Source organism: Meleagris gallopavo, chromosome 22 (genome assembly GCF_905368555.1).
Source record: "Meleagris gallopavo chromosome 22, MGAL_WU_HG_1.1, whole genome shotgun sequence".
In the NCBI taxonomy this organism is placed as follows: domain Eukaryota; kingdom Metazoa; phylum Chordata; class Aves; order Galliformes; family Phasianidae; genus Meleagris; species Meleagris gallopavo.
This window is the reverse complement of record NC_139425.1, coordinates 13844700-13916788: the sequence shown is the minus strand read 5'-3', so window position 1 is coordinate 13916788 and position 72089 is coordinate 13844700.

Below are 72089 nucleotides of genomic sequence, written 5' to 3'. Positions count from 1 at the left end.
TTGCAGCAAGTACTTCTGCCTATGAAAATATAGCAGGCAGAATCTGGCTTCATCACTATCTGCATTAAAGAAGGTGGGCGCCATCTCCCAGCAGTCCCATACACCTTTCTTAAGGACCTTTCTCACCACTTTGGCATTCAGGCTTTGCTGGTCTACACCAAACATTTCAGATATCAGCATTTCAGACCTTTGCATCCCTCACTTGCTCCAGAACAGGCTTTATTCTGAGAATGGTTTCTCACTGGCACTCGGGTAGGAAGTGAAGAGCACAAATGGGAAAATTATCCGTGTCAGAAACATTTAATATTGCATAAAGCTGGCCCGTGAGGAATGCTGCCTTTTACTCTTTGATGTCCTGGGAACTCTGACTCAGCCTCCTGCATCCACAGCTTGTAAACCTCCACAGTGTATTACCAAATGACTTCAGCACAAACTTAGGACAGAAAAGCCCACTTAATATAACTTTCTTTATAAATGTGGTTCTAGTTCTTCCCTCCTGTAACTGCCACTGTGGAGGGGAGGAGGGAGGTAAATGTGACCACCTAATAAGCACTTCACAGAACTCACTCTCTTGAGCTAATTTGTGCCCTCCTGCAGCCTCCCTGCAGGGATTAAAATCAGCCAAGGACCACAGGAAGGCTCTGATCAGACTACACAGCCCAGCAAGCTGGTGGGCTTCGATGTGGTACAGCAAGCTGCACTGATTCTGTGCTTGGTGCTCTAGATAGCTGCTTTTCAGCCACTGCTACAAAGACTCTGCACCATGTAACTAGGTAGGAATGATAACCAAGTGAGTCCGGAGCAAGGAAATTGAAGTCTCGTCTCTGGCATTGATGAAAACTTGTTTCTTGGACAAGATGCTTCACCTTTGAATGCTTCAGTTCTGCTGTCTGCAGAGAGAATATTTCCTGGGTATGGGGGACCAGAGGAGGGTGTCTCAATTATCAGTTGTTTAAAAAAGTGTGAAATATGATATAAGACATTCATAAAACCATATATTAATTACTTAAAGTCTGTATCATATGCTAAAAATAACAAATTCAGCAGGGAAAGCTCTCAGTTATTTTGTAGTGCATGCTCTTTATACCAACCTTCTGGTGGCAATGACTAGAAGCACAGCTGTCCCTCTCTCTGAACACTTTCCAGGCAGTAGCATGACCACACAGAGTTTAGCTTATTACGTATGTAAAACAGGCAGATGCCATTAGAAGGTCATTTTTCTGACCCAGTGAGTGCAGAAGGTTGTTCCTCATGATGAAGTCCTCTGCAGGGGCTGTGTTTTTATCATGCCTCACACCTTTCAAGGTATTTAAAATGACCGAAAAGTTGGATACTGCCTTCCTTTTTCTCCCCTGGAGTCTGAGCTCAGTGTTCACAGAATTTCTCTGACTCCTCAGCATTTTCTTTTCTAACTCCCTCGTCTTTGAATCGTGTATTCCTGATACCGGTGGCTATAGCTGCAGTTTTTTTGAGTATGTAAACATGCTATTCAGGGACAACGTGTCATGATAATAAACAATCCATGTAATTACGCTTGACTCACAATCAATTCAGAAAAGGATAGAATGGAACTCATGAAAGCACCTTTAAAGGATGATGGAAATGTTTAAAGAGAAAAGAAATTAGCAGTGCTTTGTACTGTTAAGTATTTTGCAGGGTAGAAAATTAATTAGCAGTGACAAGAACACACAATTCTGGACCGCCCATGTGGGGCCCATTCCATCCTGCTGTGCTCACAGCAACTGAGCTGCCAGGAGCCGGCGTGGTGGGACTGAGTTCAGTGCCTTACTCATGTGAGGAAGCACCGTGGAGGGAAATTTCCTCTTGAGCCGAGGCCAGGTTACCAATGGCAAAATCTGGTGACATAAAATTTGTATGCAAAAAAAAATCCCACATTTTTGCATATTATTATTTCTAAATCTTCACTTTTTCCTCTAGGAATTTAATTATTCTAGATGAGATGCTAAAAATGTGTCTCCAATAAGCTAGATAAATCAAAAGTCTGCATATATCCCAGACTGATGATCTGAGAAACCTGGAACCTTTCTGAACAGGAAACCACGTACATGAAGGGAACACACATTTCCGAGATCGTTGTGAAACAGAAATAACACAGCAGGGTCCGCTGTGCCCAAGGCCCAAACACACACAAAATCACCACAGCCAAATCCAGCTCTGCCCAAGTCTGGGCAAAAGGTCACTAAGAATTAGGAAGCAAACTACTGAGTTACCAGCACCGCAGTGGCAGAATCAACTCTCACGGGTTGGCTAAGTCAGTGGGACAGCAGCCCGGCTATTGGCAGCTTTCTTCTCATAATTAACGTTTATTAAGGTGGTCGTCTCCAAACTAAACAAATGCAAAGTTCGATTACTAATATAAAATATATCTACAAGATTTATATAAGAGTGCTGCAAAATATTAAATAATAAAAGCTGCTACTGAACAACAGCAGGAAAACTCCCAACTCTGCAACACGCTTGCTTCTCAAACAGACAAAGCCTGGCTATTTTCAGGAAATTACATCCTGAGTGGTGACAGCATTTGCTCTGTGCATTTGATGTGGGAGATAGGGGATATGGCTGCCACACTCTGCCTAAACCTGACAGTAAGGCCAAAGCTGGCACTTAACTACATGAATCACCAACTACTGAAATTTAAAAGCTTGCATATGCAAATCACTCATTAAAAGCATTAGCATAGTCAGTTACCCAAACTGTAATCTTAATCGTATCTCCAAGTTAGGCATGCAATCACACACCCATTTTTCAGATTTGCATTTGGGAGCATGGTTTCCTGAGAGCTGCATCCATAAAGCCATCTAATAACCATTTTTTCCTTATATAGTTCCAGGAAAAAAAAAGAAGAGTAAAAGCATACTGAATGTCTTCCTCCCCTGAAAAATAATGGGGAAGTGTACAAAATCAGGAAGCAATGTGGACAGAGCCAATGGGCTAGATGGTGAGTAATGTGCACTCTCATTTAATCCACTGCCCATCTTTGTGACTCCTTTCACCCAAGCAGTGTGGCATTTCCCTCTATTTGCAAATATTCAGACACAGGAAAAGACTATGTGCCAGATTTTGGCTTTATTTACATTGAATTACCTCAGATTAGAATCTGAAACTAGAAACTTTCTTTATACAGTTACAAATAGCTATATTATGCCATTTTAAGGGGTTAAGAAAAGGAGGAAATCGTAACCACAGAAGTTATAAAGGCAACTTATCCCAAGCCAAATAGTTTTGTTTCTAACGCAGGGCTTTAATTATAACATGTCATATAATGATGACATAGTGCTATAATAGGCAAATATAATGCATTAATCTGATATTATATTTTGGCTTTAACAATAGGTGCAGTGAACCAGCCTTAGTGGATAACTCATTCAGAACCTATCTGCACACTCCACCTAGATACTTATCTGCCTCTTTAATTAAGTGGAGGGAAACTTCTTGAGGCCATACCCATAAAGCCAGTCTCTGATGATAGCAGAGTTACTGGAAGCCTTTGGTAATCGCTTACTCCCACGTACTGTGGTTAGCTTCCAACTTTGGCTCTTTCCTTCTTGCTTTGGAACTACCTATTTATCCCCTAGTGTAAATCCCCTGGTGCTTTTGTACCAAAGTACCAAAGTGGTAGAAAAGACCCTCAGTAGGTTTGTTTGAGCACGTCGGCATACCGCCATTGGTCTCACCAGGACTGCACCAGCCTTCCTAATTGTAGTGGTGAAGAAAAAAGAGCTTTGGCAGGTTTTTCTCCTAATAGTGTATTTCTTGAAACAGTAACAACAGGCTGCATCAGTGAACACAGTACAGACAGTGTCACCTTTCCAAAGAGCAAGTTTCCCAGGCTGTCCTCAGCACGTGCTCAGGGCAATGAAAGAGTCTACAGCAAATGTCTTCAGTGGAAACCAGTTTGTGTCTCCTGTTTCCATGGATCCCGTGTAACTTCTGCATGTTGGAAAACACCCTCTTTGCTTCCTAAAGCACAAGTGCTTGTAGGACTCACATGCTAAGCCAGAAATCAAATTTTAACCTATTAGTTTGGAGAAAGTGGCTCTCTGAGATGCAGTGTTTGCTTTCTGCGAGGAGTTTTTGAGTTACCTTGTTCTGAGGCAGCAATATACAGAAATCATAAAGATCCAAACTGTGGGCCATGTAAGACAATTTTCTGACATAACAGCAGTGTAACAACAAATCCTATCGTCCTCGTGTCAGAATAAATACAGCTATCATGAGGCTCTGATATTTCCATACTAGCTAAGCAAGCCACACAGGATGAGCACAACTAAAATGGCTTACCACCTCCTTTTCCTTTTTCTTTTCTTCTGCTGTGCACTTCCTTACTCTCCTCAGACCTTCTCCAGTATGAAAGGCTCTGCTAATGACCTCTGAGCAGATCATGTTGAGCTCCTTAATCTTATGGTGGCGCCTAGATAATATGGTGATGGGTACTGAAATGCTGAAAAACAGACAGACAGATAGTTAGATAAGATTAGATATGTAAGTAATTTACTCAGTCATCATACAGAGCAGCTGACATAAGTTCATTTGTAAAGCCAACTGCTAAAACTGCTTTAGAAGCCCATACAATTTAATTCTGTTGAAAGACAGACCTTTGATCTGAATTGTTTTGGTGGCATGTACATTATTTGAATGGAACCTCACCTGACCAGGTAATACCAGACTGGTCATTCCTGGCATACTGTTGTCATAGGAGAACAGTGTACATGCAAATCCATACCTACCAATAGCTCAAGGGCAGACGGATAACTGAGCATCATGGAACAGATATAGACTGAAAGCATGATCACCACCTTGTGCTGATATGCAGAATGAATCATAGCTAATAAAAGGCTCAAACAACTTTTATATGACAAAACCCCAACAACACTTTTAAATTAAGCATGCCCATAAAATAAAAGGAGATAAATTAATAGATGTTATTGCTTCTCATTTTCATTAATATTTATTAACCTACACTAGTGGAAGATGGAGGAGGAGGAGAAATGAAACGTCTGTCAGATTCTCTACGATTTATAAGCAGTTCTATATTCCAGCGCTTAGGTACCAGCTAAACATTTTGATGTTAGTGTTGCATTCCTTGCAGGGCAAATTATTTGTATTCACATGGTTTTTGTTTTAATTAAACATTAAAAAACTGAAGGACACGTCCTAGGGCAGGCTATTTTTGAAGTGAGTTATTTGTTTTAATTCTAAATCTGAAGGCATGCTTGTATTCCTGAATAGGGAAGGAGTAACGTGGTTAACAGCGAAGCATAGATCCATTGGCCCATGTTTCCCTGCATGGCACTGACCCCATCACAGACACTTTGCACCACTAAGTCCCACTAACGCCAAAACAGCCAAGTGCATGGGTGAACCGTAGATAAATGGCTGCACGCCTAATTCGTGATGGATGAAGCTCTCAGAATATTCTGTGGTTTAATTAGAATAGGAATTCAAAAAGTACAAATGCTAATCCAAATCTATAATGATGGAAGTCACCCTCTAGAGCAGTTTACTCATTCTGTTTATAGCTTGACTGCGGTTGGGCTTGAACTGCTGTCCAAATAGCAGCTGTCACAAGAAGTAGATTCCCTCTTTGATTTCCTCTTTTGCTCTCACTCAAAATCAGTAATTGCAGATATGCAGAAAAATCAAGTGACTGTATAGCAGTCTTCAGACAGTGCTTGCCACAGTCTTTGTCCTTCTGTGACTTTTTACTTCTGCACGTCCTTCGCTCAAGGATTGGATTAATTTCACCTAACTATTAAAATCTCTGTTTCCTCAATGTTTGGAAAGCTCAATCTCTTTTAGAAGGTGTATGTCTCTTGCCAGGGACCACCATGAAGGAACTCGAGTCCTCATTTGAGCATCTCATTTATTTGCCTGTACTTTGGAAGGATCAAGGTCCAGCTGTGTTGTGAAATGTCTGATGTTGCAGTATCTCCCTGAGCAGCACCCTGCTCTCATGGGTAGTCCATTAAGGGTTATTTCAAGTCAGCTTCACTGCACATTGGTGTGTTACAGTGGGTTGAAATGCAGGCGAATTGATTTTCTAGAAACTTGATTTTCTAAATAGAATTGTCCAAATACAGTATCCTAAATCTGACTCCCCACTGTCTTACATCTGTGTAGTCAAAACTTGCAGCAAGTCCACAAGGTGTGTAAGATCCTGGCTGGCACATTTGGAAGTGTCAGGCTCCGAGTCTGCATGATTTAAAAGCAATGGAGGACCAGGCCAGTGGCAACAACAATTATAAGCCAAATGTCTGCAGAAGCAAATATTGGACTCCTTATGCGTATATTTGACATCTGCAATGAGTTGTCCAGCCTGTGCTTAAATGGAGGAGGTGCACATTTCCCTTGCACACCACATCAGAACTGTGTGCAAACTAAGCACAAAAGCATCTCATTAGTTGAGGCAACTATTTAAAAACAGGTATCTAAAAGATCTAAAAGTACTACACAGTAAAGCATTAAAAAACATAGTTCAATTGCCAATTGCTGAGCAGAAAGCAATTCTTTTTTTCTTTTTTTTTTTTAATTTAAATCAGACCCCATGCACACTTCACTTTAGGTTTTGGAACATGTTTTTATACACCTATTTTTTAAGAAACATTGGCCAAATTTTGAGCTTTCAGCTGGAATCTTTATCAGGAAATCTGTAACTCAGCATTCCAGGCTAAGAGTCGCAAAAAGCAAAACTGCATAGAGTGGTACAGTATGCTGTTAGTTGCACTGGAAACATTATAAAATAATTAAAAAACAAAAAACAAAACAAAACAAAACAAAAAAACCAAGCTCCAATAAAAAACTCAATTCAGGAAAAGTAAAAGAAATGTACTTTTGTGAACTTGAAAGGTGCAATTCTGTGCTTGTAATGATAACAATAGTTCTTCTGACAACATAATCCACTTTCAAAACTTTGAATGAATAACTGCAGCTACTGAATAATAGCATCTTTAAACAAAATCTTAATTGCAAAACAAAAGAATAGTAAAGAAAAGCGGTTCTGATTTTTTTCCCCCAAAGCTTAAAAAAGTTTAGGTCAGAGTTTTGGGTGAAGGTTTGGTTGCTGCTTTTCCCCCTTTTATCTGAACCAGCTTACTCAGACCTAATCTTCATCATCTAAACCACATGATTAACACACAAAATAACTTCGGAGCAAGCCAGATCCAAGCAGGAAGCTGCAAGTACTATCATGTCTTCATGAGATTAGCCAGCAAAATAACTGTGGTTTCTTCAGGTTTCTTTTTTTATTTTTAATTATTATTATTATTTATTTTTTAAATTCTCTATGTTTTCCTTGAAAGAATTTTGTTGTTGTTGTTGTTGTTGTTGTTGTTTTTAAACTATTCTTCCTTGCTGGAAATATTTACATTTCCAGCTTCATCCTTGGAGAAAATGCTTTTTCTCCTACACGACCCCCCCAAAAGACGTGGGCAGGCCTGGACCCTTACAACAAGTAGCTAAGAACATCTCTCACTCTCATGTCTGTCAGTCAAAACCGCTGTGCAGTCAGAGAGCAGCACTCCCACCCGGTGAAGCTGGAAAGAAGTAGTTCTGACTGCATCATGCTTGGGACTGGTCCTACTGCTGTGTATGAGGCTGGTTCAGAATATTTCACTTGATAGAACTGTCCTGAGAAAATGAAGGCTCCTTTACTTTCAGGATCACAATGGGTTCTAGGTGGGAACTATGCACTAACCTGCTCAGATCACAGCAGCTCAGGGCATGTCCAGGCATAAAATCATTGGTACTGGAAGAAATGTTATCCCGAGCAGAGAAGAACTTACTAAATTGGAGGTGCTTAAGTCCTCTTTTGCACCTGGCCCTAACTTGCAGGGGAGAAAGAGCCAAATGCTCAAAGGCAGCTTTCCATTTTATGGCTTTAAATTATGCAAAACAATATGGCCTTGACAATTTTGCACCTACATTTGTATTGGAGATGAGGGAGAGCCTTGACCAGGCAGAGACAGGCTCTAATCCTCTGCTCCTTCTCTGCTCTGTGAATTCAGAAGGGAAGACAGGACTAATGCCAGCATAAATCATGGTCCCCATGTATGCAATACATGCCTACGCTAAGCTCCGCGGTTGGTACAACTGGGTGCTTGTTGGGCAATGGCATGGAGAAGGCTGGGTTCCTTGGAACATTTTCTGTTCATTGTAATGTTCCTTTGCAGCATTTCACAAGCCATCACAAAGACAACAACAAAAAGGGGGAAGAAAATTTTAAAATGAATTGTGTGTATCCTCCCTCACTACCCCAGCCTTGGCAAGCTTAGAGGAGCCACGCAGAGCTGGTCTCTGCTGGATGTTAGTCTTCGCAAAATTGTATGACAGTCTGGAGGAGTTTGCATGATCAAATGGTGAAAGACAAGGAGGGAAGTCGGGACTTCATTACTAGTTCCACCACTGAGATCCTGTTTGTTTCGAGATCACATATATAAACTCTTCTTGTTGTTTCATTGGCACGAACCTTGCTTTGTGTGTTCGCTCTTTCTGTTATTTTTAGGACTATCACAGGTTCAAATCAAAACAATAGCAAAACGTCCCAATTTACCTGCAAAACAAATTATAACTCTAATAACTAAGACCTTGCTACTCTGATTCAGAGCCTATTAAAGACAGTGCAAAGATATCTACTTACTCCAATATACTTCAGATTACAAGTTACCTCTTGATCAGGTGGAAAAGAAAAGGAAGGACCCTAGAACTCAAGGAAGGGATGGGAGAACTATGATATATATCAGTGTAAAGTAAAAACACCTCAAGGGATGCTGGAAGCAAGACTTCTGTCTTAGCTAGAATATCCAAGTTTAGGGACCATTACATTATTACGGCTTCTTTTTGGCTCATCATGGAAAGAAAACACCTTCCTGTCTTAACTTCTTAATATGAGCTCTATATTTCTAATTTGCAGTACAGTTCTCAACTGAAAGAGCAACTCAGTTTTGCATTCATGGCAAGAATCCCAATGATTTTACTGTGAGCACAGAGCAGCTCATGTCTTCTCAGTCTCTGCTGTTGTTTTCACGTCCTTCTATCCTATGATGCCTGCAGGTCCTTTCCACTCTTGCCCTCACTCCCAGTCTCTTTCTTCGACACAAGTAATAGTTGTTAACTCCATCTGAAGATCTCTTATTCTGTGGCAACTAAGACAGAAAAAAAGGAAATTAAGTTAATCTTCTGCACCCATTCAAAACATCTCCTGCTTGTAATGAGAAGGTGTTTTCTCCTTGCTTTTCATCATACGCCCTGCAGTCAAGTTTAGATGTCCTCAGGTGAGGACAGTAGGGCAGTTAGATGATCCGAGCTGACTTTCTTGCAAAAGTATTTAAACATAGCACATGATGATTCCAAAGCACAAATTAAAAAATAAAGGAAAAAAAGAACTAAAAATGTATGTCTTTTTAGAAATGAAATCCCATGATTTCACTGCATAGCATTATTATTTCAGTACTGCAATGTTTTCAAAGCACTACTAGTGTTGTCATCCCTCTTTAAGAGCCTATTTCCCTGGGACTGGTACCCAGAAATGCCTTGTCTGCCTTTGAAAAATCCTCTTTCAAATTTACAAAGTTGTTCCAAACAAGTGGGAGGTTATATAAATTAACACTTTGAAATTTTATACAAGAACAGATTTTGCATAGGTTCAAAGTTTTGTAAAAGTTTTTTATCAAAATGAAAACCATAAACCATGAATGAACTTGATCCACAAATAATCAAATGACCTCAAGTCTTCTTGCTCTCAAGGTGCAAAATAAGAGATTGATTATATAAGGAGATGCTTTGAGTTGTGATCAGAGATGGCTCTTCTAAAAACATACTACATTTGATCAACTAGCAGTATTGACAAAAAAGATCTTTTGGTTCATAAGGAAATGGTTTGATTGAAATATTTAATTCTGTTAGTAGGGCTTCCAAAAATATAATTGAGCACCAAACTAAAATGGGAACTCTGAATCCTAACGCCAAAACATGTCAGTTCTTAGAAAATGCTAAAATGGCATAATTTGATTTTGTTTGGAATTTGTAGGTGATATAACCAAAACAATCAGTTGAAATTGGCTGCAGTTCTCAAAGCATTTTAGCATTTTGGCTAAGATTTTTAATAGAAGGATATTATTGTGATGAAATAACATGCTGTCAGAGTCAAGATTTTAGTGTTACCAAATACAGATCTATAGTGCTGGTTTGCTGGCTTATTTTTTCAAGGACATTTACAGAGCTCTCGGCTAAGAGCAATGAAGAACAGGTCAGGGTTAGCTTTTAGTACTTTGTGAGCCATGGCAATGCTACATCTTAACAAATCTTACAGGAAAATACCACGTTTGTTCATAACACCTTAGAAATAAGGTACAATAATTCATGCAACAGTTCTTTTCCTTCAACGTTTTCTTTAGGCCACTGTCTTCCTCCAAATGAATTCACGCCAGGTAATTGATTGCTTAACCACGTAACATTAAAGCATCACATTTAATGCAGTTGCAGTCCATACTTTAAATTTAAACATAACATCAAACCAACAGTTTTTGGAAAATGAAAGGCAGCAGTGAAGTGTCAAGAATCCATTGAGACTCCAATCTCATTTAAATGGCGTTGTTCTCAAAGCTGGCAGCAAGGAGTTCATATTTTAAAAATGTTTCTAGTAGAAGCTGATGTTTATGATTGCTCTCAGCTTGGCAAGAAAAACACTCTTCTAAATATTTACATTTCACATTCTTTGGGACGGTTGAAAAATGTTGGCTTGCAGTTCTGCACGCTGCAGAGAGCCTGTGAGGAATGCTCGAGCAGAACGTTAGTAGCCATGCACTCATGTACTTTTGTACTTTTCCTGATCTTTGATTTACTGTGTGATAGTTTTTTATTCTAGTTGTGTTCATAATGCTGTCTGACCCAACTGTAGTTTCAGTCAAACAGTGTGAGCTTAGGTTTATTTTTTTAGCTGATAAAAATAAAGTCAATTCATTTATTAATAATATGTACTAATGTTACTGTCAGCATTTGGAAACTTTCCCATTTGAATCTATTCACTACACATTGTTGCAAACCTCCACAGCCTAGTCAGAAAACAACCATTTTTCAAGAGGTGCAGTGTGTGAAGAAGAGGCTGTCTGTCTGTTCAAACCATCAGCTTGTGTTTTGCCTACAGCTGTGACTGCAATGTACAGATGTCACCAACAAAAGTAATAACATAATGTAGAACCCTGGTCAGTCATTCTGGCTTCTTGCCTTGAGCACCTTTCTCCTTGCAGCAGGACGCCCGTGCCCCAACTCAGCACTGCTGGGCTCTCACAAGCCATGTCATTGAAGCCAGCCAGACCGCCTGCATCTACCTGTCCTGGCACACACGTTTCTCAACTTGCCCCAGCCTAAAAGCATCAGGAAGAAAAAACATCAGCGCTGTCTTTATTCGTCACCAAGAGCGCTGTTTTCAAAGCAGTAGTTTGAAAGTACAACTAAATCGTAGATGAGAGGTAAATAAATATACTCCATGTGTTCCCCATCCCACAAATCACATACAGATGCGTTTGAGTCTTTCTGACATAGCTAAATGAATTGCTAAATTAGGATAGATGTGTGAGATATGGTGAAGTCCTAAGCACTGCCAACTGGAAATTGGTGGTACCAAGGAACAACAGGACTGTTAAATACGAGAACGCATCTTTATGTATGCAAATAATCTCACAGCAGTGTTGCAATCAGTGGGAGTCCCCAGGACTGACTGCTCCTGTCGGCAAGCTCACTCACAGTCTGGGGATCTGTAGAATCAGGCTTGGTGGTGTGTGCTGGATGCCTGTTTGCTCTCAGCATTGTTCAGTTTACGAAGGTGTGTACAGTCTCTGTCAAGGTGTGTGTAAGCTGCAAGCACAGCAGCACCAAGTCAGCTGCCTCAGGTCTGGGTCATTTGGCTGTTAGCTGAAGACATGAGGCTGATTATGTGGCTTGCTCTATGGTACTGGGATAAAGAATTAAATTTGCAGTGTGCCTTGCTGGTAGCTGTAGTAGAGAAATTAAGGCAAGAGAATTTTACAAGCAGAATAAATGCATTATTTACAAACTGTATGTGTGAAGTCTTAGTTGCTGTTCTTAATTAAGCAACAACACAAACAGATTGTATGCAGATAAAGCCTGGAGAAGTTCCAGGTGCCCAATAGCAGTGGCCTCATTTCAAGTCAAGAACCTCAAACCAAATAAAGTCAACAGAAGTTTGAGGTGCTCCATGATTCATTTCAAGGCAGATATTAAAAATGAAGTATCTGTTACTGTTGAAGGCTTTGAAAATTATGGTCCAGTTGACAGGACAGTGACAGAGGTTAAAGCTGAGGAATTCCTGTTCTCATAGACAAGTCCCCTCAGAACAACTTGTTATCAATAGCTAATCTGTATTCATGATGCAGTAAATGGCAGATCTCTATAGGAAACAACTAAGACATTGCAAATCATAACCTTAATGGAATCTGTGTATAGCCAGTGTCTTGAATAACTCTAGTAACTCTGTATAAGGAAATTAAGAGAGCAGCTCAGAGCGGGTGGGAAGCAGTAGTCAGCAGGCTGGATAGGAGGAAGGGAGAAATAACAAAGCATTCAGTTCCCAGGAAGGGCCAGCAGGTGTATTTACAGAGATCATACATCCCCAGTCAATTAGATCTAAACCCAGAGGAACCAATGGTGAAACATCCATTGCTTCTGGCTGTGGTAAAAGACAATTACAAATGCATTTATATTATACAACCTGATTTCTAGGGAATGAAAGTACAGAGAACTTCACATAATTACCAAAAAAAGGATAGAACATGATGTATATTCAGGACTGGGACTAATGTGGATATTCTTTGAGGTTTCAGGGAGGATAGCCTAAAACATCTTCCTCTAGTTTCAAAACTTAAGCTAGAATTGAAATAATGTTCATTTTCTTTGTTTATTTCTCCCAGTCTAGGGTTTTACTATGAGGTTTGTCTGATGTTGGGGTTAAAGCAAATTAACAAAGGTACAGTGTTACAGTTCCAGAGGGATCACAGACTGAGTCAAAGAAGTACATGTGGGTAGCCCTGAGAACCTGTACCTCTCAGCTTCATGGGATTCTGCAGGTGGGAGTAATTTCTGCCAGCCTGCAAAGAGGCAGTGGAAGAGCTGAGGCTGCCAAGTGCCTTTTGCAAAGGCGGTCCCTTTGATAGGCACAAACAACTTTCTTCAAGGCACAGAGACTCCCATAGCTTCCTTAAGCTTTACAAGCAGTAGACCAAAGTCTTACCACAATTTAGTGACAAAGCTGAAAAGAATCCAGATTGCCAGCTCCCTGACCTCAATGCCAAATGTAGTCCTGCCTTCTTCTCTATGATAAAAGCACAAAGAAAAATATTCTAAAAGCTTTCAAGAAGCAGTGTGGATTTTGCTGTTAAAAAGAGCAAATATTATCAAATGGTCAGAGAATTCCACAAAGCAGCACAACAGCTACTATTGCAAAACTCTAGGGGATCTCTTCTGTGGTACAGAGTTATTCAGCAACTCGGATTCATAGCCGTATTTCTTCGTTCTCTATGGTCATAAATTCTTTTGCCTGTTATGGCAAAGTTCAGTATGCTCATCTCATTTGGCTTCAGTGTGATCCAGACCTTGCCTAAAATTTAACATTTTTATTGTCTTTTCCAAAGAACATTTATTTATGCTGCATTTATCAGGTTCACTTCTTTCTTCATTAGAAGTTAATCACAGTGCCCTTAGCACTGATTTAATGTCATGAGAATCACACTCAGTAGGGTGCATCCTATGACTGCCTCAGAAATCTCTCCCTGTGGATATTTTGTCTATGTGAAATAGTCTGGTTCCAAGTATTCATCTTCGCCAAGAAGAACAATGTTACCAATTATTTCTACAGTGGAAAATAAATCAGAACAATAATTTGTTTTCTTGCAGTTGGTTGTACATATTCTTCACCAGGAGAAATTCAGCTTTGAGTTAGAAAACTTTCCTTCCAGCTTCCCAGCATGTTCCGTTTGTGCAGGATTCATGGTTTGAATAAGTTATCTTACCTGGGAGGTAGAAGTTGTTCCAAGTTCATACCTGCTCAAAACGTAATTCAGTCTTATGCAGGAGACTGGCATAAAGCCTATCTACAAAGGATCTCCAGCATTATTACATACAGCATGGAAGAGTTAATAGTGACCCAGAAAAGAAATCAAGAATTTGAAGGTATTTTTGCGGGGAATAAAGATCTGTCATTATTGAAATGAAATGAGAGGAAATTATGGAAAGAGCATTTCTGATCATGCAATCAATGAAACATGGAACAAAACTCCAGGGCACAGTGGGATCTGTGAGTACTACCCTGGGGAGAGGGCACTACAGATACTTCCTCAGATAAGAGCATATAAAAGTTCAGTGCCTGAGCTCAGAAACCCAAGCACTGACCTTAAAAATACAGTCAGTTCATATTCATAGCTTGTGAGATGAGTAGCTTTAGGACTTGGCTCTCATATTCTGCAACTCATCAGAATACTTCAGACATGTAATTGCTGCAGAAGTACCAGAAATCTCAGCAGATGTACACTCAGGTTACATAGTTAGGCTTCTGTGCACACAGCTGTGAAAACCTGGCCCCAAAGGTTCTTTACGTTGATTTTCGCTTGGCACACGAGCTGCAGAGGCGTTGTCCGAGGTGCTGAGTCCTCTCAGGTCACTGTGAAGCCAAAGCTGCAGGTGCTCCATGCCACTGGAAATCATGTCATTGTCTTAACCATCAACAACGTCTTGTTAAGTAGATTTGCAGCTGGTATCCAATGAAATCTCGGATAGCAGTCAGTCAGAGTCCTAAGCAACTAGTAGTACCTGTTTTTCTACAAAATTAATACGTGCAAATGCTAACTGTTCTAAATTCATGTAACTCACCTGGAAAGATCTGTGGTTTTTATTAAAACAGAGACTATAAATAGGGAAGGAAACGTATGCCCACATACCTAGTGTTCAATGAACCCCACAGTGTGGTCAATTTTTTGCAGGGCTGAGTATGCAATAACATAGTTAGCAAACTGTCATTGTAACCTTCCAATCATTGTAAGATATATTTAAATGCTTTCTAAGCATGTAGCACATTAATGACTACTGAAGCAACTGCAGTCCATAGGCTGGACCCTGAACACAAAGGAGATAAACACTGCTAAATTGCACGGTGGGGATATGAGACTGAGACACTCCAAGGAAGTAATTCTGTTCTTGGTTAGTGAAGGTGACTGGCAGGGAAGAACACAGCCAAGTTCCTCATTAACACAGCGGCACTGAGTCTTGAAGTGTCCAGTGCCCACTCACACTACAGAGTAAGAAGCTGTGCACTGCACTGAGGCTTGGTGTTATTTCTGTTTTTCTTTTATCCTGAGGATGACAGCTAGCTATCCAGACCTTAAGCAAACCTGTTGCCTGACTGCTCAGCACTGAACAAACCATGCTCCTCCTGAAGCTGTGGCTGTAGGAGACAAATGTGGATTCCTCTGGAAATCTGCCCAGATCTTAATGTGAGTATGGAAAAGTGTGTCATTGCCTGCACTGTGTGTTTGTGTTCAAACTCTCCCTTGCGTGCAGTTGCAAAATTTTTTTGTAGTGAAACTGATGTGAGATGATTAAAAGGATCTATCACATAACTAGGCATCATCTTGGTAATGAATTATAGATGGACAAGTCTCAGAGGCTGAAAATGTTTGAAAAATTATGCACTTGCCTCCAAAAGAAAAGGAAAAATTGTTCGTAAGGACAATACAACTGCTATACTGTAAAATATTTAGCAGAAGTAACTCAAAGGGTAGTCTGCATTCTGAATCTAGACTTGCCTGGTGGCTGAAACATATGTCACCTTCTACACTCCTCACTAGCCTGGCAGCAAGCAGTTGCAATATGCCACTATGGTAGAGCCACTGCCTGCTGTCTGCCCAGCATGGCAGGGTCCAAGCAATGACACTGCTCTATGTCCTTGTGGGACTGCAGTAAGAACTACTCAACTGACCTCCATAAAAATTAATGGAGCAGCCCTGCTCGGAGCAGCGTGCATCTTCCTGGAGCTGTACACAGGAAAGGGCTCCATCTGAATCATCCTCCTAATTTGAGTACCCCTTTACATCTTAGCATTAACAGTCGAAAGCCATCAGAGCCAGCTAGAAAATCCTCATGTTTGTGTTCTCCCATGCAAATATCTCTTCTCCCTATATATTAGTTACCTTGTGTGGGTTTTCTCTCTCACTCTCTCTTGCCATATGTGTGGGAGTTGATGGCATCAACTTTATGAAATCTCAGCGCATGCCAAGAACAGCTGGAGAAGTTGAAACAAGTTCTGGGTGAGGTGAGTTTCATGGGCTGGGCAGGGACTAAAATTATCAAAAGTGCTGTGGCTGCTTGCCATCCCGGGAGCATCACACAGAGCACACGGGTTCTGCCTGCTCCATGAGCAGATTTCCAATGGAAGAAAAGGATTTGATTTGATTTAGATAGTAATGATGCTAGAGATAGCTGAATAGGAGAATTTGTTCGCCAGAAGAGACCATCTATGCACCTCTTCCGCGACTGCTTCATTATATAAACGTAAGAATGCAATCACGGGTCCGAGGTAATGAATATCTTTAGCCAGCATGTAGCACTCTATATCTTCAAAGCATTTCACTAATGTTAATAATTAATCACCACAGCACTTTGGGAAAGTTATCGACTTAATCAATGGGTAAACTGAGGCACAGATTTAAAGTATCCCAACCTGCCAGTGGCAGCACACTTGTGTCCCAGGCTGGTGCTGAGTTACAGTGCATGGCCAAGCTACCTGATATAATGATATAATGATTCATGATAAGGGACAAACCAGAAGGATGTTCCAGGATGAAGGAAATAAAGCTTCCTGCTCAGAGCAGAGCCTGTTGGTCACCAGCTGCTCCCTACAGGTCTTGGTGCTTGCAAAGCCAACATGATATCATCCCCTGGTAACATCCACAAGACGTTTCTGTAGTTCTTCAGCATTATTCCTGACACCATACATAAGCCCTGCTTAGCTATGATTCAGTTATCTACATCTTCTTTTATATAATAATTTTAGAATATAAAGAACCAGCGAAATGTCTGATGAATTTTAGTGTTATAAATCAGTACTCTTAACAACTAACATTTGCTTTTGAAGTGATTTATAGATCTATTTCAGAAGGATTTCCTGCTTTTGCCGCAGTCTTTTATTCAGGAGCATTTGAATCTGCTTCAAAGTTTGGTGTTAAGTTGTTGACTTTCTGTAATCAAGTCTTGCTAAAACTTTTAAGCACTGCTTTTGCCTTATCAGTTTCTGCCACTAGTTCCATCTGGACATCTGCACTGGGTCATACATTATTGCAGGTATGTTATTCCCTGACAAACCTGGAGAGAGTTGTGAAAGAAGCGACATCTCTGCCAATTCAGAAAATGAAGCTTCGGTGCATCTTGCTAAAGACAGAAAAATGCATGGTACACCTGACAGAAGTTGCTTGTCTTGGGGCTTCTCAAAAAGAATCTGTCAAATGTAGCAGGCTGTCATTAAGAACAATTAAACTAAACTAAAATCTCTTTTCTCTTATTTCTGCCTAGTCAGGTGAATATTAAATACTTGATTTTCCGGGGGCACTGGGAAGAAGAGGAAATCAGCATCTATGTTTTCATTCAAACATGTGTATGAAGGAGCAAGTACAGATTTGCCTTCCTATACCCAAAGCATGCATGTAATTAATATGACTGCACAGATAGACCTGTCTCCATGAGCGGCCACCTGCATGTCAGAGGAGTGGTTGTGTCTACAGAAACAATGCATGTGTGTGCTACCCTGGCATTAAACATACAAAAACACACATTTTCCTGGTAAACTGGATTTGTGAGAGCTGCTGCTGTTCTGCTAACCTCACATCCCAAGAGCTCTTGTACCCATTAGGACAATACCGCACATTGAGCATACAGATTTTTGGACCTGATTAGTTTAAACTTTTTGCTTGTGATGTCTGAACTCCCAGCATCACCACCATGGGTACAGTTCTTTCCTCATCACTCCCAAATCTCTTCTGTGCTTTCCAGAAGTGGAGGAGGCAAAGAAAACCCCCAGCTCCTTAGAGGTGGGAGCTTACCCCTGGGGGAAAGAGGGAAGCTGACCTCCAGTACATTCACAGTGCATTTATTTTAAAAGGCACTTAGCCATGAGGCTCAGCCGATGGCCCTGCTTCCTGCAGGCACACCCTGCTTGTGGCTGTGAAGGTACTCACTAAGCACTAGTAACACCCAGCATTTATATAGAGCTTTTCATCTTCAAAGCACTTCCCAAACATCGTTTAATTAACGAATCATCACAGCCCTCTGTGAGGCATGCACAGTTATTACCCCCACATTTTATAAGTGAGGAAAACAGAGGCAGCGATTAGCTGAGACAACACTGTGGGAATTGGGATTAGAGGTGAGGGGGACAGCCTGGACCCCCACTCCACGACCCGAGCTTGAGGGCCTCCCGGGGGGTGGTGCGAAGCCTCAGGTCAGCGCAGTGTCCCAGGGTAATTGGTGCAGACCCTTCGGTGCCTCAGCAACATCTCTTCCTTCCACACCCACATATGCTTTCCATGTGGAGCATGAGGAAAAGAATGTTTTCTTCCTTCCGTATCAGCTCCAGATCCTGCTGCCGCCCAAACTGAAGATCCAATGAAAGACACGAGGAGGAGATTTCAGAGAAGGATGGCTTTACCAGCTATAGCATTGCCGTTCAGTTTTAGTGCCTTCACAGTCCCACAGAATGGGACTTTCACCCAGAGATCTCAGTGCACCCTAAGGACACAGGGCAGTGATGCAATCCCAGACCAGTAGGGCTCTCGGTGCAGGCTGTCAAACCCACTAGGGCCTGGCCTCAGCTGCAGAGCTGATGATTCACGACCCTCAGCCCACATTCATGAAAGTTCAGTGAGTTTCACTCCCATCCCCAGTGGCTGCGGGTTCCTCCCTCACGAGGCCCCAGGCTGTCCCAGTCCCAGCTGACACCAGGAGGACAGAGCAGACGTCCTGCTCTGATGGCAGCCAGTAGGGTGAGAGAGGGCACCAGTGATGGGGTTAAACTTGGACGGTTCAGTCTCGTCAAACTTGAACATCCGAGAGAACCTGTAGGGCTTGGTTCCTTTCCAACCCTCCAGGGCTCTCACAGCCCTAATTATTATTGTTGTTGTTGTTGTTATAGCAAAACATTCATATGCTGTCATAAAATGCAAACTAGATAATACACGTTTCTTGCCTGAAGAGCTCAGCGTTCAACAGGCCGGACATTCTGAACTGGATCCCTGGGGAAAAACAGAGAAGGTGCAGCCCTTTCACAGCAATTTCCCCTCTCAATTCCTTTCAAGTGCAGCTGGATGCTGGGGAAGGGCTTAGGATGCAGAATGAGCAGCTGGGGAGGCAGCATCAGGTGCAGTGTGCTCCTCCAGCTGCACCTCAGCTCACATTTTGATACCCAAATCCCCTGATTCACAAGTAGGCCATTTGAGGGAACAAGATGTTGTTGTGGGTGTGCTCCATGAATGAGCTGGGTCCAGAGCTGGAACTGCCACTTGTGAAGCATGCTGAGTTCTACAGGTGCTACAGGGGATTGCTGTCTACTGCAGATCAGCAGTACTGCCTCTGCGAGCTGGAGCTCTGCAAACACCTGCAGAAACACAGTCAGAACTCCTCCAGGCTGCTGCTCCTACCATTAACAGGTCTTGTTTCAGAGGCACCATTAGCTAAACCAAGGTAGTGGAACTCTAATACTTGAAAGTAAATAGGAACACTGGAACACATGGTGCATGATGCCTACGCACAGTTAACTGCTGGGGAATTTGTGGCTCATAAATACTCTTTTGACTGAGATCAAAGTCTTTTCTTGCCTGCACGGTCCCTTCTGTTCCCTCCTGACAGCGTTTCCCAGTGAAATCTGAAATGCCATGAGATACTGAGCCAAGGGAGAAGTGGAAAATGTTGCAATTCCCAAGCTGTACTTTCAAATGAAATAGTAATAGTTGCAAGTAATGATAATGTCTAATGAAAAAAAAAATCCCTGCTTATTCCAATATAGACACTTCAGGTAGTGCTAGGGTGTTAGGTAGGCTTATTCAGCCTCTGGATGGTCTCACCCACAAGGCTCAGAAGCAACATGTCCTGTGTACACCTAGCATCAGTTTGAACAACAGCTGCACCAAAACGAAACAAAGACAAGAAATATTTTAGGTCCTTTTTGTGTCTATGGACCAGAGAGAAATCCTTGGATGGTTTTTACCAGCTGAAGACTCTAAGATAGAAGCTGTTCTTGCAACTAGATTCATAATTCATAAAAAACAACGAACCACCACCACCACTGACAACAGCAATAAGAAAACAGACAAAACAAAACCAAAATATATTTACACTGAAGGAAACATTACTCAGAAGTGTTGCTGTTTTCATTCCCTCCAGTGCTCAGTGTTCCAACTAATCCATTCTAATGTTCTCTCATCATTCGGTCACAAAGACATTGAGCAGACATTTTTTAAATGCTTCATCTGATCTCTCTTAGACCTGGCATAAATCCAAGAAAATAGTCAGGACACACCTTACATTTTATTCAGGGATGCAGTGATAATGTTCTGATTACTATTGAACTCTGTAGCAATTCTTCATTGCCTACAAGACAATGGAGAAGCCTCCCTGGACACCCATTGTAAAGGTTCACATCTCACTGCCAAAACTGCAGCACTGCTCATACTTCTCATCCTTTCCCTCCAGGCTCCCAGTCCAGACCCCAGCTGAGCTCTACCCTGTCTCTAGGGAATTTGTTCATACACATGCACACATATGTTTATGACTCATGTCTTAATTTTTCAACATTCATCCGTCTCTTATGTGCAGTCCCTCGCAGCCTGTTCATTCTCTTCCTATCTCTTCCCACCTCTTGGAAGTCACCAAAGGAGCCCTTTTTCCTAACTGCATTGCTCCAACAGCCTCTCACTGCTAACAAGCCAACACTTTCTGTGAAGGGGTCATCTGATCACAGTCCTGCTGCACGCTGTTACATGTCAGCAGAGTGGTGCAGCATTTTTTTCCCATTTGCAGTACACAAAGAAGATGATCCAGACGAAATGGCTGATTTATAAGCTAGTTCCCCTTGGCTTATGATTCCTGCCATAGCAATAGCTGTTAGTCAAGCACAGCTTAAGCTCAACTCTGACATTAACTTGAACACAATTAAACCTTGTCAGTAAACATCAAGAGCACTGTTTCTCCTGAATGTGATAAGGCTGACTGTCAGGACAGGCTTTACATTCACTCCTTGACTTTAGCAAGAGTTAGATCAAGCCCATGCAGACTAATAAAACAAATGGCACTGTTGGCATTAGCAAGTGCAACTCCTTCAGCATCAGTTGATTTCTGCGTCACTAAGCCAACCAGGATGTTGCCCCAGATTACAGAAGTGGCTGGGATTTTACTCTTAGTTTTCTTTACTTCAGGATATCAATTCAAATTACAATTGGGGAAGAATAACAAGGCCAAATTCAAGGCACATGGCCTAACTCTAAGAGATGGTGTCTGGGAGGCTCAGAGTTACAAACGCTCACATAGCTGGGCCCAGGGCAGCCAGCTGTGCGTGGATCCCACTGCCATTCCGGTCCCTGGGATCTAGCCTGGCCTTCCTCCTGCTGCTGTCCTTCTGTTGCCTCATTGCCCTTCTCACGTACTGTTTTTAGTCTTGCTCTATCTCGTTCCACTTTTGGAGCTGACTTGTGTGGCTCAGATGGAACCCTGTTAGACATCGCTGGGGTTCACAGTGACTCAGGTCATGAAGTGAGATGGCCTGAGACAGATTGTCATCAGCTTAGGTCCAACACAGGCTACCCTCACCCCATAGCCAAGAACCAGCTGGGCCACATGCACCACTTAGCAGCCAGGCACTCGTTCTCCCACTCCTCATCCCTTATTTTTCTGGCTATCTGTTTTTCTGTTGTTACCTTTATCACGAGAATAACTTAACCAACCTGGCATACCAGCCTGATGTACTTAGCAGATTGCAGTGTGACTCAGTACAGAACTCTTCCTATGTTTTCACACACAAACACACTCTGTGGATGAGAAATGTAAATGAATGAAAGGAGTACATGATGCATCACAGAGATTACAAAACCCTGAGGAGTCAGCACACTGGAAGGTCCCCCACAGAACAGGTCCCCAGTCTCCATCAGAATGCCCCACTCCTCTTCTGATTTGGGCAGTCTTATGTTTGCAAAACATCCAAGACTTGCAAGCTATGCACAGAAATGCCCATATTATTAAAACTCCTGAACAAGTATATTCTATTAGCAATACTTTGGCAGCCATTCCAAAGGCTCCCTGGGAGTTATCCATTCACAAGGAAATTCGTCTGATGACCAGTGCATATTACACCACTAATTAAGCTGGGGCAAATATTTTGAAAGTGATCCATAGGCAGAAACATATTTGAATTAACCACTCATTGAAGAATATTGCACACAGATATATCTTACCCAGGGGGTGAAAAGTAAAAAAAATGTCCAGGTGCTAAAGCTATTATATTTAGGAGTGATTGTTATATTTCACTAGAACTACTGCATCTGATAGATTGCTTGTTCAAAAGGACATCTATTTCCACCTAAAAAACAGGAATAATTCTGTTCTGTACTACAATGAACAAAATCTTTACTCAAAATTTAATTGGATTTATCCTGCAAACATATCTCACGTTTACTTTGTGGGATGGTGCCTTTTGGACATCCTGGGAGCTACAGCAGTCACTGAATTGCATTCTGCATTGTGAAGGCTGCTGTTTACTTACAGCTTACATATTATCACAATTGTTTTTTCCAACTGACTGAAAAAACGTCATTGATAGAATCTCACCAACAAAAATGCTTTAGAATGCACACTGAGAAAATGCCTTCTTATGATTTTACCAAAAAAAAGTCTTGATGAGATTTATTGCAAAATGTCTGTCTTACTAGGATGTGTATGCATAAAAACTCTGAATTAATATTGACATGGTTGACATGGTCTAGCGCAGTTCTGCATATGGCACTACAGCTCTTTCAGATAGGTACTTCACATCTGCTGATAGAAATGACATAAAAATGCACTTAAAAAAATAGAATTAGTCCTTTCTCTTTTTTTTTTTTCTTTTTTTTCCCCCTTTGGCAAAGCTATGTGGGATTGACCTAAAAAATTTGCTTATTTGTAAAATCTTACATGTACAACTTCATCATATATCTTGTTCAAGAAAAGAATTCAGTTATGAACTCCTGCAAGACCATAAGGAAGCTTGGGAGACAGTAGATCCCCCCATATAGTCTTTATATCTAACACATGCATGATTTCGATACATGAGCTAGATGCATGCAATGCATCACATCAAAAAGCTCGTCTGAATAAAGAACTGCCAAAGGACTTGAGGAAATCCTATACCTTTCTCAGTCTCTAAGTTACTTCCATAGCTCCTCCATGCTGAAATAGCATCAGAAAAATCTTTGTGTGCTCAGATATGGGTTAACATGTGTTTAGCTTCTTTGTCTGCAGTGCTTTCCAGTTGAATACTGGCTCTGCTCTCTCGTCTGTGTGAGCATGTGACCCAGCAAAGTGCTGCCCAGCGTTTAAACCTGAAGAAGTAGGAGTGGTTGCAGCTCAGGTCTCAGTGGGATGGGCTGTCTCTCTCTCCCGCACTGCAGGCAAGCTCCACATTGTGCTGGGTGACAGGCACAGGCCTGAGGCACAGCGCTGCGGACTGGAGCAGCACAAGCACTGCCCTGCGTGGTGCTGTGGACCTCCTCTGGCTGCCCAGATCTGGGACTGAAGAACTGGAGTGACCCCGAAGTGCTGGGGGTGGTGGTACAGCCCGAGACAGTGGAAAAAAACTCCCCGGGAACTAAAAACCCTCACAATTCTCACTGTGCTCCATTCTCTTCCGCTTTGATGTTGCTGTCTTCTACATGAATGTTGTTATGCATTGCGTGTAGATTAAAAACAAACATGAAAACAGGCAGTTTTCCCTATGAGAAGGGAATAACGACAAAACCTTACACCACATACTCACCACATTGCTTGTGCAATTAACTCTACAGTAGCTGGGGTACATCTACTAGTTCAGCTAAAAACCAGGAGGAGAGAAGAGTATATTAGATTTTCTGTTTTGAAGCATTAGCTCCAGCAAAGCAACTGCCAGGAATGCAGACACGGTTTGATAGACTAGAGTCTTCATAGATCTATTGCCCTCCTACAGTCAAAGTAATGTTTGAATGAAGTTTTCCACTGTTACAGGAGATGTGTCCAAGAAGGTATTCTAAACCAGCATCTTTAATATTGAGGGCTTGGCATGGCCAGTGCTAACTGCCCCCCTGAGCTGAGCTCAAGTGGAAGTGCCGGGACAACTGTATTCTAGCTCCCCTTGCTGAGGAACTCTGCACCACTTATCTGTGCCACTCAGATCTTTCACTGTCCCCTCACAAAGTCAGCTGTGCAGCAGCTCTCTTTTTTGAGCGCTGAGATCTTACATACTGCACCTGCATCTAGGAATTACCAGGTGTGTGTTCAAAGATAGCTAGTGCAGCAGCAGCCTGTCGTGGTCTTGTTTTTACTACTGAATTGCTTTCAGATCTTGTTCAACTTTCAGTATCTCATTTGGTTTTTCAGTAACTTGAGGAATAACACCTATCCGCTCCACTGATGCACCAAGATCTGTAACAATAACTGTGAACTGTTTTATAATAGATGGTACTGAATGACAAAGGTACATTATTGCAAAATTTTGTGGGTTGGCAACTTAGCTAGTGGCACTGTATTGCATTTAGGCCCCATTTGGCTCCTCACAATGTCATGAGAGTGGGGGGAGAGGAAATCAGGTCAGAGTTTTTGGCAGAGCTGTTACAGGTAAGCATAATCCAGCTGATTCATTGTGTACTGCAATCCTTGCTGGCAAAGGCTCTGAAGTAAAGTAGCCTCCAGCTCTATTGCAACTCACCCTCCATGTGTGGGTGTTATGCTGCACATTAAGAAAGGGTGTCACTGGTGGATAAACTGAAGGGGGTGACATTGGAAAGTATGCTAGGGACTTCATCTAAGTGCAACTCCAGCCTCATGCTCCCTGCTGAGCAGTCCACCCTATAAACGTCGCTCCCACCTCCTACAAGACCGAGAGGAAACCTTTGTGAAGGCCCGTCCGATGACTAATGCAATCTCTGTGCCATGAATCACTGGCATCGGGACGTCCCTGTGGCACAATTGGAGCTCTGGTTATTATACTCATTGATGATAAAACAAGTAAATCTTAATGAGTTGTGGGAAAGGAGACAATAGGGCCCTCTGCCAGGTCTCATTTACCTTGACAACACGCCTACAGCTCAGGCACAAAGATCACTATTGTTTACCCTGGGTTTTTGTGAGGGGGCCAGGCAGTTCTTCTCATTTCGCCCAATCTGATGGTCCTTTCTTTATCTCTGCCTTAGCATTTCTAAGGTGCCTATCGCTACACTATCTGAGCATCTTAGCTTCAGTCCAAGGATAGATTTATGGTAAATAAACCACTTGGGCACCCTTTGAAGCTGAGAAACTGGTATATAGTCAAAAGTGGTAAATAATACAATTTACACAGTGCCCCTTCTTTGACTAAAAGAACAAGCAAAGCCACCTTGTTGTTTATACGGTAAACAAATCCATCTGCATATGATTCAGACACTGACTAACTGGGTCTGTTACTTCACTATTACAGCTAAGTCAGTCTCCCATGTCAGAAACTCATGCCCACCACGAGGTCAGCTTCTATCAGCTGGGCTGTATTTGCACTAAGGACTCCTGGCAGTGTAACTGTCTTTATCAGGATTACAACTCCTCATGCTCCCTACCAAAAAATCTACAGCTTTAGAATCACAAAGAGAGAAAATATTTCTGAGAAAAAAGACCTGTTACACCCAGCAATCTGTCCCCCGTGGGGGGGTGACCTCACTGCAGCTCCTGCCCTTCTGCTGCTGGCTATTCATGCAAAACCAAAAAACAGCTGAGGGGAACTTTTCACCTGGTGCATGCTGCATCGACAGCTCTATCATCTACAGCTGCTTGGGAATTTTCAATGAAAAGGATTTTTGAACAGAAGCAAGAGATCTTTATTGATACATACTTGTACACATTTTTCAGGAAGGTGTTTGTTAAGAAAAGCTTGACAGGCCCCAAATAGATTACGAAGAGCAGCCCCTGACTAGCCTGCATGCCAGCAGACAGGCACTCAGGAGGGCCAGGAGAAAGCAGAGCTCAGGAACTGGCTCAGTCTCATCCCAAATGTTTGCCATGATAACCACACTGCTACTTGTGCTGGTATTGGTGCCTTCTGTAATTTTTATGTAGAAAGCACAAAAGATGTTACTTCCAACTCAGTGGGAATTCAACATCCTTCTGGGAATTCTGAGAAGTTTGTCAGAATGGCAAAACACTTCCCTTCAAATCCAGAGATAAGTGTGAACTTCCAGCAAGAAACTAAAGACAGATCCTGACATTTAGATCTTGAAGTAAATTCCTTGGGACAGCAACAAGAGGAAAACATCTTTCTTTTTATGCTACAACAAAATCAAATCAGTGTCTGATGTATAATGCAGAGCAGGGAGATCATCAAAAAGGTGTACTTTCTTTCCTATGTATTCCCATCCACGGGCCATTGCAGCTAAGGTAGGGGTTGACTACTGTTTGCCTGGTTTAAACAACTTTTTCTGTTTTCCCATGTTCTTGCCTTCTTGGCTACTTTTGCTACTGTCAGCTGGAATGCTGCTCCATGACTCACCACAGAAAGATGAATGACAAACCTTTCCCTTAGGACAGACAGTGTCACCTGCACAGCACGCCTGTGTCTGCTGGATTCGCATGCTGATTCTCACACTGCAGCCCTACAGAGACTCAAGGCAATTTTTTCATATGATGTTTCTGCATTTCTGAGGTACTGAGGCAAATGGTGAACAGGGAAGGATGACAAAGTAAGACATATACAGTAAGAGCATGGCAATTAGCATATAGAAGAGGCCTCAGTAGGGTATATATAGTTCTGCGTTGGTAGGGAATGTTGCAAAATCAACCAGACACACTTCCATCACAAGGGAACTCAAGTTCAACACGGGAGGGGGGCTGCAGCCTTGCAGTTTCCTTCCTCATTCCCATAAGTCCACCACCAAGCCTGGCTGCTTAAGGTCATTTCATATATAGGAAGATTTGCTTCCCACTGTAGCCCCGTGCAAAGAAGCATTTTTCAATTATGTCTATTTCACTTGTAGAAGATATTTACTGATAGATGATGCTCAGTGAGTGACAGTTTAACAAAGGAGGGGCTGAGTGAAAGGAACAAGGCTAACATGGAGAAAAATGCATGTGCTCCTGCCTGTTCACTACTCACAGAAGTGATATCTTGAATTTTCTTCTCACTTGCTCCGAAGTAAATCAAACAGCCCAGCTGAGGATGTGCATTTACACAGCTTTCATAAGTGACAGGCAAATCAGATCCATTGCATAAGCCAGAAAAATAATTTCAGTGGTCTCTCATGGAGCAAAATGACTTTCTGGCTTCCCTCTATCTCCTTTCAGCCACAGCAGCAAAAGAACACACAGCTTAATACACTGCAATATTTCAACCCTCCGAAAGCTTTCTTATCCACTCGTCACTCATTTAGCTGACTTCCCTTTGAAATCAGCCACTAACAGTCAGTGAGTTCTACCTTAGCAAGACGTGGGTACTCAATAGTAATCTATAGTAATAGATTATTCTTTACTTTGATATGTTGTAGGAACAGAAGCCATTTCCACAGGAATTCCCCCTGCTACTGACTTGCTGCTGACCTTCAATTTGATCCACATGGTGAAGATTCACTTGCAGTCTGCTCTGCTTTCTGTTAGCGTGTGCTAGGCAGAGTTAACAAATAGTTTTGTGGACACACGTATTGATGCACCATATTGATGCTAGATTTGGAGATCTGTATAGCTTTGATTCAAGATGCAGATTCAGCTTGAATTTGAGATATGATAGTAGTGGCTTCCATTCGCAATGATAAAATAACTTTGGATTACAGGAACAGAATCAGTTGCAGCTGGTTTTATTTGGGCACATCAGTATATTAGTACTAGTGTCAGTATTGGTAACTTAAACTTATAGGCAAGAACAGTGAAAATAGAACTCGCTGGAATTATTAGACAGAGAAAACCCTTTTGCTGCTGACCAGACTGGGCAGTGTTCAGAGACTGCAGGTCTTTGGGCCCTGGATTTAATTCCTAGCAGGCAACACTAGACTAAGGTTTACATGAGGTCAAGAACACACAGATTTAATGTCCAAAAGCCACTATAATTCATGATGTATAAATGAGAAAGACTGAAAATCCATAAATATCATCTTCAAGTTTATTGAGACATATCCACACATCGGTATATGGCAAAACATTTCATTCATTTAATCTCCAAGGACATTAATGAGCTCTGTTAGCCTGTGAACAGATGGAATAAGCAAAGGAAGAGACATTTTGCTGAGGTAAAAGCCTGAAAGTACTAACGTAATCTGTCTAGGAAGGAGATACTCCATAGTCTGTGGGTTCTGCCTAGTAGAGGAATACACTGGCTATTGTTGAAAACAGTATGCTTATTTACTGGAATAAAGGCAGCACATATTAAATATTTTGAGGTGTTCAGCTATCCAAGAAGCTGCTAAGCCCTTTGAAAAATCCAGCAGCCAAGAAAGAGCAGCAAGGCACCGGCCATTTTGACAGTTACACAAGTTTTAGGATGAAATGTGGGCTGCTTTTTAAATGTGGGCTGTTTTTTTAAACACGGCCTCTAACTGAAAGTGCTGAGCACTGGCAATATGGCTCCGACCTGTTGTGAAACACAGACTGTCAGTACCTAACCGCTGTCAGCTGGCAGCAGTTACAGGTTGTTAACAAGGCTCTTTGGTCAAAGGAAGAAAAAGTCCTGACTAAGCCAGGGTAACAGACCCCGGAGAACACGAGGCCCCAGAAGAAAAGAACTAGTGAAACTACACAGACTGCTTCAGTAACGCTGCCAGGGCACGCAGCGAGGATCAGCAGAGATCTGGGTCATTTCTGCTGGTGAGGGACACAGCCTTCAGAGGAGAGCTCAAGTCGTGCCGCAGGTTACCAGATCGTATCCACGGAGAGCTATTTGCTCCACAGGGACAGGCGAGCGTCTCGTGGAGTTCAAAAATCATCACCGCCTTCAGGAAGAGGGTCAGTGTCTGAAGGGGCCGTGGGCACTGCAGCTCTCACTTCTGGGGGAAGCGAGGATGGAGATCCTTCAGGCAGGTGTGCTCGTTGTGCTCACAGACTGACACTTCAGCCCTGAAGTCTTCTCATGCCAAATAAATCTACCACCTACATGAGCTGAATAGCACTTGCCAATTTGTGCACATGGCCGTAGATACATAGTGTGTAATTGCATTTGCCATCAGGGTAATTGAGCATGCGAATTGTGCAATAGGCTACACGTACATTTTATACACATGGTTGTGCTTTTAAACTGCTTTTTATTCCCAGAATCAGGTTCTGCTTGAGCAAATAGCTCAGGTAAAATTATCAAACGTTATTTTGACCTGCTATAATAATCAAATCACATGGAACTACAATGCTGTGCACTTAAATGACACAGAAAAAAGACACACCGTATCACTGCCTGGCCACTAGGTCCTGTCTGCAGGTTTTTAATTTGCCTGCAGAAATATGAATTCCTTGGACTGAAGCTAATCTGTTTCACATTCACTGGAATCTAAAGCCAATTAAGTAATGATCATAGTTAATATACAGTTGGCAATAAACTAATTATTTTGAAGATTTATTTAATATTATTGTGGGAAAATGAAGGAAAAAAATCCCTGCTGGCAGAGAAATTCCAGCTATTTCACAGGAAGTCCCAAACCATTTAGATCTGCACTCAGATACAAAGTGGCACTGGATACTCAAAGACAATACAGCACAATACAGACAAACTCAGCGGCTCTGTGCTGAATTTCTCCGATAAAACTCCTGGCTCCAAGGAGAAACTGCCAGATCAGACAGGAAATCATTGTGTTGCAATCCTGGACTCTCAACGTACAGTGCACAAGCCCAGCTACAAAGCAGGCCAGGCCAAGCAGTGCAAACCGTGGACGTTGTTACTTACAATGGCCCTAGATGATACCATTGCTGAAATCAAACATCGTAATGAAACAATACACCATGGCACCACATTTGTGAACAGAAAATACCACTGGGTACCCACAACAAGGCAATGTCAGCCTACAGGAGCAACCAACCCTAGAAATGCTGAGCACATCATCTACTGGATGCGGCCAGGACATAACTGGCCAGTGCAGTACATAGCAAAGTGCAGTTAACCATCAGAGCAAAATTTGATAAATAAGTACAGAGTATTGTCTGAAGGGAAGGAGAGTATTTGCAGGCAAGGAGAAATGTTTTTGTTTTTGTTTTTAAATAAGTTGTTGTAATACAAAATTCTTAGCAACATTAAAATAACTGGATATAGGGAACTGTCAATTAAAACAAGAGGGGGGAGTAAATTCAAGCATCCTAGCTAGGCAAACAGTCCTATCACTAAGATGGGTTAGGTGAACACTCAGCCTGTTTAGAACGACTTCTATTGTCCCTGAGCCCTCCAGAGCTTGACTACCTCATGTATGGAGTCTGGGAACTTCCTGTATACACATCCCATATGTCAGAAAAGATTAAGGGGCACTCTTAAGACTAAATGCCTTCTTGTCCGTTGAGCTTCCTGTTGCATTCAGCTCTTAGGCTGCTACTGGAACTCTGGACATTCAGTCAATAAAATAGAATAAACTGATCATAATGCTGCAGAAAAGATACGGCCTTATCTTAACACCTGAGACATAACTGTATTCAAAGGACATGATATTCATAGAGCAGATTAAAGAATCTCAGTGTGGGTGGAATCAAAACTGGACCCTTCAATCCTTGCAGAGAGCTTGATGTAAATGCAGGTAAGGTTTCAACAAAGTGAGGCAAAACTTTGCTGTTGCATTAGACAGCTGTAGTTATCCTGCTCCAATCAGGAGCTCAGATCTGCATATGCTTTTCAGTCATTCTTATTTGCTTCTGGTCTGTAGAAAATGAAACAGCATTCCATATAATGGAAAAGGCCCATCCGCAGGTGGCAAAGCACGTGCACAAAACCAGCTTCCTGTGCACTCAGATGCATAATGCTCAGCTTCTACCAAACACTGACTTATAGAGCCTACAAATGTACAGTTATATCCACTTTTATTCAGAGTATCTGCACACAAACACATGCACCACACGTGTTTATGCACGCAACTGTTAAATACATTCACATACAAACTTCAACACGCAGCGTGCTCAGAAACACATGGGTGCTCACACGTGTGCTTACATGGACCCAGCACAAACCCATGGCTTGCTCAAGGCCGTGCCATGAGCCTACAGCAGTCAAGAGAAATCAGATGATGGGGCCAGGAGGTGTCCCCAGGGCTGAGATGGCAAGGCCTGTTCTGCAGCCCTTCCCCTCAGTGGGCACATGTCTGCAGACAGTCACACTTAAACCCTTATACAAGCACAGCTTGGGCACCAACAGACACACAGAATCACTCTTGATGTGCTTTTCAGCAGTGACGTGTGCACGCTCTGCTGTCTATCCTCCCTTCTCTTAATCCTGCACTTGCACACAGCTCTCCATACCAAAGCCTCATTTTTCAAACCGTGCCTATGCACACTGTTTGCAGGCAGGACAACAGGCTCTGTGAATGAGCCTCCATAGCCTCCTCTGCAGAGCCAGCCCCATCTTGTTTATTTTTTTTCGCAGTGACTGAGTGTAAGGAATATGGAGGGTGTAGGCGGTTCTACATGTCCCTTCACCTCTTGTGGGTTTTCAGTGCATTCCTTTCATAAATACTCTCTTTCAAATTCAGGGGACAGGATGCTTTGTTTACATAACCACTGCTTTTTGCTGAGGTTCCAACCACCACAACACATCTCTCCCCAGAAGGCTCTTGAGGAGGAGGTCCGATTTCCAAATTCAATCTTACATGGGCTCTGGGCAACAGCAGAACTAGAAAAGTTTCTGGAAGAGGACACAGCCTCATCCGGAGCTAACTTCAAAAGCCCTACTTAATATTGCCGTGTGATGGTTTTGCATCCACTTTTCTTTTGCTTTTCCCTTCACCTCAGCTGGCCCCACGTCTCTATGGCTGCTTGAGGAAATGAAAGCTCCCCATGTTCAGCTCCAGCTGCTGCTTCTCACGACCAGCTGCTGCTGCCTGTGAAACCAGCCTGCTCTGACTGCAGGGAGCATCACGGGCTGCAAGGAGCAGGTAAGAGTAAGCAAGGATGCGTTAAACACAGCCTGCTGTGTGAGTCAAAAATCTTTACACATTATGCATTTTCACACTTGTACAACTATCTTCACATGAAGACTCATATCCAAATCCATAAGCATTGCTGAAAGAGAGCAGATGCTCTTCAAAGACCAGACTCCATTACCTTGGTAAGCTATGCTGACCAAGGCACCTTTACACAAATGCAGTGAGAGCTACCCTTGCTTTGGAACTTTAAGGTGACACAAACAGCCCCTTTCTGAATTCTCTTCCTCCCTCTCATGTCCTCTCTGAGCTGCTTTATTGAAGGCAGTGGCTGCACAAGAAGGGAGAACAGCAATGAGAGCCCAAGAGAGTAGAGAGTGTCAGAGCTGGCTGCCACCCATGTCACTCACAGCAGTCCTCTTACGTGCTGGTTACAGACCCACAAGCTAGAGAAACATATATTGGCACTGCTGTGCATACGTGATCATAACACAGCATTTGCTAGCATTCTGTAATTTAACATGAACTTTTTGTAATACTGAGTGGGAAAACAAAACATGAAACAGTTCTAGGGATTTTTCTAGTACCACACTGCTAGGAAGATCTGTTTCCCATAGCTAAATTATAGACACAAAAGAACCACTAACCTAACCACTTGAAGGGAAGTGAACACACAGCCAGCCAGGCCAGGGAGATGACACAGTAACACAGGTTGAATGCTGTCTGTCAAATGCAACAGCAGACAAAGAGGATAATTTTCATAGGTTTCAGTGATTGCAAAACTTGCGTCTAACCAGCACAAACTCAAGCATTTCTGCAACAAGCCTGTGGAGTTTTGGATGTAAAATAAAAATGGAGACAGGAATGGGAAAACAATTATGCAATTAAAGAAATAGTAAGATAAAACAAAAGGCCACATTTCTATAAAGACATATACATTTAAAGCTAAAAATCAGCCTTTTTTTTCCGTAAGTACTGCTTTAGCACCCATTCTAAAATTACACACATGCACACTTAGAATGCCTGTACTCTAGTACTTGCAGAGCTTAGAGAACCTCTCAAAGGTGCATCATCTGCATTTGGCAGTCAGAAAGAATGACACAAAAGACATCAAGAATGATTTGTTCAAATTCATTCAAATATCAGTGACTAAGAGGCAGGAATGGCTAAATCCCTCACGTGCCGCTCCATTTATTGGGTATGGAATAGCAGCACATTTTCAAACCACCTTTATTTTTTTGCTGCATCTTGTAAGATGCACACATTTCATTTTTATTCCCCAACTCAGCAACAAGTCGGAATTCCATTCACGATGCATAGCTAAATATCCAGTCGCAATTTCTTGGCCTGTATCAGCTATACCCAAGATTCCCAGACGGTCTCCCATCCAAATTATACGAGGACTGCGAAAAGTCCATCATCAAATGAGTTCTGCTCATAAACCTCACGTAACAACAAAAAGCACCCATTCTCTGTGTACAGATCTTTCCTGAGAAGAGCAGACAAACTAAAAAAAGAAGTTATTTCCACCTTGTTCTCAGATGATGACTGTGATAGCTGCAGGGTAGAAAGCAGCAGCTCTGCAACGATGTAGAGTGCAGAATCTTCCAATCCTTGCACCAGACCAATCTTTAATGTTTATGGAAATCTCTCCCTCTTATAAAACAGGTATTAATGGCACATTTTGCTGAAATAACTATTTCCTGATAAGAATTGCCTCAATCAGAAAAAAATAAAAAATAAAAAAATCAGTCTTTCCATACAGAAGAAAGTTCTTCAGGACGTGTGATTCCACTTTCACAGTAACATGTTGAAGTCTGCTAACTCCTAGATCGATTAAGGAAATGCTTCCAATTACTAGTTTTCCTGAATAAATCTTCCCAGGTCTTTATACAGTTAAAACCTACTCCTCCTAAAGTTACTCATACCTGAAATGCAGCAGGGTCATTTACAAACTGAGTCATATCTGGCCTTAGTCTCTTTTGTTACAAGGATATCCCTACCAATTCCAAGAAAAGGTGCCAAGAATCGAGAATGAGTTAATTCTATAATCTGTAAAAGTGCTAAGAATACGTTGATTCTAAACTCCCTTTATCTTCCCATTTTGCTCCTCGCTGTCCTCATACGTGGATTGTTGGTGTGCACCCATGTTCACTTTCATTAAAGCATCTCATTTTCAAGCCTCACACATATTCCACTTAACCATACCTGTCTTTTACTAATATGCTTAGTGCAATAATACAATCAGATTAAAACCAATAATCGTATTGCAGAGGCTTTAGGCAACACTGGGGTCAGCGGGATGGGATGACAACATTGTTGTGCCATCTGTTTCAGATGGCGAGGAGGCATGTGTATTCTTTTACTCCTGTTGCACCTCTTTCTGGAGGGCAGGAGGAGGAGATGATCCGCTCCACGAGTTTTCCTTTTTGCCAGGCCTGCAGATGATGTAAGCACCTTGTTTCAGCTCTCACAACCTGTGCTCAGACTCTGGTGAGCACAACCTCACCTGAAGAGTAGCACCAGAGGTACCCTGAATCTATTCTAATCAAAGCAGTTCTGTAGCATTTTCCAGGTGTTAATAACAGTCTATTGTAGTTACAAATAGTAATGATTCAGCAGCTGTACACTGATGCATCATTTTCTCACCCTTTTTTCTTTTTCTTTTTTTTTTCTTTTCTTTTTTTCCGGTCTTATATCAGCAGCTGTAATAACTGAGCTCCTCAGGATCACTGGCTTCAGCAGTCTGGAAAAGTCTGTTTTACAATCAGTGAAATCAACTTTTTTCTCTGTCTACAAAGTATGGTAACATGGTTTAAGACATACATCCATCTTCCTTCCTGTGCTAATAATCCTCTTTTGTTACATCTCTGATACAATGACAAACGTTCAATGAGTGAGAAAGAATGGAGCTATAACCATAAGATTTGCACAGTGAGATATTTTGATTATTAAGCTGCTTTAAAAATCTGCTTTAACTTTGAGTCCCAACTGGTTATTTGCACTGTTGTCCTCTGCCTGTATTCTTTGACCTTCTGATATACAGTTGCTGCAGTCTGTTGAATGTGTCCTCAAGCAGAAAGCAGATTGGATGGAGATTAGATAACATCGTGGTGTATGGGTTGGGTCCTTCTTTTTTTCTTACCAGTTTCCTGCTGATAGAATCACACTGATAAGGAGTTTAGCTGGCAGCTGAAGTATGAAACTGCAGAAAGCTGCCTTTTAAAAGACATGTCCCAACTGGGATGTGAGTGCAATCAAAAGACAGTTTGATGCGTAGTTGTGCTATGATGCACAGGCCCATCCATCTAAATACTACATAGGACCAGCAAAGACAACAACCATGGGTGCACAGCACAAGGTTAAGCATTTTCAAAGCCATTTGTGAGCACAGTTTGAGGAGCACTGCAGGAACAGAGGAAGATATTGGAGGTATTACTTCACTCTGTCTGCATCTTACCACTTTGTTTCTGATAGTTATTGCTCCATAGTTCTTCAAGGGAAGATGAGTTAGCAGAACAGTGTGCTTCTGTCTCAGTTGCTTCAGTACAAAGCCATCCAAGTTGCCTCCAGCTATGACAAAGTAAGGCAGATGATTTTGCTCAAAGTGGACTTGCAGCACATCCACGATCAGTCCTGCCAGTGATGTGGGAACAAACAGCTGTGCACAGTGACACGGCACATGGCTACAGTTCTACCTGCCACGATCACACAAGTGTAAGGCCTCAATGGCTCGTGATGCCAAATTGAGACCTTAGTAAGAGCTGAGTTGGAATAAAGCTTGGAACAAATCCACTGAACCAACTGAACACTCACATTTTAATTTGGAGGCTTTTTCTTTTAACTGTTTGGACCTACTGTAAGTAGAAAGTTGTGATTCCTCTTAATTTTGTGAATGTTCCTGAAAACAAAAGCTTGTTTGTTGTAAAATAGAACACTGAATTCCTGTGCATTGCAGGGGAGTTGGACTAGATGGCCCTCAGAAGTTCCTCCCAACTCTAAGGATTCTATGGTTCCATGACTCTACTGGTTTGAATTGCTAGGGGCCTACAGAACCTGGAGGCACAGGTTTATCTTCCACTACCTGCAAGGAAAATGAAGAACTAGCCAATGCTTTTGCTGTTAGCAGTTTGCTGGCATCGCAGCATTTTCAGTTGTAACCACAGAGGCTGCGGTTTCACTTTTGGTTGCCAGGGCAGCACCATACTTTGTGCCCACCATAGTGCTGGTAGACCAGAACAGCTGAAAAATTCCCTTCAGCTGAGAGTTTAGTTTACCCCATAGCACAGAAAAAGGTGCGCTAACTCAAAATGGGAGCACTGCAAGAACTGGAGCAATCAGCTGAGGGGAGAGAAGTAGCCACTGAAAAAAACTGTGTGAATTTGCAGCCTGAGACTCAGAGGTAGTCCTGGAAGATCTCAGTAGGAAAACGCAGCAAAGAAAGGGTCAGTCCACAGATGGGCAGCTCCCTCTAAGGCAGAAGGGAGTCACAGATATGAACTGGGGGCCGTGCAAGCAGAAGTACGATGTAAAGCAGATTTTCTTTGATTAGCCCTGGCCTCTAATCTCTCCTGTGCCCCCCTGCAGCGAATTCCAGAGTTCAACAGCCCCCACTGGACTTTCCCGTTAAGGCTCAAATCATTACAAGTATTTGTTTAGTAAAGGCTAAAGCACTCAGCTCCCAGTTTCTGAGAGCTCTGTGAGGTTAATGTTGTCAACCTTTTGAATGCAAGCCATATTCCATATGGGCTTTGTGATTCACTGGTAGAGATATATGGAAATTTTATCTTCAGGCTTCACCTTTCACCCCAGCTCGACTCAGTAGCTGATGCAAACTGCTTGGACAGTGGGAGCTAATGTGGTCTCGGATATAATCCTGAGCGCATGGCAAAGCCTCTGCCAGACCGTGTGCGCTCAGTGGAGATGGCACAGGCTGACCTCTGGCAGTCACCAGGGAAGCTACGGCAGGCTGGGAGCTGGGCAGGAGATCATGATGTGCTGCCTACTTCCGTTGACCAAATAAAGGTACAACAAAGACAGGAAGAAACCCTGACATGCTGGGCTCCATTAGATAACTTTATCAAATTTGAAATTTAACAGGTCTGAAATTAAGAATTTACACCGCCCTGGGACCAGGTTTATCGTAACATTGCTCTGAAGATGCTATATTACACATGAACCAGCAAATATAGTTTGAACACTGCAAGTCTGACCGACCTCAGGCGTGACTCAACAGAGTTGCTGAAGGCAGGTGTTCAAAGATGGGAAGGATCTGTTCCCAGCTTGATCCAGGGTTCACAGCTTCCAAAAGGATTAATATTTCTCATAGAACACTCCTAGTTACACCTGAAAGAATATTCCTCCATTGGCCTCATTTCAGTAAAAGCTACTTTTGTGAAATCACCACAAAATATTGGACAAATTCACATTACTGAAAAAAACCCAAGTTGCTTGAATTTAAAGCTGAACTGGTTGATTGATTTCCTCATCAGAAAAGAAACTCTGGATTTTATCTTGCTATTTTCACTCTCCAGTGGAGTTAAAAAAAAAAAAAAAGGAACCAAACCAAAAAGCCTGAATAATCTCTCATGGAGCACTGGAGAGTCTGCATACCTGCCCTCTGGGGGAACAGCTGCCTGGCTCTGGAGAGGACAAGAGATGAGAACCTGAACTCTCCAGAGCTGTGAGCCCTCGGGGAACCCCACGGTTCAAGGGGCCAAAGGGCCCAGGCCTGGGCAGCTGCTGCAGGACCAGAGATCCTGAAGAGCCCCACAGGTTGTTGCAGACCTGTTAATCTGGAAGCGTTAGCCTGGAATCATCCCACACAGACCTACATCAGCCACCCCTGCCAGACCTCCAGAAAGGACTGGGGACAGCCCTGAGGTTTGAAGAGATGTGGAAATGGGTTCTGGCTCTCAGCTCTCCGTCTGTCTGTCAGCAGGATCCCGAGGAGTTGGGCAGGTGAGCTGGAAGGAAATCAGGCAGGTTTTCAAAGCTCGTAGCAATGAAAATGCTACCTGTTTCCTGTCAATTTTGTAGAAAATGTCCTACTTCCCCAAGCATCCAATCTGAGATCAGAAGAAAATGCTTTTCCTTTCCTCTGAATGTTTTTGAGACCTCAAAAACTTCCCTGGTACGTACATGAAAAAAAAATGTTGATGACTTTTCACAAACTGAAAATTGAGAAGAAAAATAAATGGGGATGGGTCAATTAAAAGTTTTCTTAACACTTTCTTGATTATTTTTTTCCTAGACTGAAACCAATTCCACACCTTTGATTACTGCCATTTAAAAAATCTGACATATTCTGATCAGTAAGGTATCATGTTAAGTAATAACTGCATTCTATTTTGAATGTCTGTTTGCATCATTTAGCTATTACTGAGCATACAGAAGTCTGTAAAAATGGAGAGTTTCGTTTGTAAGCCTATTTGTAGCAGCATTTATCTACAATGTCTGATATTTGCAAGTAAACAACCTCGAAAGTGTAGAGCTCATGGGAAGTATCAGACATTTTACAACATTTCACTGGCACTTAGGCAGAGCTGTCTGTAACAAACAAACCCTTATTACGATTTTCACACTGTGTGTTACCATAAAAAACCGTGATGAGTAACTCAATGAAGTTCTCTCACCTCAGTGAAGCAGGAAGGATTTGTTACCCACGACCAGCTTTGTCCCTCTGTCAACTTGCCAGGTACCAAACCCTAACGAGAGCCTGCTTGATTCAAAATCTACACTGCAACTGAGATTAACTCCCAGTGTCCTGCATGCCAAAACCGTCTGCCTAGGTCACCCACCTCCCAGATGAAGCCAGGGTCAGTAACACCTCCCTGAAGTTTACAGCAATTCAGCACTCCTGTGAAACCACGTCAGAAACAGAAATCCTCATTAAACACAAATCCAGGTGGTTCCATTTAGGCAGGCAGACTCTAAAGAACATGGTATATTAATGGAAGGCAAAAGTGACCTTCCTTGCAGAGAAATGATTAATTCCCAGCATGTATTTGATGAGGAAAATGACAAAAAAAAAAAAGCTTTTGACCCAGACCGACATTTCCAGTTCCTCTCCAGTTCAGCCTTGTGAAAGACACTAAGACAAGTTAACATTTACCTCCAGAAAATATCACTGTGTCTTTGACTTTGCAAACAAAACAAAACAACAAACCACAGAGTCATCGGCCATTCTTGGACAATACTTGGTTTTGATCCAGCCATTGCTTTCTGTTTGAAAAGGGAGAGTAATCTGCAAATGCACAAAGTAGTACTATGTAAATACAAAGGAGCAGACAGTGCTGAGTAAAACCACCAGGAGCCCAGGTACCAAGCAGCAGCTTACATCTGTTACATGTGAAAGGCACTTGCACAGAACAGTTATGCAGATAATTGCTTCCTAACAGACAAAAATGGAGGTGATGGTCAGGTACTCAAAGAGGTGCTATTCTTGCTTCCTGTGTCATAATTCATTTGTTTTCTATCTGGTAACAATTTGGTATGAGAACAACCTGAGAGACAGATCACCACAGAGCTACCTTCATCTGGGAGCTGAAGAAGAATGACTTTACTGATGTGGACAGAACTGGACTCTTCTATTGTATACTTCAGGGTTGGTAGTTTTTTTTGTTTCTGTTTTTCATTTGTTTGTTTGTTTGTTTGTTGCTTTAAGCACCTAGGGAGAGGAGGAATTACCTTCTAGGAGGCAATTAAAAATAAATTTATTTCTGTCTATATAAGAAACCTAACCTTAAGTTCCCAAACTGGGCACACCAATTTGGGCAGTCTAACATGACCACGTCTCCTCTAGTCATTCTCTGCTGATTTTTGCATGGTCTCTGTCTATGTTTTCCTGGATGTGATGGACATCTACTAGTATGACCTTCTGCATAACACAAGGCTATGGAATTCCACCCAGTTTTCACTGCAATAAGTTCATTTTCACATAGCAGCAGTGCAGTGGCTGCTGCGTAAAATTAAACAAAATTGTTTATAAATTCCCAGCTAAGGTCCCACCTGCCTGAGTAGGAATGGGGCTGAATGGAAGCAAGCAGTGCCCACTGATAGTATTTACGACAACTTAAAAAGCCAGTGCGCAGTTCTGGCAAACATCCACTGCAGTCTTCAGAAGTGGACACTGAAATGTGATATCGTAATCCCAACACCAGTGGTCTTGGAAGCATGAAAAGATCCTCTCAAGTCAATGGAAACATGCAGATAGCACTGGGAGAGGCACACTGATCCCAGTGTCCAGACCATGATAACTATACAAACAAAAAACAAGGAAGCCTTCCAGAACAAGCAGGGCCCCAGGCATACAGGAACACCTGGTGGTTTGGCATGCCACTAGGGAGCTTAGATAAACAGTTCTAATAGTATTCTGGGACCATGGAGAGGATTCCCAGAATCTCACATGGCATTTAAAACAGGATCTCTTACCATACATTGTATGATAAAAATCCCACTTTCAGAGGGAGAGACAGGCTCACTCTCATGGTGAGTGCAGCAGGATGCCTTCACAACAGTCAGTCTGCCTTACCTACAGTGCAAAGAGGTCTTGGCTGGAAGCCAGCTAAAGAGGAGAGATATTAAATACAGAAACTGTTTTAATTTAAATTAAAAACAAACAAACAAAAATCCAAAACTAGACAGGCCAAACCAATGTAATCTGTAGCTTACTTGATGGCGCTGCTATGAATTACAATTACTGTTTAACATTTCTAGTGCAGCAGTGGTGACAAACAGGTCTAAAACTTCATTGTGTAAACTAGGTACTGTGCAAATATAGTAACACATTCAGGATGTCTCTGGAGTCATATTCACTGGTACACACTCCTGAATTGTGGGAGATAGTAGAAAAACAATCCAGATCAAAATTAATTTGGAAACATTCTTTCAAGATGTGTATTGATGTCCCTGAACTTTGTGGTGCAATCAGGTACTGGAGAGGCCGTATTTTGAAGCGATCAGCTTTTCAAAGAGGACAAAGTGCTCATCCATCAGCAAACAAAATACATAAGGCCAACCTTGAATCAACCCATGCCATTCACCAGATTGCAGAGCTGGGCTGATTTCAGGGCGGTCGAGCTATGCCAGCCTGCAGAATTACGGGCAGCAGCAAGGAGGCTGAGCTGCTCAGGAGGTGCTGCACATACTCCCACCTCAGACTGCAGGGTTCCTGCTCCCAGGTCACCTGTGTCTGAGCTGCAGACTGCAAACAGAAGTGCAGGGAGATGAGTTACAAGAAATCTAACAAGAAACAAAAAGGCTCCAGCAGTTGATAAATGCTTATCAACTAAATTTAGGGTTTGATTCGCTCAAGTAAGATAAAATCTAGAGGTTCTGAAGGAGAAGAAAGGAAAAGATGGAGTTAAATGCCTGTTAATATTCTTGCTGCTCTTAAATTAGACTTCATATACAGGAGAGGGCTGAAAAGGAGCTAAAAGGAAATTCCTTGCCCAAATTAAAAATAAAAATTACCTCTTCCTAAGATCTCAAAATTTAATAACATTCCAGAAAGGAATATGTTTCTTTTTCGTGTTACCTAGCAATTCTTATGTGAGATTGAACTCTGGTTCCTATTCCTAAGAGCAAGTATTACTGGACAAATAACTGAGTCCTGCACACTGGGATGGAAACCTAACCCACACCAGCCCAGTTCGAAATATACCACAGTGCTCATCGCTGAGCGTTATTCATTTTGTGACCAAGACTCTCTGCCTCTTTACAGGCCAAAAAATGTTGTACTGAAGTAGTAGGTTGGGAGCAGTGTTTCCTCTGCACTGTAAATTAACCAGCAGTGCCTACAACAATGTGTTGAGGGCAATTGTCACCAATAGCTTTGGGGATCCACTCTTTAAGGAAAACTGAACTCTAATTCTGTTAGCCTGCCTCCCTTGGTCTACTGAATCTGAACCAGAAAACACTCTCACCAAAAATGATGCTGGGTAAAGCATTCTTTCTTTAGAGGGAGATAAGCTTTTCAAGAGAAAAGCTAGAAACCCAATAAAATTTTTGGAATGAATCACAATTAAGATACTCTCTGGAGGCCAAATGTGCACAGATGTTACACATCTGCACAACCCAATCAGCCAGCCCTTCCAGCTATATGTTTGTTGATAAAGTACTACAATTACAAAAGCAGCTTAAATGATGGAGATTGTTCTCTTTGACCGCAAGAGAATTCCAGGGTCTCTCTGTTTTGTTTTATCTGGTTGTTCACAATTCTTCCACATATGTGGATATTTCTGTGGGACTGTTTTTCACCTCACTGAAATACTCATTTTTTTAACTGGCAGCACACCTTATTTTCTTTCTACCGTGCATTATTCCCAAAGCAAGAACTGATTTAGTAAACAAACGAGCAAAAGCATTTTTCTGGGGAGGAGACCAAACAACTACTGGGTAGACATTCCAAGGCTTATCCAGACCTATAATCAGAACTGAAACTAGCATTATCACTGGATGTAAGGTCAGATTGCAGTGATTCACATATCCACGTGCCTCTGATCTAGGCTGTCTGCCTCAGATGAGCAAACAATTTGCCATTCTGCAACAGAATATTTTGAAGGGATGCGCTGCACCAAGCCATGCTCCAGCAAGCACTCAAGCTGCCACAGAACGGAGCCCATGGGATATGAGGCCAAAGATGGAGGGCAGCCGCTGCCTATACCCGGGCCTCTTTTCATTCTTTACAGGAGGGCACATGTTAATCACGGTGTGTCGCACTGCACTCTAGAGGCTGACGTGATTCTCATCACTGGCAGGAGATCTTCCACATGAAACACTTTTCCAGCTTGCTACAGGCTGATTTCAAACTGGAAAACAGAAGAATTTATATCCTTTGCAAAAACCATCTGTTAGCATTAACTGATAACCATGGCTCGCCAGCCATGTCATCCTGATTTAGAATTCACAGTTCTCGTCACAGGGAGATCCAAGCTTAATTGCTCATGGGGAAAGTATAACATTTCTGTGCTCAAACTCTGGAAGTGATGTTTTGTATATGTGAAAGAGTTCACAGGGGAATTCACTGCGATAGAACACCTCAGGTACTTTGCAAAATTCTGTTCTCTTTTACTCTAGTCCACAAAAATTAGGGACATAAATTTGTGAAGTTCAGAGGCTTAGGTTGAGACCTGATGAGCTGCTTGAATGCCAGTCTGAAAAATATCGAAGTGTAAAGGGTAGGAACTACCTGAAAAACAAGTTAAAAAGGCAGTACCAAGAATTTCCATGTCTGAGCAGAGTTATGTGTTGGCAAATGGCCTGTGTGAGTTTTAGGCTGGTTTTCCGATAAGACAGCAGGGAGGAGAATGAGGGAGCCTCGTACTTGTGTCCGAGGAGCAGAACAACTGGCCAGGAAGGAGAAGCTGCCCAGGTAAATTGGGCCAGCAGCTCTCTATGCTGCTGGTCTGCCTGAAGCCAAGACCACCTGCAAGGGGAGGCACCATGGCTCCACTTCAGAGCAAACAAAGAAGTGAAAAGGCTTCAGGCTGGGACTTTCAACACAAAATGGATGGTGGAGAGCCATGGGGAGAATGAAGGGATTAAAATCCAGATGGGCAATGAAACTCTACAGGCACATAGGAATGGAGAAGAAAGAATCTGCCCTGGAGTACCATTCAGAGTTCAAGTTAGACAGTGTGGAGGGGGACTCACTGCAGAGCACCAATGAGATGGGCTTCAGTTCCAAGAATACAAAGTGTCCTTGCAGAAAGGAGGATGTTTTTCAGACAAGTGTCCCAAGGAATGGCAGTAATGCTTATGAGAGGCTGAAGAAAACAAGCAGAACTGTAAGAAGGCCTAGGCCTTAGTATTGGAGCAGATAAAACTCAAATCAGTGTTGCTACATCTCTGCTTTTAGACACGTGAATGAATGGGAAAGAGGAAAAAAGAGGCAGGCCATGGCTGGGTCCTGACAACTAGTGCCAAGGCCAAAGGAACAGATATGAGCAAAATAAAAAGATTATTCAACAGATCCTTACCAACAGCAGAGTGTGGAGAAACAACAGGGTGCCTTCCTCACTCTGAACTATCCTCAGTTTCAGCCAAGAATGCACAGTTTCAGCCAAGAAGCTTGGATCATGTATGGCAGCACTCATAAGTCACAGGCCACGTACTGTTGCTCTTCCTTCTCCTTTTCACTTGCTGGAGGCCCCTGCTTTTGCTGAGAATCCTTTTCCTTCCCTGATTTTTTGAGCTGCTGACCTAACCGTTTCCTTTTTTCTTTTTTCTCTGGTGAAAATATAGAAAGAGGAGTAGTCGAAGCCTGACCATGGGATAAAGGGTGGATCAGCAAATCCCTCTATGAGACTGAGGCACTTTCTGTATGCCCATGACTCTCCCAGGTGATTCTTTCCAAAGGCACACTGATAATAATGTCAGGCAATGATGAGGAGGGACTAATGACAAAAAGGCCATCAGGGTCTTTGTGACTTCAGTTTCCATGCTGGTTTGAATCTCAAACCAAAGGAAAGAGATAGGGAGGTTAGAGATGTGCTGCAGCCTGCTGCCATCTGCCAAGGGAAAAGGTTCTGCCCAGAGCAGGTGCAGGAAGAATTCCCCTAAGGAGGAAGAAAACATCTTACCTGGAGGAGACTGTACATCCAATTAAGAGAAACAGGCACGCTTACCTCAATTTTACTGTCTCTAATTGCTTCGGATACAGAAAAAGGAGGGGCAAAACAGCAAGGTGTATTTGTCAACACTGCTACTGCTATGCCCAGCTGAATAGGCACAAAGAACACAGCTGGAAAGTATTCCCATGTCACTGAGCAGGGCTCCTGCAATTTCTGGCAGGCATAACATGAGCTAGCTAGCTTAAAACTAGTCCTGCATGTGCAATTGCACTTCGGCCCTGTATATATATATTCCTCCTATATACTCATAGGAAGTTAGTCAGTGATCAAGCACACTGACACCTCTGGCTTTCTTTTGAGCCTCCCAACACAAATGAGAAGAAGCAAACTTATAGCAGAGGGAGGGGGGATAAAGAGGAAATGTCAGCCATGAGAGTTGGTCCAATTTCTAACGTTAGTCCCATTCTGAGGCCATCAATCACAAAATATTGTAATGCTGTCCAAACTAAAAATTTAGGAAGTGGCTAAATCCTGAGGACAATATGACACTGCTCTGGTCTGCACATAAAGCAATCATGCACACAAGAGCATCAGCCCATGCTGCTCATCATAGACTCATCCCTTCTCACTGCTGCTGGTACTCCAGAGTGGGCTATGGTCAGCAGTAACTCCTGTGTCTGAGCACCTTCCCTTTTGCCATCCTTCAGAAAAAGGTGAGAGGGAGGCCACAAAATCTGCTACCCTTACCAATAAATGGCAATAGAGCACTAACAACTTTGGGGCCCAGTTGATCTAGGTCAGACTGCAATGAATCAACTGGAGCAACAGGGAAGGCCTTATTTATATGGCATTGTCTGTCATCTTTGGTTTGTCCCGAGCCAAAGCTACTCAAACAGCTCATGGTCAGAGGCCTGCGACAGACATTACTCACAGACTGGCCCCTCTCAGCTCTGATGTTTGAACTCTTCACTCATCATCTGCTTCAGCAGCTCTTTCTGGTTAACAGGAGGAACACTTTGCCATGGGATGCTATCATAGCCAGAATTTGACAGCACTTGCACATGAGATCCTTGTATGAGCATTAGTAACATATTCAAGACGTTAAGGAAAAATAAAAAAATTACTGTTCTAAGCGGTGCTTACTGAGATGCCTCAAGTTAGAGACTTCCTCTTTCATCCTGGGGTAGCTTCATTGTTCCTGCAGGGTGAAAGTAAACACACAAGGCAAACCAAAGCAGAGATGATATGCAGCAAGTTTACACCTTATCTTACCCCACAGTAACACATTCATGTTGCCATATTCTTAGAAATAATTATATCTAATACCCCCATAGGAATTATTAATAATGCATCAAGCTGTCTAGAAGAAGTCTAAAATACAGTCATCTATTTCTTTGATTTAATAGGAAGAAAACCTTTAGACTCGGTGTGTTCTGACTTTTTGAAAGCAATGACAAGTAGGTAAATGGTAAATATCTTAGTCTCATTTGGCTGCAGTATTCTGACATCCAAAGAACTGTGGCACTTGAGGCTTTTCTTTTTTTTTTCCGGAGACAAAAGCTATTCTTAATAAATTTCCTGCATGGATGCTCATTGGGAATCCACTATGGAAGTGGGTTAAATTAATTTGCACTACAACACTTATATCCTGGAACAGCCTCCATACCGCAGAGGAACAGTGATCCATTTAAAATTCACACGTAGGTTTCATACAAATTAATGAGTCTGTATGAACTAATCATTTTTACTCAGCCTCAGGGAGGAAAGACACACTTGTTACCCCGCTTCAGCCTGGAGCTCTGCCTGCAGCGGCCTGGAGCTCCTTACCACCCCCCACACTGCGGGTCATTGCGGGGCATGCCGAGCCAGCCTGGCTGGGGGATTTCCCTCAGCCCAGCAGTGCTCGGCTTCTTGGAAGCAGGAGCACATGACTGTGAGTGGAGAGACTGCTTACTGTCAGTGCAATTAAGTGTGTTGGTAACTGAAACTGCATCACGTAATTAAAGCAGCACGAAAAGCAACTCCCTGTAACGCGACGCCTAGGGCCTGGCTGGGGCCTCGGGCCAGATTGAGCTGCGTTGTTGCAAGGGGCAGAGGCTGCACAAAAGTTGGCCCTGGCACAGAGCCCCATATCCGGGCACGGAGCTGCAGGGACACGGTGGCCCTGGTGCCTCCCCGGTGGGAGCTGCCGCAGCACTGCTGGCCTAGGCCTTTTTGTGGTGGTGCTGCACCCAAATCTCAGCATGGCAAAGTCAGTGGAATTCCTGAGAACGTGAACACGCACACACAGCCATTAATCTCTCCCAGACGCGCACCAGCTCTGCCAGCTGCATGCTCATGCCTGTACGGACAGTCGCCTGCTGCCTCTCTATGTCCACGTACGGGCATGGGGTGCCACTCACCAAAAACACGAGTCACACATGAGGTGTGGGGCTTTCTGCACTTGCAGGCTGACATTCCTTCCCCTCAGATGTGGGAATGTGATGTACATGTGCTTTCACTTTTGCATTCAGCTGACCTACTTTGTAAGTAGTCACTTGTAATTGTGTTGCTTTCCCAGCTGATTCTGAATCCAGGCTTTCAAAAACAAAGCAGTTTCTTAATACTTCTGATGTCCCCCTGCTGATGCCGCACGTACACCATTTGTTATTCAGTAAGCCCCTATTACAGAAACTTGCTGTTCTCATCGCACTGATCCTTGACATCACTGCTGGCCAGGATCCTGATTGTGATGAAAAAACAAATATTGTCAATGTGCTTGTAGGCATTCACATTATCACAGGCAATGCAGGGTGGGGAAATCCAAAATATGCTAAAAAACATAATGAATGGATCATTCCTTTCAATACAGCACGCTTTTCATCCACTGAACAGTATGTGCAGGGAACTGGCCACATAAGGGGTTTATCTTCAGTATGTCCAATATTTAAATTATAACGACTAGTAAATGAGCTACTAATGAATTGAACATGCAGCTTGCTTCGTCACAGTGACTGCCATAGCTTGGAGCACTGCAGCATTCCAGTGAAACTCCAGCACAATCTGGGAAGAAGAAAAAGGAAATGCATCCATTCAGTTGTGTATTGTGTATTGTTCAGATCTGGCAGTGCTAACAGGAAATGGGAAGAAGAGCCTTAATTTTCAAGTAGCGTTTTCCCAAACCATTTGAGAATCTATGACTCTTGGAGTGCAGGCAAATTTACATAGCAATTCCTCAGCGGTAGTGCTTCAAAGGCAGCATCTGTGTGAGTAAGCCTCATATTTGCATGTGCAAACAGCACTAGCACATACAAAGTGCAGGCCTAAGTCTTTCAGAAATGCATGCATGTTTTTATGCAGCTAGTATGCACGTAAATTACTGATTGTGCTTCCATATTAAAAGTATGCACCAACCCTTTTAATTTGTATAGAGATCACTGTTTAATTACCTGCACTACGCTATAATCTAACTTCAAGAACATTTGTGCTATAACAGTACATATAGGTGTCTAAACACTTATGTATATACTCCTTATAAACAGGAATATTAGCTGATGTATACAGTGTATGAAAAAAACAGTAAGGAAATCTAGGATTTGCATAGTGTTCCATACAAACATTGTATGAGTATCCCCATTTTATTTTTTTCTATTCTTTTCTACAGTGAAATTAAAGCATGGCATCTTTCCTGGCTGGGAAAACATCTTTCCAGTTCTGCTGGCAACTCCTACCTCCAGTCATATACACACAGATTAAGAAGAGAAGCAGTAAGGCTTGTACAGAAAAGAAAAGGCATTTCTGTACTTTCCTGGGAGCCCTAACAGCCTTGTGATCATACAAAAGCCCAGTAACTCTGCATGTTATGCTTGCTAAGGCTCAAGTTAGAAGATGACTTATTTTAAGGGATGACAGCAACCCACCTAAACCACAGTGATTAAATACTCCTGTATGTTAAGCCCTGCTGTTGATACTCGCTCATCCAAGTATTGAACAATCACTTTCTTTATGATAATCTTTTTTCCTTCTCAGCTGAGTGCTCACAAACATTTAACGTGTTTCCTAACACCTTTGCGAAGTCATCATGGACAACGTTCTCAGCCCATTCTCAGCACGGAGAGGTAAGAATGGGCTGGTGATCCAGCCGTATTGTTCCCAGGTCGCTGCTTCTCTCTTAATGCCCTCTGTGGGCTTTTCAGGAACTGTAGTGGAAGACTCCCATCCCAGAACTAGTTATATACTGCATACTTCTGAAACACAAGAATAATGTCTTTTCCATGCCAGTCAGCAATAAACCACAGCAAGACTGATGCAGCCTCCTGCTGCATCTCCACACCCAGCAGCTCAAGCAGCTCCCCTCACTCAAGCACCTCTGCTATTGAGCAATGAATGGTTCGTCTGGAAAATAATTCTTTCTTAACTCTAGCAGCTGAACTCTTTGCACTCTGCAGCATGAGACTGGATCATGCTGTTCATTACCTTATCTTCCTCAACTACATGTTACTAATGGTCTAAAAATTAGCCAGGCCTTCTGTAAAAATCCACCCACTCAGCCGGTTGACTCTTTGCTTTTGACTCAGCTGAATGGCAATGTTAGGGCTGACACATTTGAAAACCCCATTTATCTTGCCAGTGCAAAAACAAAGCACATGCTTACAGAACCATCACGCACAACAGAGTTCTGTTCAACAGCTGGGACTCTTAACACTATTATAATGCATGCAAATAATTTAAATACATGCCTAGGTGCATTGGAGATATTTTCCAGTCTCTGACTGCAATCATCAGTGACAATTTAACTCTGTAAGATGCTGAGCACTGCCAGTGTGAAGCTCAGCCCTATGGACTTCACTGTGAGATAAAGGTAGCCTGTGTTCTAGCAGAATGCAAGAATTATCTCTTTTTTTCCCCTGAAACTCTAAACGACATATAAGTTCATTTCAAACCACAGCCCTTCAGCTTTAACAGATTCCCTGACACAGCATAGGGAACTCAAGCAAAACATAATACACTATACTCTATAAAAAACTGGGGTTATTCTTCTGGTCCAGAAACTAAAACACCACCTATGTAACTGGCAATTAAATGCAGAAAGAATTTCAATGAATTGCTGTATTCTACAGAATTAAATGAAGAAAGCATCTAAGAAGCCAAAGTAGCTTTTACATCATTTGTCTTGACAGTGGTTCTCCAGGTTTATTCCCAGCTCCATTTGAAACTTATGGTGACAAATGTGGCAGGAAAAAAATGACTTTGGACCTGTTATTCATAGCACTTGGAAAGCTCAAACATCTGGGACAAAAATGCAACAGTGCACAAAGTAATTTCAGGCAAAAGTATGGTTGCAACAGTTACCACAAATTGAGTACACATACACAGCTTGAACATCCAGACTTGGAAAGGCTTTTCTCACTCAGGCGCCTGCATGAAGAAGTGATTAATATGCAAGAAGGTCTTGGGGTCCAGCTGCTGTGTGCAAAAACATCACCTGAAACATCTCCTCATACACAAGAGATTCCTCTGCTCAGGTATAAGATGCCTGCTGACCGTGGGCAGCTGGATATCAGACTTGCTCTATGCCTTCAGCTTCCCTAGCGAGGCAGTGCTTTTCTCTTCTACTGCTCTCGGCTACGGGCAGAAAGGAGTCTAGTTCATTCTATCATTTTGTTTGAAGTGTAGTTACTGCCTTATTAGACTCTCATTTAAAAAAAATAACAGTCTTAATAGGCTGAAAAACTGGTCTCTGGAATTCCCCTCAGGCCTCAGGGTAAGTCACTCAAGAGGAATGGGTCCCCAGATTGCTTCACTTGGGACATAGATACCCATCATTAGCTGATGCTGAGCAACACCCAGAACTGCTATATGACTGATGAAGACGTAGGATATGGTAGGTGAGGGAAAGGGCAGGGCCTGTGCTGCCTGGGCAGGGCGTTGGTTGGCCCTTACTGATTTCCTGTAACCAAAAGGGCTGCGCTTCTGCTTTCCTTCTTGTGGCTTTTGTCTAACAGGAAAGTTGCCTTTATGCCTTCTTTGGACATTGAACATAGGCTGGTTGCATAAACTTTAGGGTACCTCTAGTACCTCAGTCTGCCCCCTTCCTCGTTAGATGATTGCTCATTGCCTCTTTTCCTTCCTCTTCTTCACTTCCTTACTCTTGCAAACACTAATTGAATGGGGAAAGTGTCCAGAAGGGAAGCATCCAGTGGTCCTTCAGCTATGGGTAACGTTTACGGAACCTTCTGTTAATCAGAGATGATATTTCGTAGTGCAGTGTCATACATCCCCTGTTGCTGCTTGTTACTTAATCTTGACTTCCTCAAATGGCTCCCAGAAATGGGTAACAGCTTTCCTGAAGGTGACAGAAGCAAGGAAAGACAGCATTTCAACGACAAAAATGAAAAGCTTCAGTTTATCAACAGGAGCTCTGACCCATGTCCACCGATGCTAGAAGTAGTTGACTTGGTTCTAGTGCATGTAAAATGGACTCAGCAGAACTAGCTGAATATTGCAGAAATTCAAACCTTTCATAGTATTTATCCCTCTTTCTATCTGCCTTCCTTCCTGAGCTCACTAGAAATTGACAAGCAAACAATTAAATGATGCCATTTACTGCCAAAAGCAACCATTTTTGTTCATTTCAATGTTTGGACATTCAACTCAATGGAGAGTATCGGACAACTACGAGATGAGTAACTTTATCCCGAAAAGCTCCACTGAGAACAGGCTTGGTAGCCTGTTTCTTATCGCTGACACATTACTAGGTTATTAAGGAACTGTAAACATCTGACATTCTTTGTGCTCCTGAATGGTGATTAAAACTTTCCAAAAGTTCATACAAGTGCTATCTGTACAGATACAGATTTTCCTGATCTACTGGGAAGAGAGAAGGAAGATTCAGAACTTTCCTGTGCGACAAAAGAATCAAAGGTAGGACAGGAAGTTGCCTATGAATTTTGAACTGATGCGACAGCAAACATTGGAAGGAGGATCATTCTGCAGAGCTACATCCTTAGCGTGCTTTAAGGAAGTGGGGCAAGTACATCTCTATTCTCAGGAGGAGTATGGAAAGGGAAGCACTGAAGGCATCTCTTCTCAGTACTGACAGTAGTAATCTCAGCTATGTAGAACAGCCCCTGCATTGCCAGCAGCTCTAGTTAGAAAAGGGAAGCATTAAAAATCACACAGCTTATGGTTCCTTGTGCTTATTTGTCACAGACATCTTCCCAACCTTCAGAATTTACAGTCTTATAATGGTTTTCATTAGTAGTCTTGGGAATAGCACATTGTACAGAAGCCAAAGCCCCAGCAGAATAAAATACATCTTACCAACAAGAGTGAATATGAAGTACCCCTACAAGCCAGACACATCTCAGAGCAGCTGCTTGTTGTTTTTCCTTGGCATGTGTTTTTTTGGACACGAGACACCTTCATCTTCCTAAACCCCAAACAGACAGAAGAACAGAACACACTGTGCCTGTTGTGGGCCAAATTCTCTGCTAACATAAATCAGACTCTTCTATTCAAAACAGTATAGATGATGTGTCTGATACTGACTGGGATTATAACCTCTTACATCAGCTTCTCACACATTTAAGACATGGGTTACATTAACAGATATCACTTTGCTTCACAGAATAACACAGCTCTAAACACAAAGAGCTCATGCTCTATAAAGAGGCAGGATCTGTCATTTAGTGAGGATACTACACAAGGGTCTGTGGATTTTGTGGATTCTTAAATTATTATTTTAGATTTAGAACAGATTTTCCCAACATTCAAGACTCTGTGGGGACAACAGTTGGCAAAATGTAACTTGGAATCCCACAAAATGAATCCTCTATGCATGTATGTCTCACTGAGATTCACTTTGAATCAGTAGAGCCTTTACTTTACAATCAGAGAACAAGACAAGAGAGACCTTAATATATAAACAACTTATTTCTAAAAAAAGGTAGCTACTTTATCTCAACTTCAGTATTAAAAAGGTTTCTTGGATTTAAGGATAGAGTGCAGATATGTACCTGTTTTATTCCTGTTGGTCAAAGAGGAAGCTGTCAGATTATTTGCATTTTTATTACAGCTTTTGAAAACACTGAGATCTTGCTGAATCAGAAGCCAGGTCTCACTTTCAGCAACTGACACTCATGCTGCCAAGAATATGAAAAGAAAGATCTATGTTTGATGACAGATACAAGGTCTAACATCTCTTAGCCCAGAAAACAGGCTGGAAGAAATAGTAAGGAGTCATCTTGTTCATCCCAGCAGGTCTGGTAGCTTACTGAATGTCTGTCTGTTAGTGAGTTCAGGTAGGTTGGTTGGTGTGCTGCAATACTTCTGGCAGGATCATGGCAGTATTTCCAAAGCTATTAATTAGCAGATTAATCATTAGTGGAGCTGATGATTAATACTTTGATGATGATACTTTGGAGCTAGGGTATCTTGTAAACTGATGCCCCATTGACCCTGATGAGTTACTTTTCTATAAATAAAAAGCAAACCTCACAAGTTTCATTGGTCTCTATAGGGCAATTCTTTTTTCCCTTTGTTTGGGCAGATAAAACAACTATTCAAAATGATATAAAGACATTTGCTTAACACTTAGCAGGTAGAATAGAAATCAGTCTTTTCAGAGAGTTTTCCATACCACATTTATGACACTGAAACAAAGCGCATAAAATACTCAAGTCAAAATGTCAAATCATTTGCAGGCTCTGCTGCCATTTGCTTGTAGCCTTGAACCTTAGAATATAGTTTGTTTAGAGAGGAAATGTTGACAAGGACACTGGGATTTATTCCCTGCTTACTGTTGTGGTTTAACCCAGCAGGTGGCTGAGCACCACACGGAGTTCACTCACTCTGTTCTCTTCCCAGGGGGACAGGTGAGAGAATTGGAAAAAAAAAAACAAGTAGAATTTGTGGGTTGAGATAAAACAACTATTTACTAAGATAGAGAAAAGGATCATAGTTATAACTATATGTATATATGTGAATATATACGACAAGTGATGCACAAGCAATTACTCAGCACCCCCTGACCGATGCCCAGCCAGCTCCTCAGTGAGTGGAAAAGAGCGAGATGAACACCCACCGCCTTCAAAACTCCTTCCACATGATGCCGTACAGTATGGTGTATGGCAGGTTTAAGTCAGCTGTCCTGATTCTGTTCCCTCCCAGCTCCTGAGGCCCTTTGCTGATAACGGCCTTGGCTCTGTACAGCACTGCTTAGCAGCAACTATCAACATCAGTGTTTTATCAACATCATTCTCTTAGAACCAAAACATGGCAAAATACCAGACACTCCGAAGAGAGCAATTCCATTCCAGCTGAAACTAAGACATTTATTTCAAAAGAGGACTTTTAACTTATACCTGATGAACAAATAGATTGATCTTGCATTAGCAGAACATCTGCCGAATACTACACACAGCTGGGCGGCACACTGCTTTTACTAGATTGTGAATGAAGCACAGGATACAAAGCTGAGCAAAATTTCACTTATACAACTAGTGGTTAACTCTGTGCCAATGGTAATTAGCTTCTGTAAAGAGTTTATAGCAAGAAACCACAAAACAGTTTTATTCTGACAAAACTGATGGGAAAAACCCATTTGCGTCTGTCCATGGGGTGTGAGCTCCAAGGCTTGGCAGGAGAATTGAGACACAGACATTCAGGCCACTGGCAAAAAAATTCTCCATTGAACTAAAGAGCGGCTTCCTTTTTGACAATGGTATACCAGCAGCATCTCTAGTCCTAGTCAAGGATAAGGGCTCCTGGTACTAAGAATGAAACAGCTAAATATAGGCAGGACCTTGCTCCCAAGCACGCGTAGTCTCGTGCCCTGATTTAGCAAACACTTAAGCTAAATCTTTATTATATTTATGCCAAGGGGATTGCTGTCAAAATTAGGTGAAATTTTACAGAATCGGAGTCTTAATTACTAGTTTTAAATGGTGCTAATTAATAGTATTGACCCTAAAAGAGCAGTGAGTATATGCTTAGCTGTGCAAGTTGGACTGAGCAATTTTGGTGAGATTACATCCATTTGTAAACTAGAGAAACTGTTGCCAATTTGTAGCATAAGGGCTTGCATTAACATCTACAGTGTGCTGGAATAGGTATTCTGTTCTGTCCTCCTTCTGTTAGCATATAGAAGCCCCCACCAAAGGGGCTCACTGCATTAAGTCCTGGGCAAATACCAAGCTCCTCATCTTACAGAGGAACCAGATAAAGGAAAATAAGTGAAAAGATTCACAAAGTTAACTTTATCTAGCTACCTGTGGCTGCATGCCAGATCACCTGTATCATAGTTGCCATTAAAACACATCAATAGATGGTACATCCCCCCCCCCCCCCACCCCCAAAAAAAAAGACATAAAAAAATATAATCTGGGTTTCTTGGAGAAAGTCTACAGAAAAACAGGCTCTTGCCAGACTACCAAGACCGGAATTTCCCAGTAGAGGAAGCCACTTCAGGAAGAGATCATGACTGATCTGAACCTGGGATGAAACTGGGCATTGCACAACTGTGTGCTCCTGCCCTGCCTGTGCTCGATGCAGGGCTGACCAGCCAGCTTCGGCAGGTGCTGCCTCAGAACTTGTAGCAGTGGAACTGCATTGCACTGCCTTCAAGAAATCATGTTCTTAGAATTAGTGCCCTCTTGGCCTGATAGTCTGACAATTTACATTGCCTTTTATATAAGATGCTATGTTGAACAATCAACTGCTCATCAGGCAAAACTCCAGCCCTGCCTTCTGCTCCCACATCTCACCGCTCTTGCTGGCAGGGCAGCATCTACTAATTCCACAGATTTAGCTGATCTCCTAATTTCACAGAATGAGTCCTGACATTCTACAAAAGAAAAATCTTAAACAAAATGTGTAATTCAACATACCTTTGGATACATGCATTTTTCTTAATGCAAAAAAAAAGGAAGTGGGCATGGTAAAGTAAGTATTTTATGAGCTATATGGGAGGTGTGGGTTCAGTGTTTGGTTTTCCTGACCAAGCTCTATCACCAGCTCTGTCATCACATTCAAATTACTACTCCTCCTTCTGCTTTTGTTTCTCCTCTCACTGTTTCATTCATTTATGCTGTAGTTTCTCTTGACTTGTTTTCAATAGTATATAGCAACCAGGTCCCAGACTCGCACTGGGATTTTGGGCACGACTGCAGTAGAAATAAGCAGTAATTAAAATCTGTACTGTTGTTCCTTGGCATAAATGCACTCCCTGCCAATTTAAATAAGGAAGAAAAAAGAGCTTTTTTTCCTACAGTCCTGTGTATCTAGAGAGAGGAGCAGGTGATTAGATCCCTGGGTTCTGTACCAGTGCTCTGAGCAGAAAGTTTAGAATTCAGAAATAGTACTGATGAGCTGTACCCCTGTTGACAGGAAAGCCAGCTTACTCTTGTGCTTCTGTAGACCATCACAACCAGCAGGTCACAGACTTTCAAAATTTGTTAATGGTGCAAATCTAATCCTGGCTTAAACGTTTTCTGTCCAACACCTACAATAGCCCTAAAAACCTAATCTTAGAAGTGACTTTATGTGATAGCAATGAAAGAAAGACTAGCTGTGGGCTTTTAGTCATTGGCTTGTTGCTATCCGATTTTATTAATAAGAAGTGGCACTGGTACCTTGTTCTGAAACTACAGGAAAGTCATTAACTTTGGCTCCAAAACCAAAACCTGCTGCATTCCCTTTTAACATCAGCCAGGAGTTTGTGACTAAAAAGACATATAATTGAAAAAGATCTAACAGGAAACTGAAGACAACCTCCAACCAATTAATCCTGAGCTTTATTCCATTGAGAAATCAGAAATGCTTTAGGCTCTATCTTTAGCTGATTCTAATCAGAGTACCATTAAATCTGGACCCAGTGAGTGTCGCAAGAAAGCAGATGAGGAGAAGAGGGTAAAAAAGAGCAAATGGCTGAGCTCCTAAAGGTATGGAAGAGCTTTCTCACTGCATCTTCAGTTTCCAGGAGACAGGGAGTATTCTCTGCATATGCTAAGGGCATTCTGCCCTTGGGCAGGGAGCATCTTCAGGAGAAGCATTATGCTCAGCTCCTGGGAGGGCCCATTTTGCCTGTCACAGAAGCACCAGGGTTAGCTCAGGGGAATGAGGTCATCCTGCATCATTCTGGCAGCCTCCTCATCCTCAGAGAGAGGGAGGAATCAGCCCTCTGCCTGGTTATAACCTCCTGCAGCCTGGATGGATGGATGTGGATGCGGCCCAGCCATTCAGATGGAAGATTGGGCCAGGCTTCAAGGAGAGAGGAGGAGACACAGGCAGAACAGACAGACCTAGGGACAGATTTTAATTCCAAGTCTGAACTTATCTCAACTCCTCTGTCTGAGGAGATCCTCTGTCCATTCACCATGATGGCAGTTCTTTAATCTAAATACAAGCACTCCTTTAGGTCTCTCTCCTCAGTCATTTTGTCAAATCACGACTGATCTTTGTATTTCTTTCTGCAGCTCACCCAAATGTGGAGGCAGACTGCTCAAAGTTGTACAGCTTGGTTTTCCCAGGAGTGAGGATTCACGCCAGGACATCTCCTCTCTGCTTCCTGTCTATGCAGCCTAGCACTACGACGGCTCCGCATGATACGTTCCCTACATGTTTAGCTTAATGCTTTGGAACAGGTGGAGAAGAGGTTGACTCAGTTCATCCCTCTTCGTTTACGCTGAACTGACTTTCAGTGCAGACAATGTGAACTCACTCAGTACACTGACCTCTAGTTCTATAGTTCTGTGGCTTCCAGTGAATTTCCAATAACCCCTCAGGAAACACCTCTGCACTCTTCATGGCTCTGCGCTCCTCACTTTTTTTCTCTACTACCTCCATTATTTTATACTCTCTTACAATATAGAAGGAGACTTATTCTGCTATACTTGTCTAGTAACAAAATGAGTGCATTTCTAGGATTAATTCACTCTGAGTATTAATAATCAACTAGGACACAATCTTCAGCATTTTAAGTAAAGCAAAGTGGCCGTTGTCTTTGAGCTACAAGTTATAGAATTGTCAGCTCTGCTAAAAAAGCTGTATCCACGAATGACTGGAAAATCTGGGTTGTCAATTTATTGCTAGCATCACTTACAGTAATGGCAGTGACATATTAGAATACCAAACCCAGTTGGTAAGTTACTATTTTAGAGCAGATGTACAGATTCAGCACACTTTCATCAAAACCAGAACATGCATTAGCAAACTGAAACTTGATGTCAGCATTTGTACGGTGAATACAAACATGCAACATGAGAGAGTTCTGTGTCATTCCTTTGGTAACCCAGCACCAGGCTAGGGTAAGGAATTGTTTCACATTAGATTAGCTTTCTCGACTGAAGAGACAAATTCACCAGAAAAAAAAAGAAAAAAAAAAGCCCACGTGTGCAAGTCAGAGACAAACAGTGACCTGGCCGTATGTGATACCCGTTAGGCAGAATCTTTTATGCTGGCTAAAGAGCTGAACTGTTCACAGGCGATGTCTTTGGCAGCCTTACAAGCTTCAAAATACAGGGACTGGTAAATGTGAGAGAGCATGAAATCTGTTCAGCCCTGTGTTAACCTCATGGCTGTGGCTTTTAGAGCCAGGAACACTCAAGAACATTTTTGCTCGGTTACAGCACACCGAAGGACAGAAGCAACTGAGGCAAAGAACAGAAACAAACAGCAGAGTCATAGAAGCCGTGGCATGAAACAGTTAAAAATACTCGACTCGCGTATTTTCAAGAATTGAAGGACTAGCTGTGAAAAGCTCTACTGACTTCCAGGGAACCAGGCTGTAAACAACACAGAGAACTGAAGATGAGGACAGTGTAATATATCTGACGGGTACAAATATTCCACATGGCCAGCATCAGGCGAGGTGCTTGTCAAAAAGGCATCTGCAGCTGTTCCCTTTTCGGTCTGTTTACTCTACAGGAGGCTTTACCATCTGTGCAGAAAAACAATACACACACCAGAAATCAGTGTCTGTCAGATGAAGCCTAGTCTCGTGGCTATGGCACAGGACTAGCAGTCAGGAGATTTGGATTCTATTTATTGCTCTCCTGGTGACTCCCAGAGCAAATAAGGGGAAATCGCTTTGCTGCTCCATGTCGTGTTTTCCTCCAACATACTACTTCACCAAACTAATGTTATGAACACCAATTGTTTGTATTTATAAGGTGTTTTTTGTTCTTTGGATTGTAATGCTAAAGCAGAACTGAACAAGATGCACTTCCACAGCATTTCTAAAGCTTCGGGAATAGCAGCTCAACCTTTCTCCTGTAAAATAAAAGGTCACAGAATCATCAAATGCAGCCGTGGCTCCACACAGGACTACCCAAAATCAAACCCTACGTCTGAGAGCGGTGTCCAAACTCTCGTTGAGCTCCAGCAGCTCGAGGCTGTGAGCAGTGCCTGTTCCATGCCTGAACACCTTCCAATCGCCTGTAAAGTATACCACAAAAGACTCAAAACCAGTCCAGGAATCACTGCGCTCATCTCTCCTCCAAACTCAATATACTAAAGAAGTGATCTTTTAGAGATTGTGGCAGTGAGAACATCAGAAACATTTGACAAAAGAGAAAGATCAAATTCGTTCAGAAGTGAGCCAGTGCAAAAGACAACAAACGAGGGGAATTTGGATATTTTGCTCTGATTTTTTTTATCTTACTGATGTTGTCAATTAATGACATTGAAAGGTCAAAGTATTCTTTGTTCAGAATGTACAGTTCACAGCACCACGCTTTGCAAGCTCAGAAACTTCACAGACCATGCCAGCAGAGATACATAACATTGAGCTACAGTTTGCTTAAATGTTTCATGAGCTTCTTGGATTGCCCTTACTCTGGGATTAGTCCTGAATCTGTACCAAAGCAGATCACATAGGGGTTTTAACTTAGAGCACTTTTAAAAAGCCTAATAGTTATGATTCAGGTTCTAAATAAAAATATGTAATAATGATCTATGATTTATGGAGCAAGACTGAGTAAGTAGGATAAGTACTGCTGTCAGTTCCACTGCTATATTTTGGCGGGATGTATGCTGGGTTATGCTCCTCTGTGGCATTAAAAAAGCTTTGTTGTACTAAAATTAATATGGCTGCCAAAGTACTGTAATATTGTAATTAATATTTCCTGAAAGTTCTGTCGCCCACTGAATAACTATGATCAGTCCTACTCCTTTGCTATCTCAGTGAGGATGATAGTTTACATAAGGAAAACAATCCAGCCATTTGTTGTGTTTCCTTTTAATTCTTCTGTTGTTATTGAGCTCTAAACAATCTTTTTTTTTGTTTTGTTTTTCTGCTCTGTAATGAGTCACTAGCTTATTTAACTTAATTTTATTGTAATTGTTATCTTTTCATTCTTGTTTTTTTCCAGTCAGTTACTCATAAGACCACAAGATATAAACAGGACACTCTTGCTTGGACAACTTCTGAGGGTAATTTTTTTCACCACTGCCCAAATCTAGAGCAAGTTACAAAATAGTCCTCACTTCCAAAGAACTTTCACTTCAGTCCATATACATTTTACCATGTCACATTTCTGTTGATCTCCACATCTTCCAGCTGAAAGAGATCTGCCTGTCTGGTTTGGATATTTTCTGGAAGCTTTCTTGGGCTTTCCTTCCATGTCTGATCTAAATCTTCCCATGGAAGTTTTAGTGACAGAAAATAAAGTTAACTTTTATATAATTTCTTCTGCAGCAAATAATTTTTTAGACTTTTGCTTGCTATACTTCTCTTTAACCAAGGGGATTTATGTAGCTGTGCTATGCTTGCGTATGTTACACACGTGTGTCTTTATCCATCAGCTTTTTATAATTTTCTACCACAACTTTCCACTAAGTCTGATATAAAGACAGAGGTCTAAATTTTGTTAAGACTAAATTTTGTAGTAGTCAGAGATTTTATTAATGAAGACAAAAGCTTCTGTAGAAGTGACCTTATATTCAATACCACCGAGAACAGATGAGAGAGAAGAGCTACAGGAAAATTTTCCAGTGGAGGTTGCACCCAACTAAAAGATGTAAGGGCATAGAAAAGGAAAATTCATTAGTTTTGCTTCTTTTTGTACTTCGTGTCCTATGAGACTATGTTTGTATGAGACTAATTGTTTATAAATGTGCAATACATTTGATTAGAACTGGTTCAAATTTTGGACCAAATAAATTCTTTATACTTTTGTTTAAGTTGAGGCTTTAAAACTCTTATATGTACCCACAGAACTAGCAGACTTAAAAAACTTACAAAGATGAAGTATCTTTTGCGTGGCTCTTCGCAGTTTTTATATGAAGTTCATGGAGTATTTTGTTGTAGTGTGTGCCACAGAATCTCAACAGTCTCTGCAAATAACGTCCATTAGACAATAAATTATTGATATAAATGCCACCGAACTGCTGTAGATACTAGTCATTGTCCAGTAGCATTAAACAGTTTGGGTGCACCATGCTTTGAAAAGTATTTTTAATAGGGAACTTTGGAGAAGTCATGAGAAGTGGTGCTTTGACAAATCCCAGGTGCTGTGGAAGAGCCTTGGAGATTAATAATAATATAGTGATTTCTCTGAGTCAACACTGAGCTGGCCACCACTTCACAGCAGGAGGTACCAGGATGCTTGGAATGCCACCCATGGGAGAAGAGGTCATGCTGAACTTCTGACCAGTGTGATCATTGAAAAATCTGTGGCTGCTTTTGCAAGAGTTAACACCACTTAACTGAAGTCAGATTCCAGCTTGGGTAATTCCATTCTGCCTCTCTGAAATTCCCCTTTTATTTCAAACAGATGCAATATTTTTTCACTTCCTTCATTAACAACTGCCAAGCAGTTTTGTATGTTTTGTTGAGTACTTGCTGTGTTTTACCCCAAATGTAGCTACAATACCCAGTGAATGTCCCAGCGCAGCGCTTTGGTGCACTCAATACTATTTGTGGGAAAAAATCCATATGCAGAACTGCTAAACGTACATCTACAATGCTACAGCTTGTAGCAAACAACCACCAAAGATAGCACTAAAAAGATTTTCTCCCATGAAGAGATCTACAGAGTATGAAGCAGAAGACCTAGCATTTAGTTTTAGCTCTACTACTCATCTCCAATAGCAACGTAGTTGTGTTCATTCATGATCTTTAGGGGTCAAAAACCACCTTAATTTTACTTTGGAATAAGTTCTTTGGACCCTTAATTTCTGTGCCTCAGTACTCACTAGTAACAATAAAGCAGCAATGCTCATCCAGAGAAGTATTAATACTTGAGCAATGGATGCTTGGTCATTTTCAGAGGGAAATATACTTGCATTTCCCATTTCTTTTAAGAAATATAAATTGACAGATGAATAGGTTGGTCAATTTATACAACATTCAGTGCTAAATAACTCACGGAGCTTGGTGGCAGTAAAAGCAAACACAAAAGTAAAGCTAGCAACTCTAATTAAAAGCACGCTCGGTGAAACACAACTGGAGCTTGGTCTTAATGAGCAAGCAATAGAGATAATGTAAAAGCAATTACTTTAACAGAGGCAATTTACTGAAAAATTGTTTTCACTGAGCACCAACTTACTCAGTTCATAGGCTTGCTGCCAAGAAACAGAGTGAATTAGTGCCACTTCCTACTGAGAGACTGAAAGTGGCCACCTGCCTGCCAAGCAGATACCTGCCAGCACAGCTTTTCACACATAGCCCACGATTTCTCTGTGTCAATAAGAATACCATTTCCAATCTATACTCAGTAATCAAATATATTGATATGGCATCTCTTGTCAAGAATGACACCGCAGTACATTATCAACTTAACAAAGTGATCTACAGTTTATCTTTCTTTATCAAACCATAATGTGCAACCAGATATTGAAGTAGTGTGAGATATTGGTGTAAATCAGAACTGCTCCAAACTTCTGAATTTTCATCAACATAACTGAAACAAGAATCTGATTCTTCACTCATAACAACACTTCTTCCAGGACTGAAGTTCAGTTGACACAACAGTCTACCGAGAAACTGGAGAGGTAACTGAGAAATGCAAATGAAAGGAGTATTCAAGTTTCCTTTTCAGGGACAGCTATGGAATAGCAGTGACATATACATCAAAAGGTAACCCTCTGGGTTTTTCTGCCATCCATAGGATTTTTAAATTCAAGCAACACTCACTAAATTTTTATTTAAAAAAAAAAAAAAAACACCAAAAAACCAACAGTGAATGTGTAGCCTCTTGGTTGCAATTCAAGTTCTAATAAAACTGTTTATTGAACTCCTTGACCCCTTCCTGGAATCTGCCTGAGCTTCCCAGAACTTTGTGTCATGTGGTTCTCGGTCATTAATAACTAAGTATGACACAGCAGTTTAGACGCACAGCAGCCCTCTCTGCTCAAGCAGGCGCCAGGACACAGCGCAGGGAACACAAACAGCTCAGCCCAGGCTTCATGATCCAGTCCCAGAGCAGCACTGCTGTGATGCAGCAACAAGCAAAAAGGGCAAACACAGGAAGTGATTCATCTGAGTACAGTACAACGTGTGGGACATGATCAAAAAGATCCCAACGGTTGGTCAGCACAAGTACAGTACTGGGCAAATGGCTGTAGGCTCCAGCCTGGATATTAGTTGATCTCCCACTCTGTTTACATGGAAGGACTCCTCCAGCAGCCAGCTGTGCATTAAAAGCAGCTGGCTGGTGCTAAGGAGGTTCAATGAATCTAGAGACCTCTGAATACGTCTGATCCATTCTATCCACCCACTCATTTACGTTTATGTAGCTCTTCTGGCTTCTGCCTGGAAGTCTTTGGCTTTCAAACTAGAGATCTCTCTAGCAGTTCTCCAGCTTTTGGCTCTCCTTACTGTTCGCTGAATCTGTTTCCTTGCCAGTTCCCAACCCCTAGCAGCACCCCTGGCTCTCTCCAGCCCCATAGCTACTTAATCATCTCTTCTTGTGACAACTGGACTGTAGCTAAGAAATTCTGAGTGTCAGTTTCCAAAGGGCAGAGCTGTTGCATTTGCTGCAGCAAGATATATCCAGGTATAATCTGTTTCACCGATTATATGCTTAAAAGAAGAAAAGGCAGGAATATTGCTGTATAGAGGAGTAAAACACATTCTAGTGGAGGATGCAGCACTTCTGAGTTACACTGGAATGAATAGGACTCATCGTGAACAGATTCAAAACTCATATTTTTGCTAAATTTGGATTTAGTTACACACATGTCTCTCCTGTAAACAAACAAACAAAAAGAGTTCTATGGACCTATGGGCAAAACAAGTTTACTTTCTGTCCAGTTCCTTTCTCTGATATTCATTGTAATTTCACTGGACTGGCTCAGAACTTGTTATAGGAACAGCTGTACGAAGAAAGGAAATTGAAATTTCAAAGTAGGTGGATAGTAACATATTAAATTATATTATGACACTATTTTCTTTCGTATTTGTGGCCTAAGCTTCCTCTGCTTATTTCTTCCTGTCTCTTTCCACTGCATCTACAATGCACATTTGCAAACACCATTCCTCTGCATGCTCTGTTCAGTTAAAGTTCATTTGTTAAGGAAAGAGAAATAGCCCAGAGCCCCTGGAATAAAGTCTCCAGCACCCAAGTCCATTACCACCTTCTAACAAGTATCAGGCAAGCCTTGACTCACTCTCTTAAATACAAACACAATTCAGGTACAACATCTGAAACAGAAACAACCTACAGGAATAAAAGCATTTGCCTACACAACCAGTTCTTTCTTTGGTGAGAGAATGAGAGAATAAACTGCCTATGACAGGTCTTATTTGTACTGCTTTAAGCAAGGCTGGGAGGTGTTCAGAAAATACGGTGATGGGGCTGATACTGACGCCACTCTAGAAAGAATCCATTCTCTTCAGAGAAATGAAGGGCTGTAGACCATGAGACTTTTAATCTAAGTGAATTCAGAACAAGCTGAGTACTTGCTGTCTTATCTACTCTAGACTGCTAAGTGGGGTTAGCTAACGCATTCCGTACCCTGGTCTAGACAAAGCCTAGAAGCAAGGAAAGCAAACGAATGACACATGGTGTAAAGACTGTATCAGAGAGAAAAAATGAAGAGAGACACTGTGAGAAAAGCAGCACTGACAAGAAGGAAGACAATGAAATGGAAAAAAACCAAAACACTACAGTGAGCAGGAGCAGCTGAGCTTTGGAGGGTGCTCTTCTTCCTAATCCATAACACATGCTTCCTCTTAACTCTAGTTATGTGTTTGTTTATTTGTTTTGTGTTTTTGTAAAATGAATCACCCTTATAAAAAAAAGTACGGATTTAAATTACAGAGGGCAGAAATCTCATTGTACGTCAGCTGCTTTGGCAAACTCCATAGGTAGTTCAAGAGGAAAAGCTACTTGGGAATGTTCCGATGAAGTTTCTCTGATTTTTTTTAAAGGAAAATGACACACTGTGTTGAACCTGAAACTTCTCATGAGAACAAGCATTGGAGCTATTCTATTTTGTACAAATATTAAGTATGCATTCACTTTAGTCTCCCACTTCCCACAGAAGAGCTCTGAACAAAATCATCTCTTTATTCAGGTCCAGTAGCTTGCTGAATTTTTAATCAAAATAGAAGAGCACAGCAGCAGAGCCCTAAAGCAACCAGTCTAATGATTAATATCTTCACATTAGGCTTAGAGCATGAGTTCTACTTTTGAGTTTGACTTAGGAAATATCTCACATCCCAGCTACTTGCCCTTGCTGCAGGGCTATTAATGACTTTGGGGTAGGGCTCATGTGTTCCTCAAGGACAGCTGGGGGAGGTGAACATTTTAACTCAATGTAGAGATAAAAATGCTTAAAGAGCTTGAAAATTTTAACTGCTTCCCCAACTCTATTCAAGAAATGTGCGAAAGTTCAAATGCCACGTGACAAACCCATCCTTTGTAGGTTGTAGTTTGTTTGCCAGGTTAGTGTTTGCCAGGTTTGAAGATGTGTATATGTAGCACGTGTGTGTTTGTCTGCAAACCCAGTGTATGGAATATGTGGCCTGGTATTCGGAGACTGTTTGTCGTTTGTATTTCTTGTGGTGTGCGTTATATGCTTTATGTTCCTTTGTACATATGGCTTAGCTGGACATCTGTATCATTTGCATTTCTGAGTACCTACCAAAAACATGAAACAAACCTGGAGAAAATCCTCACATTTTATTTTGCCTCTTAAATGTCACAGGTAGAAATAAATGCAAATGCATCCTTCCATCCAGTGCACTTGCTATAATGGTGTGAAAGAGCAGTATGATGTATAACTACTATTTCCTTCTTCTGAACCCTTACTGATGAGAAGAATCTGTTTGCTACCTCTGTTAACCAAAGAATAGTTCTGTCCAAGCACTATAGGCCTTCTCCATCTGAAGCAATAGGCTTGCATAGTTTACTTGGAGTCGTACAAATGAATGTGAGAATTCAAAATAAAATTTGACAAGTACTAACTGGCTAGATGTTAAGAGTGAAATCAAAATATGTGAAGATGCTTTCCTCCACATTTTGTGGAGGAAAGGTGTTACATATGTATTCAGTTTGGAGTACAAAAGGTGATGGACAGGAATAGCAATACCCAGTCTCTTGGTGATATTGGTCCTTATGGTGGAAGCATTTGAACACAGCCAGCTTCGGCCCTTTGGGCCAGGCAGCCAGACACGTGCAGTAACTGAAGCAGAACTGTTTCATTGCTACATTTCCGGGTGGATGTTCTGTCACAATATGGAATATATTGCGGGTACGTCCTTGCCACGGCATTACTGTTACACAGACACGAGGAACGTGTACACTTTGATCACGTGACAGACATTTCCCATCGTCTGACAGAGAAGAGGCAGCAGGGAACAGGATGGAGACCACCACCAAAGCACCTGGCCTCCGGGGGGAGCTGCGGGGCACCGGAAGTCACAGTGGCGTTCCGTTTGCAGTTAAATCCTCTACGTGACCAAAGCCTTGGGCCTGATTTACTTCAAACAACGTTCCGTTCAAAGTGTGAGTTAATTTTTAGGGCCCCATCCAAAGCCCACTAAAGACAATAAGAGTTTTTCCATTGACTCTAGCAGCCTTTGGATAAATGCCTTGATCCCGAAAGCCTGATCCACATGAGAAAGACTATGCACAAAATATCTATATTATCTTTTTTGGCCATTTTGGAAGACATACCTTGCTGTGTTTGAATAAGACCTCTTTAAGCCCCAGCATTCAACCATAAAACGAGATAAAGCTCAAACAATTTGTACTTTGCAACTCCCTCCACACAAGCTGAATTTCCACAGAAAATACCATCTGAAAATATTTCAAAAATTCCTAGGCATTACTCTCTCTATAAACCTACCATCCAACTGTAATTCTCCGACTGGGCAGTCATCTGCTGGGACACCTGGCCTACATGCGTGCAGCTGGAGAGCACGGTGCATGTCAGAACCCCGTAGGTGCCACTAATCACAGACTCAACTCAAAATGTTTTCTATGCCTGAGTTTTCATACAAGTACTGTTAGCCCTTTTGGGGCCCTGCTTTTTTTTTTTTTTTTTTTTCCTTGGATAACTATATTTATGCCCTGGCTGCTCTGCTATCTACAGGGTTATTTTGGTTAACACAGAGAGTGAGGTCCAATGTGACTCATAGCATAAGTAATATAATAAGTATTGGTAATGAGGGAAATGGAGGTAGAACAGTTCCTTTACCTCCACATTCAGTTCTGATGTAAATCTACTTTGTTGATTTCTGTCATTGCTTTATTTTGTAAAGCAGTGTCGCTTCATTGTAAGCACAACCAAAACTTCAGATTGCCTGAGAACTGAATGCACAAGGATCCATAAACGTCAATTCCCAGGATAATCCTTGACTTTTGTTTTGTTAATTCTCACTTAATATTCACAACTTTGTAATTTGCTATTATTATTTCAGATATAGCATTATATCTGAAAAGTTTAAGAGTCTCTTAAGAAGCAGAAAAGGGGGAATAATTAAAGAAAAAATGAGGAGAATAATTCAAATTCAGTGTGACTTTACAGATGTGACAGACATTGATTTGTGCCCTTAAGGAAGGAAACAGGACGCTGTGGTGGGCCAGAGCTCTCAACCATCATTTGACTGCAAAATATTCCCTTAGGACTAATTTTGTAACATACAGTCACACAAAAACCATGAGCAGCTTCTGCACACAAGCTCTGTGATGTAGTCTGTAGTGCTGCTGTGCTTGCATTAGGATGATCTTTTACATTATTTTGGTGCCGGTGTAATACCATGGACAATTATTTACTTGATTTAGGAACAGCCATTGAGCTGCCACATGACTTTGAGCAAGTTACTTGTTCATGCTGTTTTTTTTTTTAATTTGATATACTTTCAGATCTTTAGATTTTCTAATCATAAATAAAAGTATTAATAGTGATGACAGGAAAGAATGCAACATGAGCATTATACATGGAGACTGAACAAGGCAATACAATACAATTTTCAAACAGCATCTGCACCCAGATTTGATAAAAACCAGACTAATTTTATAGGTATTGATCCTTTAGCATCGTGTTTTGAATGATGAGCTTGTTTGATTGGTTTGCTACGGAAGTTCTGACATGCTCTTTTCAAGTAGTAAGCGCAAGACCAAGCTTCAGCTTTAAACTGGACAATCATAAGAAATAAAGAGTTTAACAACACACCTACCACTGATGAGTACTGAGTTCATCTAAATATGGCAGCATCGAATCCTAGTTAGTACAAGATTTCACATGCTCTACTACAGACTTTCCTGCTTTTCGCTATTAGACTTAAGGTGTTGCACAGACAGCTCCTTGGATGCCCAGTCTAATACTCAGTGTTCCATGCACCGTGACAGCTAGACATGCTTCATGGTGTCTGTAAGATACCCTGATCACACTGTTGATTTAAATTCACGCTAGCTTTCAGAATGCAGCCTTGAGAATGAAGAGCTGCTTATCACAAAGAGAGGATCAGTAGTAACAGAAATGGGAGGATCAGGAAGAAGAGACTGGAAAGCATAAAGGCTCTGTCGAAGACTCCCAGTGCTTGAGTGACTTTAGCCTGAGCAATCCAAGATGGGTGATTTGATATAATAAGGACGGTAAACAGGACAAGATCAAGGACAGAAAAGAAACAAACAAACAAACATTCAGGGCTCAGATAATAGTGATACAGAAATCCCATGCGCTGGTTGTTGTTAACAGTGTCTGTGTGACACATTCGCACCACAGCAGGGTGGGTGGGGCTGGTTGCTGATCTCAGCCTGATTGACGTTAATGACATTCTTCCAATGGCTGTGGCTTTCCTCATACCACACCCAGGAGGGGTCAGAGGCAAATTCCTCCTGGGTACTAATGTGAAAATACCATATTTTTAGAGAAGTTTTTAAATGATGCCAGGTGTTTGCTCTGGTTGCATTAACTAGTCTAGTACAGTTGAAGCTCAGCCTGCATTTCCCAGCAATGTACCTACAACTCAGCTTGAGATTGCAACTGCTGCTTTTAATCCAGTTCCAGACACTAACATGATTATACACATCTCCATGATAGTGCCTCTTAAGCAGTGAAGACAGCAACGTCTGTGAGTGTGGATACAAGCCCAGCATAGTATTGTCAACTATGGTGTTTATTTGTGTTGCCTAGAAGCCCCATTAACAGATCAGGATTGTGTGTGACAGACATAAAATAGCTGCACTTTCCATGGAAGGGTTATTTACTTCTGTTGCTTTTGTCCTGTCTGCTTTACTTCTGTCAATGAAGAGAAGTACCAGAAGTTGAAACTGTTGTAGGACCACCGTCTTCAAGACAGCAAGACTACAAAACCTGAAGCAGTCCCTGAGCAAAGATATCAAAGCATTGCATTTTCATGTAGCAAGCCAGACTGTGAGCTTCTGGGACCAGATCCCAAGACCACTGAAAACCAAAACCAAGCAGCAAAAAGGAATCTTAGCCTCTTAAGACAGAAGTCTTTCTTAAGAAGTACACCATACAAATGCAGTGCTTGCTTTCACATTTTCAGATGCTGTATATCTAAAAGTCACAGCGCTGTGCTGAATGCTAAGCAGATCCCAGAAGAGCTAATGGAAACTGTTAAAGATCAGATTTCCTGAAAATCAGAATCTTTTCCTGTTAAGCCATTCATTTTAGAAATTTCAATTGATAAATAAGTAATTCATGCCACATCTAAATTCAATAATGACTCAAAATCAATGTGCTGAAGACTTTAAGAGACAGTTTCATAACAACTTGATAGGAAGTCTGTGAAACCTGTATGCCATGGTATTCATGCCAGCCCCATTACTATCCCCCTGGCAAGGCTGGTGTTTGCATGCTCTGTCCTGTTCTCTTTTCCAGCCTCGCAATCTCTCATCAGGATCAGTAATAGCCCTGTGGAAGCAAAATGCAGACTAGCCCGGATTGTTCCAGTGTCTCTAAATCTGTGGCAGAGCATCGGGTTGCACAGGTGGAGGAGGAAGGACACCTTTCTCTTAACTCCCTCGTGTACACAGAGGTGATGGCTCAGTCCCTACCTGGTCATGAAGCAGACAGCCAGGTGAGCATGCACACTGCCTGCACTGGTCTTCCTCACCCTAGCAAACAAAAATGATGGATGCTTTTTTTAACCAGAGATGCAGTAAGTGCCAAGTTCCATTACTATGGACCCTCGCACGAATCGCAGACTGCTACCACCTAGAGCTCAAGTGTGAACTCATTTCATGCTGGCGGGTACGGCATGACATATATACACAGCCTGGAGCCTTTCAGGTATAGAAATTCCTTCAGAGTCTGAAAACCGAGCTAAGGGTGAGTGCAGATCCATCTACAGCAAGAAAAATATTTGTTGATGCATGTGTAAACATAAAGAAAGAGAAGACAAGTCTTTAAATAAATTAGAATGCATTCTGGAAAGGCAAGATTAAATAGTGAAATGCTTTTAAATGCTTTTAAATAAATATGCTGGACTAATTTCCTAGATCACATTTTCTAGAATGGAGATTTATATTAGCCTTTTAACTGTCTGCCTACTTCCAAATTTTGCAAGAACACATTCTTCTCCTTTTTTTTCCCATTCTCCTGGTGACCGAGTAACACATACGCATTTTCGCAGGGTTAGAGCAGTGATTCCTTTTTGAAGGTGATTCTATTCGGCACTTGACGTTAAGGCTGAATGTTGAGGCTCAAAATGCTAATCAAAAATAAGAGGACAGAACAAATTGGGTGTTGCTTACAGAGCAGTGAAGTTGCTGATCAGCTGCTGAGGACAAATACCAGACACCAGAAGGCTCCAAAAGAACAGAGTCCTAAGATACTTAAACACAATACACTTCCCCTAACATAGTCCTTTGAGGTTGCGGTCCTTTCTAAAACAGAATGTCTTTCCCACAGAATGTACTCTACATCTACTCTAGGTCTTTCTAGGGGAAGATGGGGATGTGGCACAGGCTTTTCCTGTGCAGTGGGGTTCTCATTACAGCCAACTACATTCACCACTGCCTCGTGACTGAAAATGCAACCCCTGCACAAGTCATTCTAATAAGCATCTGCTTACGTTTTCGGATACATAATGCTAGTCGACTGTATTCAGTAACTTAAACTAATCTCAAAAAGTAACAGTGGAATGTTTTGACCATCAAGGTATTACAGAGGAAAGCATATTTTTATTATTATTCCTATGTCAGCAAGATCTGCAGACCAGCCAAAGACTGGGGACCACAGAAGGACATTCCATGCAGACAGGCAGTAATAATGACTTGTTTACCATGTAAAAGGGCATGCTGGCAGAAGAAAGAGGCAGAAAAACGGAGGGATTTTTTCCTTGGGTAATAGCTTCGGAAAAAGAAGCAGAAAGAGTTAAGCAATCAGGAATAAGATACATTGTATTTGAATGGACTGTGAGTTTTCAGTTGCCCTCAGCAGCAATTTAGGTTTCAGAACTATTTATAGAGCAGAAAGAGAGTTTGTAATGTCTTCAAAGTGTTTCGAAGTGAAGGAGTAGTAAGGCAGGAAGTCTATGACAGAGTGGGTTTCCAGCTCTTCTGCTATGTTCTAGAGTATCTGAGCCATGAGATAGCATTTTCTCTTTCTCAGTGTCCTGGTTTTCTCCTAAACCCAAAACATAGCATCGTAACGCACTATGAAGAAAACATCAGCTCTGTCCTTGCTGAAACTGGAACACCAGTCAGATATGCTGCTCGCCACTGCAGCAATGTGCCACATAAGATTGGAATCAGAAAAAAAATCACACCCGATC